This window comes from Ipomoea nil, unplaced genomic scaffold, assembly GCF_001879475.1.
Source record: "Ipomoea nil cultivar Tokyo-kokei standard unplaced genomic scaffold, Asagao_1.1 scaffold1936, whole genome shotgun sequence".
Lineage (NCBI taxonomy): Eukaryota > Viridiplantae > Streptophyta > Magnoliopsida > Solanales > Convolvulaceae > Ipomoea > Ipomoea nil.
Genome location: NW_017618364.1, coordinates 2,421,617 through 2,493,705, shown reverse-complemented (window position 1 = coordinate 2,493,705; position 72,089 = coordinate 2,421,617). Strand labels below are relative to the sequence as shown.

Sequence of the window (72,089 nt, the reverse complement as noted above, 5' to 3'; positions counted from 1 at the left end):
TTGTGTTATCAGGTCGTGAGGGAATTCGGGTCGTTCAGCAGCTACATGTGGAACTACGTGAGCTACAAACCGGTGATAAACAGATTCAGATATCCCAGGAATGTTCCTCTGAGGAGTCCAAAGGCAGAAATCATCAGCAAAGATCTGGTGAAACGTGGGTTCCGGTTCGTGGGTCCGGTCATCGTCTATTCGTTCATGCAAGCTGCAGGAATGACCATAGATCACCTTGTGGATTGCTTTAGATACAAAGAATGTGTTAATCTTGCAGAAAGACCTTGGAGGCATGTCTAAATGTATATATGATCATCATAAGAAGATGTTTTTCTTTCTCAATCTTGTTTATCCCTTTCTCACACCATCATAATGATTTATTAATTTCTACTTTTTTGGTGATTTGGGTGCATGAAAATGGCATGTAATTTGCTGGGGAATTGACAATGGAGGAAAAGGACTTGCACCGAAGTCACATAAACCTTATCCTAGCTTCTTATCAACTAACGTTGGATTGAACGTGCAAATTGTCTTTTTTTTTGTCATCAATGACAAGACTATGTTACCTAGTAAGTTGAGGACTTTACAACTATAATTTATAATCTAGTGAAAAGCTAGTCTAATCTCTTCGGATTCGCAATCTAATAAAATTAGATAAATATTTGTTCTCTACGCTTTATGCAACTAGGTTGCTTCTAATTCATTGCTACGTACTTTCCATTCCACTAAGCAGTTCAACTAGCGAAATTTAAAACCTCATGTTGCTTAGCAGTTCATGCGTTTTGCTAGAAACCAAGACACAACGACTAGTTCCCTCTGTTGAATTGTGAGGACAAAATGACTAATTCTTTCATTGAATTGTGAGCGTCTGGCCTGGCTACTCCATACCCAAAGCCAAGGATCGAACTCTTTAACTTTGGTTAAGAATGGATGAGTTGAGTCTCTTCCACTCAACAACACGCACAGACTACAGAGTATTCATAGATGAGATTTGATATGAGAACCCATCGAGATTTGAAGGGGCAAGGGTAGATAAGATTCCTTGATGGGATGATGATGTTTTTCTCCTGTGGGTGGCGATAAGAAAATTGTTTGGGTGTCGACATCAATGGCGTTCCCATCTCTGTAAACCTTTTTTTTCTTGAAAAAATGATTTTTGAAGAAGCATGACATCTAATGGGCCAGTGCTAGTCAGTCGTCTTGTGTGCGACTCAAGTGTTTACTAATCGCTGTTAATCAAATGAAAACACATATAAATATAGAAGACAATAATGAACGGGAACATATAAAAACGTTGTAGGACACAGAATTAGAGATCAAACCAGTATCTACATAACCTTTTTATCATTTTTTTTGGGAGTCTGCAAATTATTTATCCAACATGTCTCCATAACGAAGTTAATGGAGGAAAGAAAAAAGAGATGAAAATGTCTAACAAAAAAATGCAACCAAGTCTAACTGGCTCGTTTAGCAAGCTACCTCCAGCAGTATTTACAAAACCTACTAAACCACTACATCCTGTCTACAAACTTCATGGGAGAGGGAGATGATCCATTTAAACCAAACTAAGCTAGGAAACCTTCACTTCAGCAAGCCTGCAAATCCTTATTCAGAGACTGACTACTACTCTCGTCCTGATAGTAGGAGATTCAACCTCAAAACTGGCAAGAAGTTCCGAGCCTCTGTCGCTGCCTTTGACCAATGGTCACAGATTTGCGCTTGGCAAAGGCTGGTAACAGCAGTTCTTGAAACTTCTCTAGAAACATTGCCCACTCTTCCTCATTCATATCGGCTAGCTTGACGAAGCTGACACTTGTGGGAAGCTGCTCATTTGCGCTGCGGTGGCCAGAGGATGAACTCTCTTGTTTTGGTCCTGAAAAACTAGGGTACTTCAGGTTCTTCTCACCCAGACTTGTAGTCTTAAGAGACATAGATAGCTTTGAAATGGTTTCTTTGTTAATGGTAGGAAGAAGATCAGGAGAAATCTTCTCCTCTTCCCCACTGCTTTCTTCTTCCTCCTCAATACTTTCCTCAAGTTTCGAGAGTGGTGTGCGGCCATTTGCTCCAAATGGTACATGAAATGGATTTCTGTTCATGCAATCTGAGAAGGGCATTTTTGGATTATAATCATATCCAGTGTCTTCATAATCTATCTCAAATTGAAACTCATCATCATCCACTTCAACACCAGGTGATGGCAGTTCCTTCTCTGCAACCAGCCTTCTAGCCTCAATGCAAACAACTTCAAGTTCACTTGGTTCTTCTTCATCACTACGAAATTCTCGAGTCATCATCTCACCAATCTCAGCAAGGCATAATCCATAAGTAGCAGCTTCCTTGAGGAAAATGGTACAAAGGACCAAGACTCTAAGACAGGCTTCACGAATCATAGGTAGCTCACTTCGCAGCATCTCAGAGTCTCGTATAGGGTCAAGCTTTTCTATATACTCAAGCTCATCATCAGAGAACGGAATAGAAGCTTGTGGCCAATGAATCCACTCAAAATATGGATCCTCCAAGCTTTCTGGTAAGCAGAGACCATGGTCAATAGGAATGAGTTCCACCTGACCAAACCTCCCAACACCATCAAGTTTCCTAACTAAAAGATTTCCTGCATGCCTATCAGTGTTAAAAATCCTAACATCTAATATCCCAATCCGATGCACAGTAGCAACTGGGAAACTTGAGGTTCCATGGTCACTGGCATCAAAATCATGTGGGATGAACTGTTGAAAAGATGCAATCTTGCTAACAAATTGCCTCTTGTTATTAGGCTTGTTCACGTTCACACCATCATTTACATTAAATATCGAATGAGTGATTTTCACCAAAGCAGTGGGTGGCACATTGGCAAAATGATCATAGTCAAGAAGATATGCAGCAACCTCTCTGAAACCTGTTTCACCAACCCTCACTGAACGTTTCAAGCCAGGTTGACCCAGACCTTTGCCCACAAATCCTTTCGGATTGTTTGGTGCAAAGGGTTCTTCATCAGTTGGCTTTACAATGGCAACACTCTCACCCCTATTGTTTCTAAAATAATATGCCCCTCCAAGTCCACCATGGACAGGAAGAGGTTCAACACCTGCCTTCATGGCCTTAACAATTTCCTTGACAAGTTGTTTTGTCTTTGCAAAGCTACTAGACTTCCCCAAAATCTCAATAGGACCACTCCAATCTCTCTGTTGGTTATCCCTCCCAGTGGGGGAAAGACAGGGAGTTGATGAACTTCTATGCATAGTGTTCCGAGTCAGAAGAAGAGGAGAGTCATTCCTAATGGCACTAAGGTCATTCTTCAAAACCATATCTCCAAAAGTCAACGAACTTTCCTCAATTGGGAAATGGAGCGCAAGCTGCAACCTCCTTTTCACAGTATGTGCATTGTCACTGCGATCCAACTCCATCCCCAGAACACAACCAGTCTCAGTTTGCACAAAAACTCGTCTTCTTCCTGTAGCTTTCCCTTCCATCCTCTTGAACTCCCCACCAAGTGGGCTTTTGAAGGGTGCCACAGCCATCTGGGTCTGCACAGGGCTGTCCAGGTTAGGAGACATTATACAACAAGACAGGCAGTTGGATCTCACAATCGGCAACAGAGATGGCGACAGCAGAGAGCCTCCCCCGCACTCTCAATTGGGCGCCGAACTCAGAAGCCGATTGTGAGTGAGCTACAAAATCACTCAATCCAGAAACAATCATCAAAGAGACACACAGATCTGAACCAAAACCAGTGATGCACCGAAACAGTTGATCTCACAGCACAGAAATCAGAACAGAGAAAGTGATAGTATCCCGTTTACTACATTGAAGGAGCCATCTGGCAGTTTATGAGAGCTACAATCTGTAAAGAGCAAAGAAATTGAGTCATATTTCCAAACAGAACTATAATAATCGTATCAGATATAACAGAACAACAGCATCAGAAATCTAATAGAAACTGTTAAAGGTAGACAACAGCTTGTGGATTCTCAGATCGAAACCTGAAGAGCTGACAATCACTAAACAGCAAAAAAAAAAAAAAAAAAAAAAAAAACAGCATAATGCAATCCTCCAAGACTATATTTAATATTCCTTTTCATTTCCTTAACACTACGGAATAATTGAAAGGTATACAAAAATTCCACAACATTAGATAATAAATTATAATTACTGCTCCCTCTATGGCTCCTCTATGGCTCTATCTACAATCAATGCCGACATTACAGAAAGTATTTAAGGAGTATCTACCAAAACTCTTTTTAGATTCCTTTTTTCACTGAAAAAACCAAACGAAAAAGCAATAATCCCAATCAATTATTCAAAGTTTTAGCAAATCAATATCTTCAGAATTCCAGCTCTCAAAGCAGATCAACCGACATTGAATAACTGATCAAAAAATCAACACTAGGCAAAGAGAGAGCAAATTAAAACACGAATAGAAGCGGAAAAACTCACCGGACCGTCAGATCTGAGAGGCGACGGCAAGGCAAAAGACTCCGATGCTTCGCTCCTTCTCCGGCCTCCGATAACTCAGAATCGGAAGGCTCAACGACTAGCACTGGATCAATCAGAGTCAATATCCGTATACAGGTACAGCCGTACAAGCCAACAAAACCCTCGTTCTCCTTCCCTGTGTGCCTTGCGCTGTGGATTTCTCTCTCTCTCTAAAAGCTTTTCCTCCCTGTTTCTCTCTCTATATATGTCTATATATCCGTATAATATGTGTGTATCTATATATTCAAGTCTTGGATGGATTTATATTCTCTTGGTCTACAGCTCTCATTTTCTCTCTAAATATACTGTGGAGGAAACGCCGTGCCTGAACCGTGGTTAGCCAAAATGTTAACCTAACCATGGTTAATTGGAGTTTACAGTGTCTTCCTGGAAATGTCTAGAACACGAGCTCTCAGCCGTTGGATCAGAAATGGGGGACGAGATCTCGGGCGCAGAGGAGTGAGGGTGACGTGGAGATAAGGGACTGGAGCTTGACGCGGCTGGGCCCCAGCTTTTAAAATAAGTGCATCGACAACAAATTATGGCGAGGTATGGAATTCCCAGAAATCGCCTTGCTGAATTTTGTTATACTCCGTACAGATTTCTGAATATATTATTTTTTTTATTGGGATAAGGATATATATAATACAGTAATACTTGATCCTAGCTAGAGTCATATAACAATGTGAAAATATATTATATAATTTGGCAATTACAAGGATAAAATAAAATTATTTATTCAAAATATCTCTATGTAAAAAAATATATAAATGTATCCTATAGGGGAGATAGCTTTTATATATATATATATATATATATATATATATATATATATACATATATATATATATATTAGTTTTTTATGCGCATTGCGCGATTTAAATAATGCCCAATATTTTTTTAAATAAGTATTTTAAAGTATATGATTATATTGAAATTGTTCATGCATAGATAATTGAATGTTGAATTTGCGTATTTAAATTGGTAATTCTAAATTTACAAATACAAGATAATATAGTTAAGATTGATTATAATTGTCAATAAAATAATTGTATGAGTATAGTTGAAACCAAATACGGGACATAAGGGAAAGTAAATAAAAATTAAAGCATAAAATATTAAATATATACTAATATTGTTTGAGGAGATTCCGGCAGTGGGATTTGTGGTTAGAGTTCTATTAAGACTTTAATATTAGAATTAGATTATTGTTGTAGTTATAATTCTATATTAGACTTTAATATTAGAATTAGACTAATGGTGAATTAACGGTACTTAATGGAAAAAGTTAACAGATCGGATAATCATATAATTAAGGATAAATTAGGAAATCTCAAGGAAAAAAAAAATCTGAACAATATGAACTATTCATTTGATTTAATAATTTGACGGTCATTTTTTCTACCCAATGTCTAAATATTTAAAAGTATATCAATACAAGATTATAGATGAGAAGTTCAACATAAGTAATTTAATGTCTAATTTGTTTATTTAAATATGTAATTCCTAGTATATGAATACAATGTAATATATGAGATTCATTATAATTGTTACTATTTTTTTTTAAATAGTAACCAAGTATTTTTGTTGCAAAGCGTTCTAATATATTTAATGAATGCACATATATACAAGATAAATGAATAAATCAACGGTACCAGTCCTTTAGGTGTTTTGTTCAGTGTTCATTTAGTTTAACCATTATTGTTAAATAAATTATTATGGATAAAGAAATTCCTAATGTAAGGAATTTAGATGTAGTAAAAATTTAAAAATGTTAATTATAATGTAACCCAAAGATATTAGACGATTGGAAAATATGATGTAACTCAAAGATCAAAATACTAAAGAAAGTGCTTTGATTATTCAACAGTTTGAAGCAACAATTTGTTCCAAACCACTAAAAATATAAACATTGCAATTTACAATATTTTCACTTAGCGTTTTGAGAATGATTTCCCCAAAACACATCTATATTTTTTAAAAAAATATTATTAAAACTATTATTATTATTATTACTATTATTATTATTAGTATTAGTATTATTATATGTACATCCTTAAGTCATTTTAAATATTAATTTAAACAGCTAATTTTTTTAAATATCATTTTACCAACTGTTGATATAATTCGCTGGTCAAATCCGCTAATGCTAACCGCTAACTGCTAATTGTCAAACAAAGACATTGCGAGCTAGTTTCTCACTTCAATTTGTTGTGTGATTTTAATATTCTCTTTGATAACGAATAATTTTTTTTAATAAAGACATTATAGGAACAATGTAGCGAATATAATCAATTGATGGATTTGAATTTTGAATGTAAAGAATTTTTATATTAGAGAAAAATAAAGACAATATAACTAATGGAATTATTTCTCTTATTTAATTTATTGATAATGAATAATTTTTTTTGAATAAAGGCATTGCAGACACATAATTCTAAATTAAAGAAATGCATATGTATTATTTTTTTGTTGTAGCTACTAAATTATTATTTTTTAATTTAATAAGAGTAAAATAGAATACTAAGTATGTCAACTTTGATTGGGATGGGGTTCGAACTTAAGACCTTTCTTATTGAAATCAATGAGTAAGTTAACGGTGAACTAACAGAAATTAACGGAAAAGATAATATTTAACGGAAAAGTTAACAGATAATCATATTCATTAAGGATAAATTAGGAAATCTCAAGGAAAAATTAAAATCTAATCGATTTGAGTCATTCATTTGATTAAAAAATTCGACCGTCATTTTTTCTACCCATTATAGGTCTAACTCTCTTGGGCTCTTATTAGTATAGTAGATATATATATATATATATATATATATATATATATATATATATATATATATATATATATATATATATATATATATATACTAGTTTTTTACGCGCATTGCGCGATTGGGATAATGCCCAATGTTTTATTTTATTTTTACACGCATGGGTAGATAATTGAATGTTGAATTTGCGTATTTAAATAGGTAATTTTAAGTTTACAAATGCAAAATAATATAGTCAAGATTGATTATAATTGTCAATAAAATAATTGTATATGTATGGTTGAAACCAAATACGGGACATAAGGGAGATCAAATAAAAAATAGGGCATAAAATATTAAATATATACTAATATTGAAGAGCTAACTGCTGATTGCCAAACAAGGACATTGCAAGGTAGTTTCTCACTTTAATTTGTTGTGTGATTTGAATACTTTTTTTGTCAATATATCCCTCAAATAGTTAATATGATTGGCTTAATTATATATATATATATATATATATATTAAAACAATTATTATTATTATTATTATTATTATTATTATTATTATTATTATTATTATTATTATTATTATTATTATTATTAAATATATGTATACCTTAGGTCATTTTACATGTTAATCAAAACAGCTAATTTTTTCAAATATCTTTTTACCAACTATTGATATATATAATTCGCTGGTCAAATTCGCTAACTGCTAATTGTCAAACCAGGACATTGCGAGATAGTTCTCACTTCGATTTGTTGTGTGATTTAAATACTCTCTTTGTCAACAAATCCCTCAAGTAGTTAATATGATTAGCTTTATTAATATACATTTTTTAAATTTTTTCATGGTATTAATAAAATACTTGGTAAATAAATATATAGCATTATTTTGTATTATAACTTTGATATTTAATTAAAAAATAGTGCACAAAAAAGATAATAGACAATTTAGTGAATATAATCAATTGATGAATTTGAATGTAAAGAATTTTTACATTGGAGAAATATAAAGACAATATAACTAATAAAATTATTTCTCTTAATTAATTTATTAATAATGAATAATTTTTTAATAAAGACATTGTAGTGACAATGTAGCAAATGTAGTCAATTGATGGATTTCAATGTAAAGAATTTTTATATTTAAGAAAAATAAAGACAATATAACTAATGAAATTATTTCTCTTATTTACTTTATTGATAATGAATATTTTTTTTTGAATAAAGACATTGTAGACACATAATTCTAAATTACAGAAATGCATATGTATTATTTTGTGTTGTAGCTACTAAATTATTATTTTTAATTTAATAAGAGTAAAATATAATACTAATTATGACAACTTTGATTGAGATGTGGTTCGAACCTATGACCTTTCTTATTGAAATCAATGAGTAACTTAACGCTAAACTAATAGAAATTAACGAAAAACATAATATTTAACAGAAAAGTTAACGGATAATCATATTCATTAAGGATAAATTAGGAAATCTTAAGAAAAAATTAAAATCTGATTAATCTGAGTCATTCATTTGATTACAAATTTTGACCGCCATTTTTTCTACCCATTATAGAACTCTCTTGGGCTCTTATTAGTGTAATAGATAGTATATATATATATATATATATATATATATATATATATATATATATATATATATATATATAAAACATTTTTTAAGTATTTTATATTAAGGATGTGTATGATTTATCAAATTTAAGATTATCTTAGGTGAAAGGGTTATATTATGGGACAAATTATTGTGTGGATCATAACAAAAATTACATTTTTAATATACTAAATATATATTATTTGTGTACTGAATATACATTATACAAAATAATGTACTTTCATTACTCAAATAATGTATTTTTTTTAACATAATATACATTTTTAATATACTAAAAGTATATTATTTTTGTACTGAATGTACATTATTTGATAGTATGGTCCACACAATAATGATTGACATTATGGAACTAATAATGTAAGATTATATAGAGTATTTGATTATTATTATTTTTCTCATAAAAATGTTGAATCTCCAACCCCGGTCTGACATAGTATTTGGGAGGGGCCAAATGTAGGGATATGTCCACATGTCCACTTTAGGCATAAATGCATAATATTGGTCAATTTTTGTTTTTTTTTTTCTTGGGATGAGGGAAACTCACAACCAATCTCACTCATTCTTGAATATACTATTTTTTTTTTTTAATACTATTAGCTCTATTACAATATAGTATTAGGCTCGAGCCCATGACCTTCCATTTAAGAGAGCCGCTTCGTGATACTATACCACCAAGTCATTTGCAGAATATACTACATTTAACTGTTTATGAATAAAAAAAAATGAATTTACCAAATGCATGATATATATATATATATATATATATATATATATATATATATATATATATATATATATATTCAATAATGGTTAAAAGTATTGCATTTTAGTAACTCGCAATTGATAAAATGAATAAGGTTTAAATTGGTCACTGAATGTAACATGAAAATTCAATTAGGCTACTGAACGGAAAAAAAAAATGTTCAATTAGGTCACTGAACACTCCAAATGTATGCAGTTTCACCGAATAGCATGTTACCATCAATTATAGCAGGTTACTTGCTTACGTGACAGATGAGTTGACATTTTTAATAATTTTTAAATAATTTTTAATAAATTTTAATAATAATTTTTTTTTAAAAGCCGGCCACCCTGTCGTTTTTATTTTATTTTTTTTATTTAATTGTTTTAAAATTCATTATTAAAGTTTATTAAAAATTATTTAAATATTATTAAAATGCCAACTCAACTGCCACGTAAGTAGGTAACCTGCTATCCCGTAAAATTGCATACATTTGGAATGTTCAGTGGCTTAATTGCACGTTTTTTTAGTGTTCAGTGGCCTAATTACACTTTTTTTTTCGTTCAGTGACTTAATTGAATTTTCAAGTTACGTCCAATGGCCAATTTAAACATTATTCCTTGATAAAATTACGAAGAAGAACTAATACTAGAGACCCCATTTATCATTATATTGTTCAAGCAATTAACGAAATGATTTGAAGTAGTAGAAAGTACACATTTTGTCATGTCCAACAAGAAGCTAACTTTTGTGTTGACAGATAACATCAAGAATCAATTATCGTCCTTTAAATTTACAAGTACTTAAAAATCTCTGAAATAATTTACAACAAATCTTAACTATTAATTAGGTAAGAGTGATTTGGTCACGATTTGTGTATTTCTTAACTATTTATTCATTTCTTGTTGTATAAAAAAATTAGTTTCAATATCCTAAGAGTACCTCACTAAAGACTAGCTTGTAGTTGCAACTTGTTTAACCTCAAATTTGTAGGTGAATTCGTGAAGCACATTGTAGTTTGTACCAGGGGAGTGGGTACAAGGTTTGACGGCGTGGTTTGCGGGCTGGAGTTTAAGGTAATTATGGCCGGATTTTTTTTGTCTTGTTTTGTACAACTGGGAATGGGGTCCATTTTTCGTTGAGAAAAGCTTTTTTTTTTTTTATCTGGCAAAAAAGCAACGGGATTTCCATTGGTCAATGTACGTCTGGCACTTTGAATCGTTAATCAACGGTCAAAGACAACGTTGCACAAGGAGTTACCGCGTTTACATCGTGTCGTCCGTCGAAATATTATTTAGCGATAATTATGGTATTTATTTATAAATAGAAAATAATAATTCTTCCAAAAGGCTGAACCCCACCCCTAACAGGCCGTTTGGTTGGAGGGGGGAATTATGTGGGAAATGAATTGTAATTTCATAGGAGTTGAATTATTGGGAATAAAGTGAGAATTTAAATTCCAGTGTTTGGTTGACAGTAATAGAATTACTGGGAATTTCAATTCCAATGTTTGGTATACATGGGAATTGAAAAGGAATAAGTAGTATAAAGTCAAAAATGTCCATTATTGTTGTTAGACATTAATTTTAGGTTAAAAAAAGAAGGAGTAATTTTGACTCATCACTATCTTTTTTTTCCAAGAATTAAAATACCAGGGGGGACATGGGATTTTAATTCCATGAAAATTGGGGAATTACAATTCCATGGAATTGCAATTCCCTCCAACCAAACTACAAAATTTAATGGTCTTTGGAATTATGTAGGAATTAAGTGGGAAGGGAATTTAAAATCCCTCCAACCAAACGCCCTGTAAAGGTTCCTCACACCCCGACCCGACAGAGCATTTGAGAGGATATAAATCATTCTTCTAAAGGCTGAATCCCAACCCTAAGAGAGAGAGGATGTAAATCATTGTAACTCACCTAAATATGAACCATAAATAGAAAATAATAATGCGTTTACATATGGTAGTGTCATTTACTTGTAAGTTGTAACCGTTACAAATTAGGCAATATTATCTCAAATTTTATCTAATGCTAGATTCACTGATGTAATATGTTGTGTCTCTAGAGTAAAGTCCTATTTATTTTACGAGAAAGAGTATATTTTGATATAAGAGTTGTTATACTTGGTCTTAAAAATATTGTCTACTTTTTTTTCGAAAAATGCGATCGAGTGGGTAAAATATGATTCTCACACCACAAAATCATTAGTTTGATTTTAATAATAAAAAAAAAATTATTGAGTCTATCACACGGGATCTTCATAATTTAGTTTATCTTTCATGTGTAGTTTATTGACTATTAAACATGAACGGGTTTATCACTTTATCTCATGCACACTTTAGTCACCCATAATAATAATAATAATAATAATAATAATAATAATAATAATAATAATTCCACACCAACTAGACACACAAAATTACATATGTTTTTTTGTTTTTTGTTTTTTTTTTTGGGGTTACTATACAAATCGAGAATGTGACTTAGTGTTTGCTTGACTAAATTTTATAGACAATTATATATTGTTAAGAGTTAATACTATCTGATATCCTCCGAGTATAGTGATTTTGTCATGTTTAGTCTTAAACTTTCAAATTGATCATCTGTAGTCTTTCGACTTTTAAATTTAACCATTCGTGCTCGAAGTTAACCACCCATGTTCTTTCAACTATTAAATTTTAACCAACCATGGTCCTTTCAAGAGGATCATGGCTGGTTAAATTTTGAAAGTTGAAGGACCATGTGTGGTTAACTTGTACCATGAATAACTAAATTTGAAAGTCGAAGGACCATAAATGGTCAATTTAAAAGTTTAGTACTAAACGTGTCAAAACTATTATACTCGGAGGACTTCATGTGAAATTAATTCATATTGTTAAATATTTTAACATTGAAACCTTTAAACAATTTTGTTTTGCATTTGCTTGACTTTTAAATCTTTTATGTTTTTAAATTCTTTATTGATAGCTACATTTTTCAAGTTCAAGCAAGACTACTTGTAATTGAGCTACAAGAGATTCACGTTATCTTATCCACACCACTATTGATTTTTCTTTATGTATATTAATCTGGGAAATTTTTATAATATTTACTAGTAAGAAAGAGGGGATAACAATGTGATAATTTATTCCGATTGCTAGATGGTTTGTAAGTGGTTTGATGGTGTGGCACGAAATCTTTCATATGCAGGTTGTATCCTAGAGGAGTGCCGAACTCTAAAACGACACTTTGAATCAGTGTCTATTCGTTTTATTCCGAGATCAGCGAACAAGTTTGCTCATATTCTTGCTAGAGCTACTCGTTCACAACCTGGTCCTATGTGTTGGCTTTCAGTGATTCCTTCTTGTATTGAACACTTATTTTAATAAATCTGGTTCTTTTCCTTTCAAAAAAAAAAATAATGACTATTATAAATATAAATGGATAATTACATGTTTTAAATAGTGAAAGTAAATTTAAAAAAAAAAAGTTATCATTATCAATTTTTATTTATAATAATCAACATTTTAAATTATTTGTCATTCAACATTATAAATTTTTTCTATAATTATATATTTACTATTTTGGAATTATGCAAATAAGACAAGCATATAAATGGGTAAATCTTAATTACTTTGGACCATCATATATATTTTAATTTTACAGTTTATTATTATAGAGTAATTAATCACCATCATAATATAAATTGTCTGGTCCATTAACATTAACATCATAATAATTATATTTAAAAAAAAAAAAGTACAAAGTCTGCAATCAACACAAGCATGTGAATGGTTAAACCTACATCATTTAGGACCATATATTAATGTTAAATTTCAAAACAATTTATCATTTCAAACAAGGTGCACATGCATCTCAGCTCATAATTGTTATCAATAATAATGTTAAATTTTACTTTACTCTAAATTAAAGTTCCAATACTTATCCCAAATAAGGAAGCATATTAAAAATAAAATAAAATAAACAAACAAAATTCATACAATTCCCATTATAAATTTTTATTTCATTAGAGCAACCCCACTGAGTTAGTCAGCTAGTTGATTTAGTAATCACAAGGTTCTAAGTTCAACTCCATGTGAGATCAGTCTATTGGCCTTCATGCATAGTTTAACCCAATCAATAATGGACAATCTAAATTGATTTATCTCATTATGGTCCTTTGATAGCTAATAATGCCATAAGACGAGCTCCTATAAGTAGTAATGATGAGTTTTCCCGTAAAATAAAGAGTTTTATTTCTTCTTACTCTCATACACGCGCACAAACATATACTAGTACTAGTTAGGATATATGTAAATTTGGGAGTAGGATTTGGAATCAAATATTTAGTACTAACTAGGATGAATTTTAATTTTTAAAAAAGGATAAAGTACGTTATAATATTTTATACAAAACTCAAGAACAGAGTTTAAAAAATGCAATATTCATCCATAATTTATTAGATACTTGTTATTCATGTCCCTAGTTCTTGCCAATTCTCATATTTTGTCATTAAACTTTTATCCAAATTGATTTTTTTCATCCCCAATTCTTGGGTAATTGTTATTTTTGTCTCAAAATATGTTTCAAATAATTAGTGATAAAAAATCAACCTAAATAAAATGGTTAAAGACAAATTACAAATAAGTACAATAACTATGGATGAAATTAACAATTATTCAATAACAAAGGGATAAAAATTACAATTCACCCTAAAAATAGTATTAAAAATATTATTATAACAAATGTATAATTTTTAATACAAAAATAAAAACTTGCATTATTGGCTTCAACAAACAAGAATGTACAATGTATGGAGTGTTGTTTTGGAGAAAAAGATCTGATAATAATGTTTATTAGTGAGCCTAGTCAGCATAAGGGGACACATTAGATGATACCATGTTGGGTGGTCTTACAAAAGTCATTTGACTGTAATTGAGTAATCATGATTAGTGAACAGCTTAAACTAAAAAAGATATAATAAAACAATCCGAGTAGGTATACTATACCTTTAGTCACGTTATTTAGACTGCCCCACGTCACATGATTGGATTACTTTTTTTTTTTTTTTTTTTTAATGTATTCAGAATTTCTACCGTCGGTCGGACACAATAACTAATTTTCTAGCTGAGTTCATATTATAAACAATTTTTTTGTGAGACAGCTGGTCTGAAAATTTAAAATTGCTCTATACCCTTAACATTTGATTAATGATGAATGAGTGTCTCCCAATCAACCACATCCTGAATTATGATTGCATTAATATATCCTCCCAAATGCTCTATCGGGCCGGGGTGTGGGGGACCCTTAGGGTTGGGTCAGCCTTTTAGAATAATGATTGCATTAATATATGCTGTAAAATGTGACTATTGGAAAACTCAAAATTTTCTACCACTAGAAATAGTCAAAATTTGAATAATATTACAAAAAAATTTTAATTGTTTGCTGACCTGTTATATTTTGATTAGACTACAAAAAGAGATGAATCATAAATTTTATTCTTTCTATTTCTCCACCTAATAAAATTTAAATATGTGACAGGAGTTAGTTATATTTCGTGGAAGTATACCATTCATTTGCTATCAAAATTTTAGAACATTTTTGTCAAAATTGATCATAAACATTTTCACAAACATAGTTAAATCGATCACTTTGAAAATTTGTAGGATTTTATTATTTCTTATGTTAAGATTGGTCAATAACATTCACAATTCATAGAGAAATCATTTGCTTGCGTAAACATTTTTATACAAAAGAAACTCGAGAGACTGTGAGGTTTCTCGCTTTCTCCACTTGTATAAATATTTATGACATTTTATTTTTCTAAATTAAGTTAAAAGGATTTTAAAAATTTATTTTTGTTCTCTATATTTGAGAAAGGAAATATAAAAATAATAGACCATCCAAACGTCACATGAATGAATTAGAACAAAATAGTTTGTTACCACTAGGTACCAAATTCAACTCATTGTAAAAGTTATTTATTGACATTATCGAGTTGAGTTAGTTGGTTATAGACAACTTAGGCTAATGTATTTTTTCCTGACCATTTAGAGAATCTCCAATAGGGAAATTTTAGATAGTTTTTAATTTGCAGCTTTTACATCCATGTGGAAGAGAAAGAAGTTTGCAAGAAAATTTTGAGTTTTTCCTATAAGACTTGATTTTTTGTGAGAACCATCAAGACTTTCTCATTAATCGCACGCGTTACGGGTAACCGCGCGTCCAGCAGACTCGTGTATTGCATGCGCCTGCTGTGCGCATTAGATCTGTTATTTTTTTTTTTTCTCCTTTCCTTTCTCTCTTCCATGTTCTTTCTCCTAATTACCTGTACAAAAATCAATTAAAATCTCTATCGAGGATGCTCTTACGAAAGTAAAGGAGTGACAAAGTGAAGTTAAGTTTGGTCATGGTTTGGTTGCAAATCCTTGACTTTATTCAAGCACCGATATCAATCATATCACATTTTCTCATTACTCATTACTCCCTTCTTGAAACCGATGGTGTACATATCCACATGCTCTGTAGGATTCACCTTCCTCTTCACTCTTTTCCTAAGACGTGAATATAACAGCAGGTTAATGATTACTAGGTTTTGCCGGAATGAAGATGTAACAGAAAACGTCACTTTTGTTCACGGAACACAAATACACTACTACTGCGTATGATCGAGGCTTTGACGATCGATCACGGACCGGTTAAACTGTCTTGTCGTTTACTTATCTTCTTCCCGAGATAATAAACATTTGCAGAGTGTACGAGAGTCGAGAATAACCTTTTAAGGTGATACGGCGTAGTTGTTAGCAAACAAATGGAGAGCAGAGCAGAGCAGGGCAGAACGGTCAGGTTGGCAGGCCGGCCGGCCGGCAGGGCAATTGGAATACGCCTCATCAGCTTACTCCTCAAAATTCCAAATTTAACCCCGCCATATTCCAACTGTATTTATTAATTAGAAAAATTTATTGTTATAAGAGCAACTTCTGTGCGATTTTTAAGAGGTTTTTGTAAGTGTGATTATGAAAAAGAATATGAGAGGGGAGAGAGAAAAAAAAAAGAAGCAAAAACTGATTTCAAAAAATATATATAAAAATGGTCTGCTGGGTGCACTCGTGACAGCCACACAAGGCTGTCACGTTTGGTTCTTTTTTTTCAGCTGAGTTCCACCATGCTGCCAATAACCCGGTCTTTGCAGAGGCAACTCAATTTTCTCTTTCTTTTTTATCTCTCATCCATGATAGCATTAGATTTCTTAAAAGTTGTGCATTCTCCTCTGATGTGCATGCTCTAAGTCTACTTGGTAATTAAGATATCGATGTAATTATAAAGTTGGATGATCAACTCTTATACGCAGGTGAGTCAGGTTAAAATTGACTCTTCAGATGTAATTCGAAATGAAATTGAATATCTCACAACAATAAAAATATCAAATGGCGTATGAAAAAAAAAAATATTTTGAAACTAACTTATTTTATGGGTTAAGTTTAATAGATTAGAAGTCTTACTTAAGATTTTATTATAGTAATAGGATGAGGTTTGATTCTTGTCATAAATATTGGAGGTGTACAGTTTGATGTTGCGTTTTGAAGTTAGATTGACTTGATTTATCTTTTCATGTCCTAGTATAGTATGACGAACTTGGGAAATCAGTTATTAAAAAAATATGAAATGTGTTTTAAGAGCCTAATTAAAAAATACAACTCATTAACCTAATGTTAGTGAGTAAACGGTTATATATAAAATTCTGGCTCTCACCAAAAAGAAGAAAAAAAAAAAAATCTGCCATAAATAAAACTCTGCCAAATGCGATTTCTAAATTTTTTAATTATTTAAAAAACAATACATGGGGACAAATACATACAGTCAACTACCCAAAGCAACTCTGACTGCACGTGATGGCGACTACTGGGGCACTCTCGGTATTATCCTGCCACGTTTGCAGCGGGACCCATATCCGTTCACTTTTTCTTTTTATTTCGCCGCCGAGACTTTTCTAATGATAAATAAATAAAAGAGTTAATTATTAAAATGGTTCCTTAATTATAGCGAAATTATCAATTTGGTCTTTGATTATTTTTTTTAATCAATTAAGTCCTTTAACTTTAAAAATTTTAACCAATTTGGTCATCCGTTTGTTTGATCGTTAGTCAACCGTTAATTTAGGACCAAATTGGTAATTTTACTATAGTCAAGGGACCATTTTGGTAATTAACTTTAGGGGTGCGCAATTCGATTTAGTTTTCTCGAACTAAACCGTACCAAATCGAATCGAACTAGTTTGGTTCGGTAATATACCGAACAACCGAACAGTATTGGATTCTTGTATACCGAACGTTCGATAAAAAATCGATCCGAACCGATCTGAATTGTTCGGTAAAAAATTGAACTGAACCGAATACCGTTTGATTTTTTTTTAAAATATAATAATAATAATAATAATAATAATAATAATAATAATAAATAAATAAATAAATAAATAAATAAATAAATAAAAAGTAAATCCAAGTTCCTTGCTGCTTGCTCTGCTGTTCAAAGTTCAAACGGTATTCGGTTCGGTTTGATTTTTACCAAACAATTCAGTTCGGTTTGAATTTTTACCGAACCGTTCGGTATAAAAGAATCTATTACCGTTCGGTTGTTCGCTATATTACTGAATCTAACTAGTTCGGTACGGTTCGGTTCGATAAAACTGAACCGAATTGTCCAACCTTAAAGTTAATTACCAAAATGGTCCCTTGACTATAGCGAATTACTAATTTGGTCTCAAGTTAACGGTTGACTAATGGTCAAACAAACAAATGACCAAATTGGTTAAAATTTTTAAAGTTGAGGAACTTAATTGGTCAAAAAAATAATCAAGGACCGAATTGGTAATTTCGCTATAGTCAAAGATCATTTCGGTAATTAACTCTAAATAAAATGATACTCGATATTCGGTAATCCTTAAAAACAATTTTTTATATTAAATAGAATCTCGTATTTTTAAAACAAATGATACTGGTTCAACTATGATGGAAATTTGATATTGATACTGTTATTTGAGGGCACTTTGGGTACTTAAATCAGATTTGAAAAATAAATAAATATATAACATGTATATGTGTTTTGTGTTATGATTTTGTATTTTATGCCATCTAACTTAGCTACTATGTAATGATAAAAATTATTTTAAAATAAGCTTTGTATAAAATTATTTTTGACTATGTTTTGTATAAAATTATTTTAAAATATTTTTTTTATGAAATATGTAATATTTGTAATTAAAATATTTTAATTTTATGGGTCAATATAATGGTATTAGACGTTCATGTCTACTCTAAGAAATTAATTTTTATTTTAAAAAAAAAAATATTGAAGCATTGAGGACTTCAATTGGTCTCAACCTTCACCAAAGAAAGTACACACTTAATATTTTGAAAGAAATTGATTTCTTTGACAGTAACAAGTCTCGAACATATAACAGGCATAGTAAAATTTTTAACTTGGACTTTATCAATATTCGAAATGATACTCTTTATACAGCAATTTATCATGCAAGAACTTTGATCATTCACTAAAAGATCGTTAAGTCACCATGATTTATCCTTCAACTATTTTATTAGAGAAAAATATACAATGGACTATTGAGACAATAAATTTCACCTTATAAAAACTTCAATCATCGCAAATTAGTTAGTTAGCCAACGATATTTGAAAAAAGTTTTTTGTTTCTCACACGACATTAACATCTAATGGTTAATAACATTTCTTGCAGTTTAAGGAAACATTCCAAAATGTGCACCATTAATATGTGCAAGAATGGTCAATCTATGGAACATCCTGCTATATACGTCAATGCCCTATAAGGAATATTCAAGAAGATGATATTGTTAAAACCATACGAAAATCTATAACTTTTACTTAGCAACATGACATTTCAGAACATGTAATGTGAATTGAACCAAATGTCAAAAAATAAATTGTTAAAATTTATGTTTTTAGTATCTATCAACATTTATTTCTTGGGGAGAAACTTTCTCAAAGAAGGTGTCCGGTGGAGAGTGGGCACAGGTTCATCTATTAATTTTTGGCACGATTGTTGGGTTGGGAAAAACCTTTGGCTACTTTAATTCCTCACCCAATCCCCCCGGACACCGAGAATCTGCGTGTAAAAGATATTATAAACACAGATAAATCTTGGAACACAACGGCTCTTGAAACTCTTTTGCCATAAGACATCATCAATCGTGTTAGGGCCATCCCGATCCCGATTGCTAATGATCAAGATGATAGACTATACTGGTCTCACTCAGACACGACCGTGGCCACGGTAAGTTCATCTTTCTCTTTTATTGCAGGTTAGGACGAGACTTCCCTCAAGTGGATCTGGCACTTAAATTGCAAGGAAAGACTGAAATTCTTTATCTGGAAAATAGTCAAGAACGGCCTCCTGGTGAACGCTGAACGCAGACGGCGTGGTTTGACGGATGAAGATGTGTGCCAGAGATGTGGTTTAGGTGAAGAATCGCTTGATCACATCTTTAGACAATGTAACTTCACCAAAGATTGCTGGAACCTGACAACTCCCCCATCAAGCTTCGCCACGAGCAATCATCTCCCAATATCGTGTTGGATGGAGTTGGCGTGTACGGGAAAAATGAGAGGGGCTGCTGAAGAACGATGGAATCTGCTTTTCCTGTATATCCTATGGAATATTTGGAAAGCTAGAAACGTCGTGGTGTTCAACAACAGATGGAGCTCAGCATCAGAGGTTTTGAAGCAAATGAAGATTTCATGGCTCGAAAAAAGAAGAATGAAATTGTGGAGGCTAGACAGATTTGGGTTAACTGGACTCCACCTCCGCCCGGCACTGTAAGAATTAATTCCAATGGAGCGAGGAAAGCCTCCTCCGGTCTAGCTAGCGCGGGAGGCCTCCTGCGAGACCATACGGGCAACTGGTTGATGAGGACAAAAATTGGTTTTACTACCAGTTTCACTGCTGAATTATGGGGACTCCGCGAAGGCATCCGTTTAGCAAAACATCACGATTTCGACAAAGTAGAGGTAGAAACCGACTCGTTGGTAGTAGTTCAAACCTTTAGCAAAAGTATAGAGTCACTCGTGGAGGCAGATGCGCTCATTATGGATTGTAAGACACTTCTGCATGGGTTTCACGCCTTTGAGCTCAAACACATCCTTAGATAAGGGAATCCGTGTGTTGACTATCTGGCAAATATGGGCCAAGACTCGCCTTGGGGCCCAAAAATCCTCCGGCGCCCTCCTGAAGAAATCATTCACTTGTTGGATCGTGACGCAAACGACGTAGCTGTGAGAAGATTCTACTAAATCCCGGGGCCTTTGGCCCTTCCCACTACAAAAAAAAAAAAAAAAAAAAAAAAAACATTTATGTTTGAAAAATCAGCATAGATTAACATATTTATGGTTATTTTGAGACATTATTTAAAAGGAAATTCACTACTAGCTTGATATTGGAACATGTGGTCTAATGGTACCCGGGTTGAACTTTTATTTGGAAGATTGTGAGTTCGAGCCTCAGTGGAGGCGTTATTGGCTCTTTGTGATACTACAATGTAATAGAGCTAGTAGCATTCAAAAAAAACTTGTTATTGGATCATTGTAGATTTCATTTTTTTGGGGGGGGGGTTCGGACGAATTTTAAAACAACAAAGTGACCAGCGAATAGTCACAAATCACGAAGAAGAAAATCAAGGTCGCTTTCTCACCAGAGAAGGCAACCACAATAGTCGCCTTCTTGTTGGAGAAGACAACCACAGTGGTCGTCTTCTCGATGGAGAAGGCAACTACAGTGGTTGCCCCCTTCTCGCTGGTTATAAAGTTAGATTTTGAAAATAGTAGTTGCCTATTCTTATTCATTAGTTATTATGTCTATCCTCACGCGGCGTTAAAAATAAATATGTTTCTTAATCAAATATGAATTATATATTGTAAAGGATTATGTTAAAATTTATTTCCAGAACTCCAGAAGCTTATTCCAAATAAAAGAAAATAAAAAAGAAATTAAAGAAAAGACAAATTTCATTCTTCAAACCAATATATATTGGTGAATGAATAGATGTCAGGGTCTGAGGAGATTGGGAGGGACTGCAGATTATTCCAGAGGGCGGTGGGCGCACGTTGGTTTGTTAAACTTGGGACTGCGGTTTTGTTCATTGGGCCATTCCGATTCCTTGTACGTATTTATTAATGTGAAAAATCCGCCGATGAAAGAATAATTATGTCATACGTTAAAACTATGTGCGGTTTCGACTTCCCCATGTGTGATATCCTTTACGTGCTGCACTACTGAGTCTCGATCTCATGACATCTCATATAAAAAAATCACTATATGTTATCTGAGCATAAGATGTTTAACTATTTAAGTCTATTTAATCATTATTCTTTTGGTCAAATTTATTTTGTACGACTTTTTAATATGATTTCTTTTTCCTATATAATTTATGAACTATTACACAAAAATAATATTTATATTTAATATACGAGTAAAAACTAAGAATCGTGAATATCTCTTGTCACAAAAAAAAAAAAAAGCATTGTATCTAGACACATTTTTTCCTCGATTATTAATGCTTACTTTATCATCTTTCTTCTCCAGCCTGCTATCTAGATATACTTTTTTAAGTTTGAACAATGTATCATATGATATGATTGAATAAGGAAAATTTTAGGAACTTGATTCAAGCAGGGATTTTAAAATGGAATTATAAGAATAAGTTCCCATGATGTCAAAATATTTTGATTTTATTTTTGTGCCTTTTCTTGTACATATATACATTATTGTGAGTGGTGTATAGGATATGTATCATATTACAAGTAAGTTAGCGTAGCGCTTTTTTTATTGGCTTACATGCTTGTTAAATTAGACACGTGCTAGCGACAAACGACTATGACGACTTATGATTTTATATATATATATATATATATATATATATATATATATATATATATATATATATATATATATATATATATATATATATATATATATATATATTACAAATATATAGGTATGTGCATTGTCTAGCTATAAGTTTAAGCAAGTTGCTTGACCGGCTTCTCAATTTGGTTAACTTTAAGTCGGGCCATTAAAAAGGCAAATTAAGCATGAAGTGCTAGGCATATTGTCTTGATTATTATTTGGTTTGTTCGGCTACTTATTAGCTCCATAGACTCCCTTTTAAATATTATTTCTATCTTCAATTTTTCATTTAGATTCTCTAAAAATATGAATCCCACTTGAATTTAAAAAATAAATAAATAAAATTCACACGAGTATAATTTATTCACATTTTTCACTTGTCCTCAAAAAACTTTGGTTCTCAATCTAGTAGTATGATCTAGAAGGTGTAAATTATTCGGTGGACCCGTGTCTAAATGTTTACAAGTTACATGCTAAATGTTCACAATTTGTATATTACAAACACACAATGGTAACATGTATGTAATTGATTACATTGTTTTGTATTTAGAAGTTCATTTCAAATATTGCATTCACACAATATTAACAAAATATGATTTGATGACCATGTATTGTATTCACAAATTTCCTTCTACAGCAGTTATGTGTTTTGACTTATGAAGTACAATTTATATTCTAGAAGTCCGCATGTAATTCCAATACTCAAAATATACAATTTATACGTCGTTTAAAACTAAGTCCACCTTGCAAGGTGGACATGGTCCATGATATAACTGTCCTCTGGAAGGTGACCCGCCTCGGTGTATTTTACAATAAACATACTAGATGTACCAATCATTATTGGGTGGACCATGGTCCACACAAGTTGTGTGGACCATATTTTGTCTACTATAAAATAATGTACATTCAGTACAAAAATAATGTATATTGTATACAGGGAATATACATTATTTTTATTCTGAGTGTACATTATATTGTATAATGTACATTCAGTACAAAAATAATGTACATTTAGTATATTAAAAATGTATTTTTTGTTATGGTCCACATAACATTGTCTGGACCATGGTCCATACAATAATCCCACAACCATACTCCAAATATTTTTATTTTACTAGTTTTTCTTCTTAATTTTTATTTTTTCAAATGTCCATTATTGAATAGGCCCATAGGTTTTCATGAAACAATGTTGGACTGTTGTAGAGATGCTTCTCGAAGTAATAATTAATTACCCATTATAAACCAATCATTATTGTGTGGATCATATTTTATTTATTGAAAAATAATGTACATTCAATACAAAATAATGTATATTGTATTCAGGAGATGTACATTATTTTTGTTCTAAGTGTACATTATATTGTATAATGTACATTCAGTACAAAAATAATATACATTTAGTATATTAAAAATATATTTTTTATTATAGTGCACATAACATTGTGTGGATCATGCCATTATAAACTTTGATCACGGAAGTGACGGAACTAACAAGATAATTAGTGAACTATAATTATGTATGTTTTCAATAATGTATTCATATATATATTTTTGTGTGTGTTTAGGGTGGACATGTAATCTTGTTGTAGGTCAAGGGACGGCATAAGGGATAGGCACGTGGTGTGCGATCTATGGACAGCACGTGCCTAAACTTCAATGCTGCTTATGCAATAAGAATATATTAATTGTGGGATTAATCATTCATTTATTAATTTAATGAAAAATAATGATAAATTTGGATTTGTTGGGTTTACGTATGTTGTGGGGTTGTGGGTGATGTGATGTCACGTGCGATCTGAGAATGTTTATTTGATTGACACGTAGTCGTGTGATCAAAGGCTGCAAATTCTCGAGGTTTCAATGGTGTACATCTCACATCCTGCAACTTGGATAGCAGGACCATTGTTATGCATGGTTTAGGCCCAACTTTAAGTTGAGAGAGACCCATGGGATTGTGGTTAGAGTGGAGCTAGGCTCCACTAGTAGTAACAACAATACAACAATGTTGGTGAGTGATATATGGGAGTATATATATGACAATGTTTGACCATATTTAAGCGCTTCTTGATATGTGAGATCAGAAGGTGGATCTTATATGAACGAAAAAATTACACGTAAAACGTCATTTAAATCACTAGTCTCCTCAGCACAAACACGTGGCATAACTGTCTTCGTTGATTTGCAGGTGAATGTCATGTACCCCTCGTTAATGATAATTTTGGCATGTGTTCCCTAAGCCAGCTCCACAGGAGGGGAGACTTTAGTTATAGAATACTTTTAATACTTATGGACCTGTTGATAATTTTTCGACCCTTCAACTCTAATGAAACTTTGTGTTTTAAGAATTAGAAATATTACATTTTTACTTACAAAAATATATTTGGACTTAACACACCAACCTAGGATAATAACATTATCATTCTATTTATAACAATCAACTCGAATTTTACACTGATGCAATAAATAACTCAAATTATAATTCGCATAAACAATTCTCATCATATCGTTTTTTTTTTTTATTGCACTGCAATAGTATTTACACCTTACGAGGTGACACTAATCCACATGAGTCTTAGAGGCCCCATTCAAAGACTGTTCTCTCTTAAGAATGTTGTTGCAGACACATGAATGACATTAGTTAACCTGGAGGGTGTAGTTGAGTGGAAGTATCTCATCCATCCTTAACTAAAAGTCAAGGGTTTGATCCTTGGCTTTGGGAATGGAGTAGCCTTAAATTTTCGCGAGTGGATTAATCACCTGTCCCCTATTTAAGTGATTGCACTGAAACGCCTTATTCGAACTAACACATTTCTTGATTAATCACTGTGTCTCGAACTAACACATTCTAATAACGATCATCTTCACCTCAACTATTCTTCTTGATGCATCTTTGAGTCAAGTTTGGAGAGTTATTTTTCTATTTATCAAAATTATATAGTAGTGTTTGGCTTGAAAAATAGGTCTATTTTGTTACGGAGTATTTGTTTATTTTAGGAATAAGGGTCAAATAGGCCACTGAACTGCACACGAGAATGCAATTAGGTCACCGAACCTAAAAAACCTACAATTGGATCCCTAAACTAATCAATTTCATTCAATTTGTCAAATTTTTAGGTTTCTCAAGTTGCTAACAAGTTACCCCTCCACCTAGGATGCATATGTGGTATTTTTTAAAAAATAATTTATTTTTAAATTAGTTTTTCTAATGTTTAATAAATAAAAATTAAAATAATTATTTAATTTACTAATTTGTTTCCTATTAAAAATTTAGTTTTTTTTTTAATGTTTAATAAATAAAAATTAAAATAATTTAATTTGCTAATTTGTTTCCTATTAAACAATCGAATTACTTGTTTAGATCAAAGAGATTAATCGCAGGAAGACTTCTTGCAGACTTCATCACAGTCAACTTCAAATTAGATATGCGTAATATATTTCACTTTTTCAATTACTGTATCGTGGATTCGTGGCCAGGAACAAATATTAAAACAATTAACAACTTATTTAATTGAAACTATCGTGATTTGGTAATTTTTGAATTTTAAAATAATTAGTTTGTATTGGTGATTTGTGAATTTTAAACAAATACAAATTATTTTATTTATTAAAAAAAAACAAATTATTTTAGTTTTTATTTATTAAGCATTAAAAGACTAATTTAAAAATAAATTATTTTAATTTTTATTTATTAAACATTAAAAAAACTAATTTAAAAATAAATTATTTTAAAAAAATGCCACATAAGCATCTTAGGTGGAAGGGTAACTTGTTAGCAACTTGAGAAACCTGAAAAATAGACAAATTGAATGAGATTGGTTAGTTTAGGGGCTCAATTGTAGGTTTTTTTTAGGTTCAGTGGCCTAATTGCATTTTTGTGTGCAGTTCAGTGGCTTATTTGACCCTTATTCCTTTATTTTATAGCTATTTTTTAAAATGTTACAGCTGGAATAATAATTTAAGTTTTTTGAAAGCAAATGATTAAATTTGAACTTGTTGTGAGTTGTACAAGTATTTGGGGTCTATTGACTAATTGAAGTATATATCACGATTTACCTATTGCACCCGTTTGTAGGTAAGGAACACTAAGGAGACATTAAATTTGAGTCCAAACTTACCTATTAATATAAAGTTTATTATGAAACCATTTTTTTTTTTTTTTTCAAATTATAGAGCTTTCTTTGTTCCTTTAATTTGTTAAAAGTCGTTAAAGTGTTGCCATGAAAAAACCAAGAAACAATTTACAGATAAATATGGCCTTTGAGCATACCTAATGGCCAATTTTAATCTTGATGAGCTTCTGCCCATGCTCCAAATTATGAGATAGCTACAAGGATTATCTGACATTCTTTACTCATTCCACAACCAAATCCTATTTAGCTTTTGATTAGGACTTGCCCATAATCGCTCTGCCAAATGTTGCACCAACTTCAAAATTTTAATTATTTAAGAAAATCGAGAAAATTCAAACTAAAATACAAATCAGCTTAGAATTTAATCGAGATTGATCGTTAAAAGGTATAAACTCGAGATCAACATTTCTTAAGAAGATTTAGCTCGAGTCAGAAAATGACCATCGTTAGAGATGGTAATTGTGGAATACTCGTGAGTATCAACCTAATGAAGCATACAGAGTTAAGAACGCCTCCACTCAAGTTCAATCTCATTACTTCTTACACGGGAGAGGTCAATACATGCCATCTGAGCATAAGGTGCTTGGCGTAGGGTTTGTGAACCTATTTAATATATTTGATAAAAAATTACATAATTTGGTATAATATATACCTATACAACATGTGAAACTTTGTAAAAATTTAATTATAGGTTTTCATTGCTACTCTAATTCGTGATGGGTATGTATTGATATATTGCAAGCAATCCAAAATCCATCATCCATCATCCATCATCCATCATATACCTAAAATTGCCTAATTTGTTGCCGTGCCTACCCACCGTAGCCACTTTATAGATGTGAATCATGGTCTACACACGTTGTATGGATCATATTTTGTATACTTTAAAATAATGTATATTTAGTATAAAAATAATGTACATTTAATACAAAAATAATGTACATTACATTCAGGGGATGTACATTATTTTGTACTGAGTGTACATTATATTGTATAATGTACATACAATAATAAAATAGTGTACATTTAGTATATTAAAAATATATTTTTTGTTATGGTCCACATAACATATGGTCCACACAATAATTTGGCTAGAGTAGCTCTCGCAAATTATAACGTGGACCATGGTTCACATTGTAATGTAGACTACAAAATACATATTAATATATTGCAAGCAATCCAAAATCCATCGCATGCACATATTTTATATTTACTTTAGTTCAAGCACAAAATTACATAACATAAGATTAAAAACGCATAACACAAGATACAAAAACGTATGTTATATTTACTTCAATACAATTATGTGTATTTGTTTATACAATTATGTGTATTTTAGTATAAAATTATGTACATTTTTGAACATGATTTTTTTTTATAGAAAAATAACCGCCAACACAAGGTAGCGATTTTTTTTTTTTTTTTTTAAAAAGAATCTGAAACGATGTCGTTTTGCATCAGGACGCACAATGGAATGCGCGTCCTGGTGCACGATATAAATCATTCATTATTGTGTGGACCATGGTCCACACAAGTTGTATGGACCATATTTTGTCTACTGTAAAATAATGTACATTCAGTACAAAAATAATGTACATTGTATTCAGGGGATATACATTATTTTTGTTCTGTGTACATTATATTGTATAATGTACATTCAGTATATTAAAAATGTACTTTTTGTTATGGTCCACATAACATGGCAAATTATGCTGTGCATCCGTATGCACCATGCATGGTGCATACGGATGCAAAAACGACGTCGTTTTAATAAAACGCGCGTCTCCCCTTTAAAAAACAAATTAGGTTCGATTCCCAGCAACAACATATGAACTAAAATTCCATAATCGATGAACTATAATTCCATAATCTAATCTATGAACTAAAAATTCCAGAATGAATGAACTAAAATTCCGTAATCTATAAACTAAAATTTCAGAATCGATGAACTACAATTCCATAATCGATGAACTATAATTCCATAATCAATGAACTACAATTCCATAATCTATGAACTAAAATTCCAGAATGAATGAACAATATAATGTTGTTGCTGGGAATCGAACCTGAATTTTTTTAAAAGGGGAGACGCGTGTTTTTTAATAAAACGACGTCGTTTTAACATCCGTATACACCATGCATCCGTATGCACCATACATAGTGCATACGGATGCACAGCATAACGATTGACATAACATTATGTGGACCATGATCCACACAATAATTTGCCGATATAAATTGCCATACCTATATGTGCATGGGTTTTGACAATTATAAACTGTCTCAAAGAACATTGCATTTGAGCCCAAATCGCTACAAAAAATGAGCCCAGCCCAACTACTCCAGTCCAAATCTAACCTAGAGATATAAACCTCAGTTTCTACTTTCTAGTATCTGTCTCTAGGGTTTTGTTGAGAGCTTTCAACTCTGCGCCACATTCGCCGGAAACTTGCTTCTTGCCCGAGCTATTCCGCCGATCCAGCCATGGTAAACGCACACGCACTCTCTCTCTCCACCTCTATTATCGTTTTCATTATCTATACATTTGTTTGCATATCACTTTTGCTCACTTTCCGTCTGTTTCAGATCATTTCCGAGAAGAACCGCAGAGAGATCTCAAAATACCTCTTCCAAGGTCAGTATTAGTTTTTCACCTTTTCTGCGCATATTAAGTACATGTATTTGTGGTCGTAAAGAGGGAATTGAGTGTGTTGATGTGTTTATGTGTATTGTGTACAATAATGAATGCAATGTGTTTGTGAATTGTGATGTAGAGGGTGTGTTGTATGCTAAGAAAGACTACAACTTGGCGAAACATCCGTTGATTGATGTGCCGAATCTCCAAGTGATTAAGCTGATGCAGAGCTTCAAGTCGAAGGAGTACGTTAGGGAGACCTTCGCTTGGATGCACTACTACTGGTACCTTACTAATGACGGCATTGAGTTCCTCAGGACTTACCTCAACCTTCCATCTGAGATCGTCCCCGCAACTCTCAAGAAGTCCGCCAAGCCTCTTGGCAGGCCCATGGGTGGCCCTCCTGGAGCACGGTAGTTAATTGTGCATTAGTTTATTGATGTGAATTAGTAGGTTTTTTATGCATATCTTCAGAAATTAACTGTATATTGGTGATTTGTGAAATGTGAATGCACTTGCAGTGGACCACCAAGATTTGGTGATGGCGAGAGGAGGTTTGGTGACAGGGATGGATATCGCAGTGGCCCAAGAGGAGGTCCACCTGGTGAGTTTGGAGGCGAGAAGGGTGGAGCTCCAGCTGATTTCCAGCCATCGTTCAGGGTATGCTTATCCCTGTTAACTTTTGTGAATTGTGATCAGAATCTTTAGTGTGTAATTTTTTTTCCAATGCATGGTTCTTATTATAATTAGTTTAGTTATTGCTTTACTGCCTGCTGATTGATGGTGTGTAGTATTTGTTTGAAGGATGAACATTTAAATTAGGTAATTGAAGTTAAATTTTCCAAGTAATTGATGGAAATTATTTTAAATTTGGTTGATTGTAGATTGCTTACTGTTACTGATTAGAGATTAACCCTATTTAGAGGACTTAGGTGGCATATAATAACTGATATAAATGTGCACAGACCAAGTTAATTGCTCAAAAAGTTAACGTTCTTGATTCATGGAGGTCTATCCAACTTCCTTACACTGTTAAATATGTGTAGATATTTGCTTCACTGCCGTTTCTTGATTTGATCAGTAACTATGTGGGCAATGCGTGTTTCCCTTGTTAAGTGTGTAATTATCCCTCTTAGAAATGTGAGGTTACAAGACACAATCTGATGGGAATTGCCCTATGTGAATCATTTCATCTCCTGTTTAATGATATCCACGAATACATGTCACTTTCACACTGATTGTGCTTAGCTTATGATTTGGATGTTTATGTATCAACACCGTGTTTTATGTTTCAAATATTATGTTTTTTTAATTGTCCACATATCTATGATGTGATTTCTGTAGCCAGAGGTTGACATGGGGAAATGGGAAGAACTTGCAGTGTTTCCTTTTGTGTTTCATGACTTGTCCATTTTTAATGTAATTTAACTAAAAAGTTTTTACATTAAGATCTGGAATGCATGTTTCCCTTGCTTGGAATTTATTTCTTCTATAGTTCCTAATATTATTTGCCAACTAATATTATGTTTTCTTGATTCACCTGTTTGATGGGATTGGTTTTTGGTTATGCTCCATGGTTGATTTTTTGAAACTTAACATACCTTTGATTTGCAGGGTTCTGGTGGAAGGCCTGGGTTCGGTCGCGGAGCAGGAGGCTTTGGTGGTGGTGCTCCCCCAAGTTCTAGCTTCTCTTAAATGAATGCCTCATTTTGTAGGGTTTTAAACTTTTTATTAGTTATCCCAAGTTAGAGAATCAGATATTTGGAAAGTTGAAATTACTTGGTTATATATTCAATAGTTGTTCTACAACTTATGGTTTGTTCTGTTTGCTACAATATATAACATTGAACTGTGCAATTTACAGCGTTTTTTGTGTGTTTTTAAAACATTAACTTTGGGCACTATATATGATTTTGATGATCATAACTCAATATGGAATGAACACTTATTTAAGTGACATTCAATTCTATATAATGTTATCAAGATATGAGTTGTATTAGTATAAATATAATTCAACTCTTTTAGAAGTTCGAATTGTATAGCATAGAGATTCTTAAGTTAATCCTTTTTGTTTGAATGTTTGATGTTTGATTGTTTTCGGTTCCTTGTTTGTGTCAGTTTTTCCCTTATTAATGATTACCTTTTACTTTTATTTTATAATATAAAATAAGAATAAGGGTCTAAACTACAATTAGGCCATCAAACTCAAAAATAATGCAATTGGGTTCCTAAACAACACAAAATCATATAATTAATTAAAAAAAAAAAAAACTAATCTACTGATTCGTCTCCATGGCCGGAGAACACCAACCATGGAGTTTCGTCTCCGTGGCCGATGGTCTCCGTCGTGGAGACGAAATTCCATGGCCGGTGGTCTCCGGCCATTGAAACAAAACTTCATGGCCGGTGGTCTCCGGCCATGGAGACGAAACTCCATAGCCGGTGGTCTCCGGCCATAGAGACGAAACTCCATGGCTGGTGTTCTTCGGCCATGGAGTTTCTCCCTTCGTCTCCATGGCTGGAGACGTAGGTTCCAGCCATGGAGACGAATCAGTAGATTAGTTTTTTTTTTTTTTTTTTTTTTTTTTTTTAAATTTAATTTAAATTTTAATTAATTATTTTAAAAATCCGTAACCTGCTCTTCCAGGTAAACAGGTTATTTTGGACCTAATTGCATTATTTTGTGTTGTTCAGAAGCTCAATTATATTATTTTTGAGTTCGATGGTTTAATTGTAGTTTGATGTACAATTGAGTGACCTATTTGACCCTTATTCCTATAAAATATAAAGAAAATTAACCATTTGAAAAAAATTAGTAATAGTTAAGTTTTGTTGTCACCCATAGTATATAGGATTTAATTATGAGATCTTTGAGTTTATAGTGCAATCCTTTTGTTTGTTTGTTTTTTTTTTTTTGGTTTTTTTTTTTTTTTTTTAAAGATACAAGTTAATGCTTCCACCTTGATTTTTATGTACTCCTTCCATCTTATTTTGTGTCTAGTTGGATTAATGACTATTATATTATAAATGGCCCAGAAATTGCACAATAAATATAATCTGTTAATATTGTGTACATCTAAATTATATTATATTATATATATACTGGTTTCAAACAAAATAAAGAAAATAAAGATGTACAGAAAGCGTGTTTGCATTTGGAAATGGAGCCACCTGGAGCTGATGAAAAGATTGCTTTATATCACTTCTATACATACATTTACTACCAACCCATATATTTCCCTCTGGAATCCAACTCCCTCCATGTGACTTCCAAATACTCATATTTTATTGAGCTGTTATACCGTGGATCACGGTCCACCTTGCAAAGTGGATCTTGGTCTTAAACAGCGTATAAATTGTATATTTTTAGTATTGAAATTGTGCACTTCTAAAATATAAATTGTGTTTTTAAGTCAAAACACATAATATATGTATATTTTTAGTATTGAAATTGTGCACTTCTAAAATATAAATTGTGTTTTTAAGTCAAAACACATAACATATGTAGATAAGAATTTGTGAATACAATATACGGTCATCAAATTCTAATATGTAAATATTGTGTGATTGCAGTATTTGAAATGAACTTGTGAATACAAAATAAGGTAATCAATTACATATATGTTAATTTTGGGAAGGATTTTAGATTTGTACTGAGTATTGTGTGAATAACTTACTATTACATTAATGAGAATGTGACTGAGAAAGTATACTCATGGGATATGTGCATGCATACATATATTCATGTGCCAATGAAGAATTAAATTATTTATTAAGGAGTGGGTTTTCACTTTGTAGTGTGTGAATTGCACATCTCAAAAACTTGGAGTTGGAAATCAATATTTGACTGATTATTGTTCAAACTAATACGTCAAACACACATATACAAACAATCAAACATTTATAAAATATGATCCGAATTAAAATGAATGGTCAAGTGGATGGAACATGATTATATTCTCGTAAAATCATGATTCTTGTCAACACTTACTTGGTCACACCCGTTAAATGCACAGAGTCAATTTCGTGCTCTTGTATGATTTATTGGTTATTTATAATACAGGAATTGAACTAACGGAGTTTAATGTATATCTTTAAATAGTGATTGCGAATTTTGTCGTGGTTTAAGAAATCAAAATTCAAAAGAATAGTAGGGTATTAGAGTTGGTAGCAAAATTAGGGTTTTGTGTTACAACAATGTCGGCCACAACAAAGCTACAACACGACACCTTCCTCATATCCCTAAATACAATATTATAGGCTACCAACATGTAGTTTAGTCTTGTCAACATTGTTGTTTTCTATATCTATAATATGAAATTAAATACCAAATCTTTCCGGGAAATGGGAAGAAGCAAATTCAAGAAATCAGTGCAGTGGTTTACTAATCAAATAAAAATATAAATTTATTTATTTGTATATTTCTTCCATTGGTCTTGCGTAAAGTTATTATTTTTAGTGAAATGTAATAATTTTTTTAAAAAGCTCCTATTGTATTTCACTCTTATTTAAGACAATTCTACACAAGTTTTTGTGTATTTTTTTCAATTAGAGAACGAATTTTTTTCAATTGGAGAACGAAGAATGGAAAATTGGTTGACAGGTGGTCGACTGGTCGTGGGTGAAATATGATTCTCATATTAAAAGGTTGCATACAGTTTTTAGTGTGATTTACGTACTTTTCTTGTGCGATTTGCGGGTTATTACATATAAGCAATTCGAAGATATTCAATAAAAGTTTTAAAATGCAATATCCTGCATCACGAGGACTATGAAAGTGTTTGGTAAATAGTTGTTAGCTGATTATGTTAATAAGTTTGATTAGTTGATAGCTAAGCAGATTATAAAAATGGTAAATTAATTGTTAGCTGAATAGCTGATTACATGCAAAATGATTTTCAAAAAGTTTATCGAAAAAGCTATTTGAACAGCTTTTTAACAATAAATTGTTACAAAAAACTAATTATTCAAACACTTATATTGAATGTTTAATCAAGTCAAACAACTAATAGTGGTCAAATAAACCAAAATTGATTGATAAGCTAACTATGTTACCAAACATGACCTATATTTAATTTACAAACGTGAACAAATAAACACCAAAATAACTAGTCGTGTACAAAATACAAATATCCGAAAAAGATAAACAATGGATCCATAATGTTTCATGGTCTTCATGGATGACGAAATGGGAAGGATTTGTTGTGAATGGGACGACGTCGTCTGACCCAATGATAATCCATGGTGTAGAACTCAGAAGTGTCTGTGTCCCTGTCACTCCCCTCCATCCACTCTTGCCTTGTCCCTTTTCTTGCATGTCTTCCCACCTTTCCTTCTCTCCCATGCCTCTTCTCTACACAAGTTCAAATAAATTAATCATACAATATAATGGTCTTTTGTCATGCCCAACTTGATTTTCTTTGATTTACGAGAAATTAAGTCTGCAGCCACTACCCGAAGGTGTGTGCACGGGTGAAGGTCGGCTTGTGACCTTAATTAGCCAGCAAAAAACCACACCAGTCTAAGTTGCCTGTAGCTGGCTCAAACCAATAGACAGGTTTGTAGAGAGTCGAACTTACAACCTTGTAGTTACTAAGTTAATTGTTTGATCAATTTGATCTTCTTCTTGCATTATATTATTGCAGTGTTTCTTTTCCCATTTTAATGGAGTGCTGATGAAGCTCCTCCATGGCTCCACGCATGTGGAAGAAGGTGAGCCCAAACACACCCTCCATGCATACAGGATATATATATATATATATTGCATCATTCTCGGGTAAATCTATGTTGTTGTAGGGATTAAGTTTTACCTGATAATGCAACTTCTTGCTTATTGACAGTAGTAGTGGGATGATAATGGGAGTCATCTCCATAGCTTTTCACCTGTTTCATACCAAAGATATATTAATACTTCATAATGTCATGTGGACTTCATATATATATATATATATATAGTAATGATCAAAAGAGACAACCTCTTCCGTGAATCCATGAGACCATTCATAAATGCACACAATTTACTACACGAATGCACACAAACCAGATTGTGTGCAATTTGTCCAGCATGAATGCACAAACTACACAAATTCATGCTGGGCAAATTGCACACAATCTACTTTATGTGCATTCGTGTAGTAGATTTTGTGCATTCATGAAGGGTCTCGAGAACTCACAGGAACATTAGCCTATATATACATGTGTGTGTGTGTGAGTGAGAGAGAGAGAGATAGCAGGGAAGAAAGCTTGCATACAGTTGCAGCATCATTGGTTAGCTTGAGCTTTCTTGGATTCACAGCAGGGAACTGAATCTGTTGTTTGTTATCTGTTCCTGAAACCATCAATGCAGATGATAAGTAAACCATTTGAAAAACCAAAAGCACAGGCAACCCCAGTCAAATTAGTCAGGTCGTTAACTTGGTAACCATAAAATTGCAAGTTTGAATCCCAGTAGGAGCGGCCTATTAGCCTTCTTAGTTTGAGCCAGCCAACTATGGACAAACTTTCTTCGGCTCCTTGTGGTCCTTTGCCAGCTAAGGTCACAAGGCAGGGTGTTTACCCCATACACCCCCGTCTAGTGACTGCGAGGTTCCCTCATCACCCAAAAACGAAAAACGAAAAAACGATATTAAGAAGAAGCAGGTTAAAGATTCAACTGACCTTGATCATAATGGGACACTGTCTTTCCAAGAGCTTCTTGAGCTGTGAGAATGAGACACAGAGCTGTAATCACTCTGATCATTATTTCCATATCTGCAGGCAGTGTGACAGTATTTCTCTCTGTGTGTGTGACACTTGAGAAGATGCTCAAATGGCTGTTAACAAACTGGGCATTTATAGCAGTCAAAAGAAAAGCCTGTACACAACTGCAGAGAGAAAAGAGAAAGACAAAAGAAGAGTACACAGAGCACAAGAGACTCTAAGACTGTGCCAAAAACAGCAATGCATATGCAAAAAAATCAACATTTTTTTTCCCCGCTTTGCCTTTTAAGGAACCTTCACGCTGTTTCAGTTGACCTGTCCTTTCATCGTGGGGACCATCAATGAATATTCTCAGTTAAATATACTAACCACACAGTATTATCAACCCAAAGTAACCAAAATGTCACACTACTATTTCTTGAAACGGGTTTCTCAAATCTCAACAGCTCTCAGATACAGTTTGGGCCGAGGATGCAAGCGTATGGACAGTTATTATAGATACAGAGGCTATATCCACAGATCGAGAAAGAAAACCGAGCATAACAAGATCATAAGGAATAACAAAATTCAGTAACATGACTCAAAAGATGGCTTGCATGGGCAATATGTAAGATTTGAAAATGATTTTTGATTGAATACAATAGTGTATAGTTTTTACATCTGTTGCCTGCATATGCTTCAGTGCACCCGAAACTTGAGATATATATATATGTATCAACATGTATCAAATAGCATTCGGTTTAAAAAAACTTCTGGTCTTCATGATGTGTGTGTATATGCGTTTTACCTAAGAGCCTAAATGAAATAGTAAAGAATTTAGAATCTACAGCAAAGAAGGCCCTGCATCCAACCCCGGTTCTTTCGGTATCTCCCATCTCCTTTTGCCATTCTTACCGGACTGCTATTCCACTCGGATTGTAGTCTGGAACCAGAAACATTATTAAAATTGTCAAGAATGCGGGTTAGTCATTAAACTGAGAAAGGGCATAAGAAAACGGGAAAACATACATTGGGAAAGCAAAGGATCTTGCGCTGGTGGTGCTGCTATCCGATCGAAGAGAAATGTTCCCGGAATGTGGGATTAGTCCGGAATAAGAAATTAAACCCGACATAGGACCAACCGAAGAGAAACTAGCCTCCCCGTGATCGTGGCTACCAATTGAAAAATTAGCGGAGGCTTTGTCCTCACTATTACCCACGTCTTGCAACTCGGGTCCTAAAGGGTTTCCACGAGAATTTTCAGCGGTCTTCTCAGTGTTTCTGCATTGAACTTCGCTAGCAGGTGCAGCTGACGTTTTATCCGAAATCCCTTCCTCGTTATTTGGCATGGCATCCGAATCAAGGGCTTTTTTGGAAATCTTTTCAGCACTCTCGTCGAAAGTACTATGGTCATTCTTGTTTGGTTCGACATTTGTTGGCACAGTAGCATGACTTTCCAAGATTGCCTCTTCGGGAGACTGCAAAGGGAACAGAAATAAGAACATCATATTTCAAGATGAAAACGTCAATTGTTTGACATAGTATTTTTCTGTAGTGAATTTATTCTTTTATTTCATTATTGAATTAGGAAAACAAAGATGCAAACCTGACAATCCTGCTGTGCACACGATGATTCGAGAAGCGGCTTATTACTAAACGATTGTGTTTCGGACGCATCATTGTCTACTTTTCCAGTTTTGGCAAGTTTTGATCCAAAAAGCTTCATCAAATCCTCTAGGTAAGTATCCGTGACAGATTCTTTATTGACATTATTCTCCACCGATGATATTAGACAATCGGGAGCAATAGACTCAATATCATCTTTAACTGTGGATGTATTAGCAGCACCGATCTTGGGATTCTTGGAATCCTGTATTTTTGACGGGTCGCCAGAAAGCATTTCCTTTTGAACGTCTTCTCCCAAGCTGTCATTTTTATCACCAAAACTACTATCGTTCGGGTTCTCGATCAAGTTTTTGTCTACTATGGGCACCCCCTCGTCGATACAAATATCTTTGACATCGTTAGAATTGCTCTCTTTGTAGCTATCTATTGACTCGGGAAATTCAGGCTCCATTATGTGTTTATCAGCACCCAAGTGCGAAAACTCTGAACCCGATTCTGCACCAGATATGCCACATCGAACTTCATAAACACCAGAGTTTTCGATCATGAAGCTTTCATATTCTGGACTTTTCAATAGCCCATCTCGATCCTGTTTATCAGATTCGAACAGAACTTCTTCACTGGTCTTGTGAGCATTAAAGTTAAAGATCACACCTTTAGCATCCTTTAACGGTGAACATTCATCTTCATTCTCGATATGTTTGAGAGAGTTGTCCATAAACGCAGGGAAGTCAAGTTCATCGCTATCTTTAGCACCATTAGTTATATAATCGTTCTCTGCTACAAGGCCTGTTGAGTCAAGAACGACTTTTTCCTCAGAGACAAATAGATCAGCCTCCCTCTTACCGTCATTTAAATGACAAAACATTCCATGATTCTCCTTTATGCTCGTTTTTTCTTCTGCTGTGTGAAGGGCACAATCGTCACATTCAACCGGTTTGTCAGCACGCCCAGTTGACTTCTCAATGCATGTCTACCAAATTTCGAAAACAAAATATATCACCGATATAAGCATGATATATACGTTAATAGTGCAAAGATTATCACCGATATAAGCATGATATATACGTTAATAGTGCAAAGATACTAGCAAATAATGCTAGCTTAACAAGATTTTACGGGGCAGATTCTACAGGAGCTGCAAATCTGCAATGCAACGAAAATATACGAGTTTGCATAATTACCATGTTTCTCAGTTGACATCAAACAATAACGATATCGGGTACCTGGTCCATCATGAAACCAGTGTTAAACAACGATTAATCAATGCTTGCCAGCATAATCTTTAAAATATTTTGAACTAAATCCAGTCTTTCAAAACAAAAGAAGGCAGAAAGCAGTATGCAAAACTGAAAGCAAACAAAGACTAACCGATCCACGGTATTATATCACGGGCATTAAATTCATATATAATCAAAACATCGAAACATTCACCTTCTTTGGCACAATTGAAAACGAAAGAAGATACTCGTGAGCAGTTAAGATGAACAGTATTTTTGGGGTTCTTTCGGAGCTAAGTTATATAGGCAAAAACATGATTAATAGAAGTGAAACAGATATGAATCTCCCTCACCGAATGCTCATTAAACAGACGAAATTCCTGCAATTGATTCAACCGTCCATATAAAAGCTAAGGCGAAAGAAGTAAAAGACAAGCCTCTGTTGCATCCGAGCACAAGAAGAATGCCACTAAGTTCCAAATTTATGCCACGCTTTTTACCATCGAATCGTTAGTTATTCCTTCCCTCACATCCTGCCCCGGCATACCCACCCTCCAATCATCGTGGGCACTTTACTACTTTAGACCGTAAGACTAAAGCAAAGATCTTTTCTTCCTTTTTCCCCTCCTAAAGTTCTTGTAAGGCATAAATAAATAAATAATTGTCTTAAGCTTTTGGAACCACCATGTGCAATCTTGAAACTTTGTCCTAAGATAACAAGAAAGACAAGAAAAGGTGCCCACTTTTCTCAATCACAGTTCCACAAACCCTTCACTCCTAAGTCAATCCCACCCCCCCAATACCATTTCTTTTGTCCTTTTGGTCTCTCAGATCTAAGTTCTAATCAATTCAGCAATTCAACCACAATAATACCAAATTAATAATTTTTTTAAAGAACTGAACAAAAACAAAGAAAACACCCAATCCCACATGATACATTCTGACAGATTCTTGATGGATCCGACAAAATCCCCAATCCTATGAGCCATGATAAAAAGGATTAATAATAAATCGAAACAAATTCTTAAACATGATGGTTAAGGAACCCAAAAGGAGCTTCCTTGTTCATATGCAAGAACACACAAAAAAAACAGACAGAGATTAAAATACAAAAACAAAAAAAAGGGGAAAATTAAGGGCAATCACAAAAACAGATCCATCCACCCCAAGATCCAAAACCCACCCTTTAAACACAAAATCACACAAACCCATACACTCAAACATGTATTAGGAGGAAAAAAGATGATACCTTTGGGGTGCTAGGGGGAGAAACAGAGATGACAACTGCAGAAAATGTGAAGTAACATTGCTTGTATAAGGATGTTTTCTTCAATTCTCGCGTCTATACATACCTAAATTTCTGCTAGGACTATAAATGTGTGTATTTATGTATGTGGGTTTAGATGGAAAGGAAATAATAATGGCAATGGATGTTGTTCCATTCCACCCATAAATAGTCAACTCTCTCTCTCCCTCTTTCTCTCTCACCATACATAATCACCAAATAATATGCACTTACTGTATAATAATTACATAATACATATCTATATATGGATGGAGACATGGAGTGATCAAGTACAGTTCACAACTGAAGACTGGATCATTAATACTGACTAACATTGCATGTACACACTAAATACTTATTTAATCCAATTAGTATTAGAATATATATATATATATAGTTGTATTCACATGCAAACACCCTTAAAATACAAATATGTAGACATATATCGTGCACACACCTAAATGCGAGTATGCACACATCCGTGAACAACAGTGCACACATCTAATGTAGTATGCATGTGTGAGTCCACAGTATTTGGGCCGGCATACACACATCCCCGAACGGCAGTACAGACAGGCGGGCAGCACACAAAATCATAAAAACTAATCACAACATTAAATACCCAAAATCCAACAATCTAAAAATGTCCGCACGTTTGTATTTTAAGCCTTGTTTTTACATAAATGTAATTATATATATATATATATATATATATATATATATATATATATATATATATATATATATATATATATATTTAAATGAGATCTCTTTTTTTTTTTTTTTTCAAATTTTACATTAAAAATATATATAGTTTTCTTCTTTTAAAATTAAGCATGAAATCCATAGTTTGAAGGGCCTTATGCATCAACATTCAAAGTTTCTCATAGTGAAACCCAATCAGACCTGACTAAATTAGTTTAATCATACAAAGTGTAAATCTGATTACATTATTATGAAAACATTATCTATTACTCTGTAATATTTAATCACTTTATTGTGATAATATATATATTATTATATTACTCCATAGTTACAAGATTAAAGAAAAAATGAATCAATCAACCAACTTAGTAGTGATTAAAATTTAATGTGATTATCGAATATCATAGTGGCCGGAAAACTACACTCTACGGCGGCCGTGTAACGAGCAGTAAGCATGAAGAAAAGTTAAAAACGTATCTCAGTTGGTGGAATAAGTAATGATCAGATCATTCATTATTTTATGCAGAAATGGATTTATAGGCTGACAAATGGAATATATAGGGGAAATAGCCAGCTGGGGAAGGGGACAAAATGAAATAGTCAACGGTGGATCTATCGGAGTTTACTTTTTCAGCCGGAAAAATGGGCAGTTTAGCAGTCCCTGATGGAGATTGGAGGATAAAGAAAATAATAGATAGAATCTCATTTTATACTTTTAATTTTTATTTTTTTAATAAATTTTTGATGTATACATTTTTCTTAGAATTCACATGATTCAAATATTCAATCTTTATTTTCATCATTTGGGATGATGAAAATTATGGTAACTCAATTAAATACAGAGATTAGACCTTTGCGAATCCTTTGCGAATTCTCTCTCATTTTGAGAGATTGCTCCCACACTGTCGCGAATAAGACTCGATCCCTGATCATTCTTTTCAAATTTTACCGTTGTGACCAACTGAGCTACTCATGTTGACAGAATTTGAGAATACATGTAGTAGAACTCGGAGGATAAGGGTGTTTAGTAAATAGCGGTTTGGTTGTGTTAGTAGGTTTGATTAGTTGATAGCATTAGTTGATTGTAAAAAAGTATTTGGTAATTTAGATGTTAGGATAACTGATTATATGCAAAATGACTATCTCAAAAGTTGATTGAAAAAATTACTTTGAACAATTTTTTTTTTTTTTTTTAAATCTTAGCATTTGTAGTGTAAATCATCTAAGAGTGAGACATGTACTATTTTTAATTAAAATATAATGTTTTTATGAAGAAATTGAAAAGTATTATAGAGTACATTTTAACTAATAAAAAGTATTACAACTGTGTGAGACTGCCCGACATAGGAATACTTATGAACTCACTCTAGTATTTTTTTTTGACAATCAAATCAACAAACTTTTAATTAACCCACATCGGGGAAAAGATGAGACATAAACATAGGTGGAACCCAAGAACAACAATCTGCCTAGTCAACCCCACAAACAATTACAGCTAGTTTTGTTCATGGAATGAATTTTGAGGTAATAGGAATGCTATTCAATAAGGAATGGAATAGGCAAGGAATAAAATAGGAATTGTATTCTATTGTTTGGTTCGCGGAAGGAATAGACTTTAGGAATTATATTACAGTATTTGGTTGATTTAAGGAATAGAAATGAAATATGTTTTAAAAGACATAAATACCCTTATAAAAATATGTGATGGTGGCTGTGGTGGGGGTGGTGGTGGTGATAGTGGTGGTGGCGGTGGTGGTGATAGTGGTGGTGGCGGTGGCAGTGGTGGGGGGCGACGGTGGTGGTGGTGACGGTGACGGTTGTGGTAGTGGTGGTGGGGGCGGTGACGGTTGTGGCGGTGGTGGTGGCGGTGGTGCTGCTGGGTGGTGGTTTTGGTGGCGGTGGCGGCGATGGTGGTGGCGGTGGTGGTGATGGTGGTGGTGGCGGTGGTGGTGATGGTGGTGGTGGCGGTGGTGGTGGTGGTGGCGGTGATGGTGCTGGGGTGGTGGTGGTGGCAGTGGTAGTGGTGGTGGTGGCGGCGACGGCGATGGTGGTGGTGGTGGCGGCGGCGACGGCGATGGTGGTGGTGGTGGCGGCGGCGGCGGTGATGGTGGTGGTGGTGACGACGGTGGTGAAATAGGATAAATTTATATATATGATAAAAAAATTAAGTTAAAGAAATTGGTAAAAAAGGAAATAGATTCTAAAATCTATTCCTGAGCGTTCAGTAATAGGCTAATACCAGGGGGGGCCCTAATAATAGCTATTACCTTATTTGAGGTAATAGGCTATTACCAGGAATATTATTCCTGATAATAGAAATGGTTACCAAACAAATGAATATGCCTATTACTGGGAATGCTATGCCATTCTCGGCCTATTTCGTGAACCAAACGGGCCATTAGAGTATGAGCTGCTAGATTCAAAGAATGATTTACATGAAAGACAATTGTGAATGTTTGGTAAATGGTTGTTAGCTGATTGTGTTAGTGATTTAACTATTTGATAGCATTAGCTGATTGTGGAAAAGTGTTTAATAAATTACATTATTTACATACAAAATGATTTTCTCAAAAAGCTAATTGAAAAACTACTTTGAGTAACTTTTTGAATTTTAGCATTTTGGAGCAATAATTTGTTACAAAAAAAGTAATTAATCTAACACTCATATTGATGGGTTAACCAAGTCAAATAATTAATAGTTGTCAAATAAGCAAAAATTAACTGATAGGCTAACTATTTTACCAAACAGGTCAATGTGTTATAGGAGTGATTTTAAGAAAACATTAAATTTTGTTTAGGCATCTATGTAGGTAAATTGTATTATAGACTAATGTTCTACTCCATTACAAAAATCACTAAATAATATTTTACTAATATGTGTTATTATTTCATTAATTTTTTATATAAATTTTGGATGACGAGGGAACCTGCAACAACTCCTCAAGAGTGTACACATGGTAAATTTTGTTCGTTCATAAATACAAATGTTAGGGTGTGTTTGAATACAAGTTGTAAATATTTTTGTGTGAAAGATGAGAGATTGTGTGTATATTTTTTTATATTGAAATCTCTAATTATACATGTATAGGATATAATATATTTGTTGTGTAGCTCGAGATAATGGGAAGAAACTACCTAAGTACACAATGTATAATCAAATTTGATGTCTCATCTACTTTCTCGTACTAATATTGCAATCTACAATGTGTTGGGTAACTTTCAACACGATACATATCCCACTTGGCGCTATTTTATTACCCTGTTTGGTAAAATGGCTGTTAGCTGATAGCTGTTTGTTGTTAGTTGATTGTGTTAATTAGATGGTATAAATAGTTGATAACATTAGCTGATTGTAGAAAAGTGTTTGGTAAATTAGCTGCTTGATATAATTTCTTTTCTCAAAAAGCTAATTGAAAAAGTTGCTAGGAGTAGCTTTTTTAATTTTAGCATTTTGGAGTTGCAAAAAGTCAATTAACCAAATATTTATATTGATATTTTAACTAAATCAAACAATTATTAGTGGTCAAATAAACTAAAATTGACCTATAGGCCAATTTTTTACCAAACAGGGCCATATATCTCTCAACAAGCGAGATTAGGAAAATATGTCAATTAGGTTAGCAAGCAACACAGAGAAATACAAATACAATTAGGTTATCAAAGTTAAAAAGGAAAATAATTATAATTGACTAATTAAACAAGCTAAAATTGTGCAATTGTACAAAAATAATTGATTATCCATATTACTTGCCAGTCACTTTACATTATGTAACATTTGTCTACAAATCTTATATATTTTTAGCAAATGTAATGTTCATTTAAGCAATTCTCTTCTTCATTGTGAACAAAATTAGTGTTCTAAAACAATATTTTCAAGTTACCATAGAAATTGGTCAATCTTCTTCATGACCATGGAAATCAAATGAAAAATAATATTTCAATATTTTAAAAAACTATTATCCTTAAATTTAAGATGAACTTCATTGTCTTTGATGTATAACTAGCTAGAGACAAACAATTTCATATCATATGAAGATGAAACATCTTTGTTTCTGTATCTATCTGAAATGAAGCCTTACTTTGATTGGAGTTCTTAATTTTTTAAACATAAAAGCTTTAGAAATAGTCGAAAAAGAGGAAGTAAGTGAGGCTGAGATGGTTAGAGATGTAGAAGATTAGGCTATTCCAATGGTGAGATGGTTAGTGTAAATGTGTTATTGACTTTCGCTATCATAAAATTACGGTAGCTAGTTCGATTAAAATTCAAAATTTGCACTAAAGTTAAAGAAAAAAAATATTAAATGCCAGTCACATGGCAAATCATCTAATTACATCAATTGTTATATCGTAGATTTGAATTTACCATGAGCATTGTGGACCTTAGTCTAAATTATGCATATACAATTAACATATTATACATTCTCAATTACACAAATTCTAATAATCCATTGTTAAGGTACATAATTTGGATCAGGACCAACAATGCGTATAGTCAACCTTGACCCATGATATAATTTGGCATAATTATCAACCTTGACCCATGATATAATTTGGCATAAATTATAGCCTAAGTTGTGAAATTACTCATAAATTGGTGAATTTACACAATTTTATTTTTATTTTAGTATTTGGGAGAAGAAAATAAATATATACTCTGATTGTTATACCATGGACCAGGGTTCATCTTACAAGATGGACCCTGATATTAAATTATGTATTTTTAATATTGAAATTGTGAACATTTAAAATTTAAATTGTGCCTTTAAATTTTAAAAAATTGTGAATACATACATAATCATTACAAATTGTAAATTGTATATTTATAGATTCGGATACACATTGCAAGGTGGATCTCGATTCAGAGAATAATTTGCCTATATACTCATAGCAAATAATTTTCTAATGAAAAAATATCCAAACAGACCTTTGTGGGTCAAAGTGCAGAAGCTGCTACACACCGCTCAGAGCCTCTGACCGTCTCTCCGCTTTGCGGCCAAAGCGACACATGTTGTTGGGCTCTTCTTCCTCGGCCACCTACTTCAATTTCTTCATGGCTTCAAACAAATCCCACCGCGTTCGTTACCGTACGTACTCATACTCTCTCCTGAGACCCAAATCCCTGATTTTTTCTTCGTTTAGTTCTCTCACACATTTCGTCGAACAGCTGCAGAAACCTCCTGGCAAACCGCCCTGAAGAAGGCAAGGACGATGTCCACCTCCGCCGCTGCCGATGATACTCACATGAAAGACGCGTTCTCCAAATACACCGATTACCTCAATGCCCTGGTTAGCCCTTCTCTCCCTGGCTTCGTATTAGCATTGTTTCCGAACGAACCCTTTTGAAGAAAATATATAAATTTGAGTTTAGATTGGGTGTTGGTTCTGTATGTGCTTCTGAAAGAAGCGAATGGCAATGATCTTTTGATTTATGAAAATGGAATACATTGAAACAGTTTCATGTGAACATAATGCTATGCCAGAAATGGGTATAATTGTTCATTCTGTATCAAGTTCTATATGTGTAATGTCCATCCTATTAAAGTGTAGATTTTCTGAGCTCAGAAAAGATGATTTGTCTATAATTCAATCTTGCTACAATAGCAGAACTTCCTAGTCATTGTGGGATGATAATGCATCAACTATAAAAGGGACTCTATAGTGGGTTGCATATGTGACCTCTGCTTTCCTGTACATGCCTGAATTTGTTTTAGTTTATTGGTTAACATTAAGAGTCTGTTACACTCTAGCTGTATAGTTCATTTCATATCATTAATGTGTGAGGGTATGTTGTTGGGTATCTATTTGGCTCTGAGTATCTGTAAGCAGTGCTAGCTGCATTATTGTTACTTGTGCTCATTTAGAACTTTCTAGTCAATGTGGGATGATAGTGCATCAACTACTAAAAGGGACTCTAGTGGGTTGCATATGTGACCTATGCTTTCGTGTACCTGCCTGAATTTATTTCAGTTTATTGGTTAGCATTAATAGTCTGTTACACTCTAGCTGTATAGTTCATTTCATATCATTAATGGGTGAGGGTACGCTGTTGGGTATCTATTTGGCTCTGAGTATCGATATGCAGTGCTAGCTGCATTCCTATTACTTGTGCTCATGTAGAACTTTCTAGTCATTGTGGGATGATAGTGCATCAACTACTAAAAGGGACTCTCTAGTGGGTTCCATATGTGACCTCTGCTTTCCTGTATTTGCCTGAATTTGTTTCAGTTATTTGGTTAGTCTTAATAGTCTGTCACACTCTAGCTGTATAGTTCATTCATACCACTAGTGTGTGGGGTATTTTTGGGTATCTATTGGCTCTGAAGATCTGCAAGCAGTGCTATCTGCACTGCTGTTACTTGTTGTAGGACTTTCTAGTCATTGTGGGATGATAGTGCATCAACTACTAAAAGGGACTCTAGTGTTTTTCTTTATGTGACCATTGCTTTCGTGTATTTGCCTAATTTGTTTCCATTTATTGGTTAATCTTTATTATCTGTAACACTCTAGCTGTATAGTTCATTTCATAGCAGCCGAGTGTGAGGGTATGCTGTCGGGTATCTATTTGGCTTTGAGTATCTGAAGCTCTGATAGCTGCTGTTTAGTAAAGAGATGTCTTAATTGCGATGCAACAGCAAGATCTTATTTTATTGTGATATGCTCAAACCCTTTGTTGACTCTTATGAGATAAAACTGATTGCCAAGTAGAGGATCATATCTGTTGTGAATGAAATGTTCCTTTTGTGCCAGAGTTCTAGTGAACAGCTGAAGTTTGCAGCTGAAGTTAGTGGAACATATGTAGACATGAATACCGTTTTGGGTGTCAGTTGTGTTATGAACCAGACATGTTGCATAGAAGTTTCTGTTGTTTCATAGTTCTTCCCAATGTATAACCCATTAATTCTTTGCCTCATGTAGAATGAAAAACGGGAAAGGGTGGTAAAAGCAAGTCGTGATATTACCATGAATAGCAAAAAGGTGATATTTCAAGTTCACAGGTAATTGGAAGATTTTATATTGTCAATATTTAGAGCTTGTTTGTAAAAATTCCATTCAGTGTTATCAAGGCGACGCCTAGGCGTCTGGTCGGTCGAGACCGAACGCCTAATGTGCTCACCTCACCTAATTGCAGAATACAACCCAAAACTCCACAAAACATACATGGGCAGAACCTACACACTAAGGTGAGTTCACCTGTGTAATTTTCAGCCGGAGAAGTCGCCGGAATCTGCCTCACGCGCCGGCGCGGTTCGAGCTCCGGCGTCATCCTCCTATTCTGCGCAAAGCCCACTACCTCACTCTGGCATGTTATCAATAAATACTAGACTTCTCACCACTCTAGAAAAAACTATTCATCTTCTCAAGACAACTTGAAGTAAATAGGGTTGCAAAAAGGTTGCCCAAGACAAGATATTTTCAATACAATAAATACTAGACTTCTCACTGTTCTAGGAAAAACCATTCATCTACTAAAGACAACTTGAAGTAAATAGGCCAGCAAAAAGGCTACCCAAGACAAGATGTTTTCAATATATATATACTTTTTAATTTATTTAATACTCATCGCCTAGTCATCGCCTAGGCGCCTAGTCGACTAGTCGACTAGGCAGTCGGTGGCATCTCGCCCGGAAAGTCTGCCTTGATAACTATGTTCCATTGCCCTTTGGCTCCAGGTTGTTTAGAATTAGCCAATTAGGGCATGCTATTTATCTCTAGCAATTTGAAGCTATGAAAGATTTGATATTAACTAAAAATTGTTTCCCAAATTCAAAGTTCCCATTATTCCACTCTTTATTGTAGGATGAGTAAGAACAACAGAGAGGAAGTTTTGGAAAAAGCTGAAAAAGATCTTGATGCTGTGACTGCTCAATATGTGTCCCGCCTTGTAAAGGAGCTACAGGGGACTGATTTCTGGAAACTAAGACGAGCTTATTCTCCTGGGGTTGTGCATTTTTAGTATTCTTATACTTCCATAAGCTAAAATGAAAATTTTGGGTGGGCTTACTCAAAGGTTTGTGTTTCCAACTTGTAGATTCAAGAATATGTTGAAGCTGCCACACTTTGTCATTTCTGCAAGACTGGGACTCTCATCAACCTCGATGAGCTTAATGCTAAATTGACCCCATTAAGTGATCCTTCTATTGAGCCATTGAAGATTAACATACTAGATTATCTATTGGGGGTAATTGCTTTAGAGTTTCATGCCATGCACTCATGTATTCTTGTCTAAGTTCAAAATGAGTTCTCTGAAACTGAAAATTATAAGTTGGTTTATTATTATTTGTTCTTTATTAGCTAGCAGACTTGACTGGAGAGCTCATGAGGATGGCAATTGGACGGATTTCAGATGGTGACGTCGAATTTGCTCATAAGATTTGCGACTTTGTACGTGAAATCCATAGGGAGCTGACTCTTGTTTCCCCATTAATGGAAGCCAGTTCAGACATGAAAACGAAAATGGATACAATGCTCCAAAGTGTTATGAAAATCGAAAATGGTATGCTCTATGTTCTATTACTAATGTATCCGGTTCCTCACTGTTCTGCAACGAATTCCCCGTTTAAACACTTGTATTAAGCAAATGCATAGCAAGTAGGGATTTGTTCTTATCAAGTCTATTTTGTGCAGCCTGTTTTAGCGTCCATGTTAGAGGATCGGAATTCGTTCCCCTTCTTGAATCCGACGACTCCAGTTACCCGCTGCTGGGCATCTCTGACATCGACTCATGAAGCAACCTCTGCATCCTGGGAAAACTCGCCCTTTCCTCATTCCATCTTTCTTCTCTCATCTCATGTTTGATAATGTGCTGTAATCTTCAAGTGATGACATGTGAACTGCAAAGTAGCCCCCATCCTGTTGACCGACAACTCCTGTTAGCAGATTCAAGATCTGAAATTGCAGATATAACTTTTATTATTTTTTTTTGGAAATTGCAGATACAACTTGTTTATGACTTTATGTGCATCAGTCCCAGTAGAAGGTGCCTCAAACTGTAGAGCTGAAGACTTTTCTTGAATGGAAATATGGAATCCCATCTTTTGCCCCCCATTACTATCTACTTTGTTTTTGATGAATCTTGTTGACTCCACCCATATCTACGAACCTTTTAACCTAAAATCTTGTTTTTTTGAAACTTATAATAAGTGTTACGCTTTGATAAATAAGGAAGTTTGTGGCAAGTAGTATTATTGTTATTTTATTTTTTTCAAGTACTATCGACTCTAGGGAAGTAGTATTATTATTATTAAAAATTTAAAATTATGTATGTGTGTTTTTGGATAAGATTACACAATGATACACATATAGTAGTATGAGGAAGTTGAATATATATATATATATATATATATATATATATATATATATATATATATATATATATATATATATGCCCGCATGGGCTTAGTTTAATGGTTCAATAGACAGTATTTGGAAGGACCAAAGTTTGAATCTCAACAGCGTTAATGTGGAGATTATGTCCAAAATAGGCAGTCCCTTGTGTACACTGGTATTTGACCTTGTCTGCTGAGTCATGTGGAGATTATGTCCAAAATGGAAAGATCCAACCCAACAGGGTAGCTTAAGTGGCAAATGAGCTCTCTTTGTGGGGGAGAATTTCGGGATAACTCAGGTTTGATTCCCACAAGTGACGATTTCCTTTGGGCCAACTCCTGTGTCTCCCGGAACAAAAGGGGATTAGTTGGGTGGACCTGGACCGTTAAACGGACAGAGAAAGACCCGGACCACCTCATGGTTTACACCAAAAAAAAAAAAAAAAAAAGGGCAGATCCCTTGTGTACACCGGCATTTGGCCTTGTATGTTGAGTCATTGAGTCACCGTAATTTACATCCTCCTCGAGGAGATTATGTTCAAAGTGGGCAGATTCCTACTGCCGGTCATCGTGATTTACATCCTTTCAAATGTTTTGTCAAACTTGGGTGTGGGGGCATTAGGGATGAGAATTCAACCTTTTTGGAGAATAGGAGGTTGAATATATGTTTGCAAAAAAAAAAAAGGAAGTTGAATATATGTTTCAAAAAAAAAAAGGAAGTTGAATATATTGATTTCAAGAATGTTGTGAGTGAAAGTGACAGTAGATTGCAGTATATCTTCCTACGATTGTGAAAATCGGTGTATATATTTATTGTCCATAACCTTTTTATTACAGTGGTCCATCATTAATATTCCAGTTAAAATCATCCAGTGATGGTCCTCCCTTCCCCCACTTTTCTTCTGCCTTTTCATCCAACTAAATTCCTCAGATTCCACAGGTAAATGGAGGTTGAAATTTGAATGTATTATGTATGTAAAAGATTTTAGGATTTATAGTTTAAAAGGTTTCAGATAAATTTTTGATTTGTTAAAATGTATCTAAAATTTCAAATTTAAATGAGATAGTTCATCAAAAGTTGTGTATAATAATGCATGAAATTTATGCATGTCAACATATTCTTGAAAAATTCACCGTTGTTATGCGAATGTATGCTCTGAGTGAAACTTACTTTATAATTTAGACCACAAAAAATAAATCAGTCTAGATTTTAATATTCGAACTCAATCGGACCTACTTGGATGAGTTACCCATGCCAACATATTCTACTTAGATGCAATGACCATTGATTTCTCAAGAAAATGGTATGTATCTATCCTTAGATTTGTGGAGCCTAGTCAGCCTAGCAACAGCTAGCAAAGTTAATTACATTGTAACCAACACCAAATTATTATAAGAAAGGGAACTTCTATGATATAGTGTTGCGAATTTGATGTCATATATATACATATACACACAACAAAGGAACAGATCATATGAGAATGCATAGTCAAATGACAATGTGAGTACTCTAGAAGTAGTGCACCGTGTAAAATTATAAAGTACATCTTATGATGTATAAAAATGTAATTCAAAAAGTAAATTTTAAACTAGGAAATATAAAAATATAAAACAAAAAACTCTAAATACCGTAATTAGCATTTTTAGAGATATTTAATCTGATGGTCGAAAGGAGCAAATATCAATTTTGGTTTTACGAATATTAGTAAAATGACAGTTTTGGTCCACAACATTTTAATTTCTACTATTTTCATCCACGATTATTGTTTAGTACCAGTTTTCATCCATGACTATTGTTTTAGTGTCAAAATTTATCACGCCGGTCACCGCTCCGTTTAAGTCATGTCGGAATCTAAAAATTTTAAAGGTATTTTCGTCCTTTTCAGTTTAAGGTCCAAATTTGAGCATGAATAAAGAGATTTAATTAAGCTTTAAGATCGATCCCAATTTGCAATTCTACGGCCTCCTCATCCTACCTTAATTTGAGGAGAATAATTGCGAATTAGGATCGATCTTAGGACTTAAATCCCTTTATTTATACTCAAATTTTGATCTTAATTTGAAAAGGATGAAAATACTTTAATAATTTCATATTTCGGCATGTCTTAAACAAATGAGTAACCAATGTGATGAATTTTTACACTAAAACAATAGTCATCGATAAAAATTGGTACTAAAACAATAGTTGTGCATGAAAATTGGTAGAAATTAAACATGTTTGATCAAAACTATCATTTTGTTAATAGTCGTGAGACCAAAATTAGTATTTGCTCTGATCGAAAGTAACACATTATTTTTAATAATGGAGTTAAAATACACACCAAATGTGACATTAAGTCCACGTACATTATGTTATGCTTATGTAGCAAGCAAATTGGGGAAGGAACATTATAATTACACACTTTTTTATCTAGAGAATGAAGTGAAGTGCGTGCATGTGTGTATAATAATTATATTTCAACATAATAAGGTAGGTAATATGTTAGTTAAATTATTTGATATGATGTGGTGCCAATGAAATGGAATAACTTTTAGATTGGATAGGTGTGGTGTGGTGTGGTTGTTGCCAACTTAATTGCGACCACCTTAGCTTTCTAAGGTTGTACCCAAGTTGTCCTCTCCTCTCTTTTCATGCGTTGTACCTTGTATGTCACCCCATCATTAGGGCGACAAGAAAAACCCTCAATCATTATTTGAAGATGTGTAGTAAGTAAATTTTGTTGTGGAGTTAATATAATTTGAAATCATTCGAGTATAGTGGTTTTGTCACGTTTAGTCGTAAACTTTCAAATTGACCACTAGTGGTCATTCGAGTTTCAAATTGTCATCATCTGTGGTCTAAGTTAATCACCCATGGGTTTCAACTATCAAATTTTAACCAATCGTGGTCCTGGTGTTCACCAATTTAAAATTTTAAAATTAAACGTGGCAAAACCACTATACTCGGAGGACCCTATATGACATTAACTCTTGTTTATGTGTAATAATTGACAAATCACACTGAAAAAATCCCGTGTCACACCCGAAAATTATATTCCATCTCCTTAATCACTTCTTTTGGGCATATCTCCTCATCATTAATATAATGTAAGAGCAACCCCAATAGGGGGTTTATTCATGAATTTTGGAACAATAAAGTCTTCCTTGCTCAGCTTTTGACAAATGGGAGTTTGGGATTTTGGAAATTTCTTTTTGCTGCAAGGAACCAAACTTTTGTCAGTTTTTTTTTTTAAAAAAAATAAATAAATAAAGGGTGAGCGTTTCAGAGTGGCCGCCAGTTCTAAAATTAAATTTTAATTGGCCATTGCCATTGGCAACAACCATTTTCCGACCATTGCCATTGGCAACGGCCAATTATTCGGCCGTTGCCATAAACTCTTCTTCCCATAAAATAAAATAAAAAAAAAAGAAAAGAAAAAAAAGAGACGAGATTTACTAATTACCTTTAATGGACCTCTGGCTGTCGTTAAAATTGAAGAACCCTGGCTGTGCTATGCTAGTCGGAGACTCGCAGTGGTCGTTGGAGGGAGTGGAGGATGTGCAGACAGAGAGCGTCGTCGCGTCGAGCACAGAGGTCAGAGAATGGCGAGAAGCTGGAGATAAAGGAATAATTATTTCAAATAAATAAAGAAACAATTAAAATATGGAGATAAAATGGTGGGTCCACAAAAAGTTATGAAAAAAACTTAAAAGTAATAGGAATAAGAGTTTTTGTGATTGAGCGGGATAGTGGATGATGAGGTGGATGTTGGGACCCACAAAAAACTAAGGAAAAACCTTCAACTATTGAGGATGTCCTAAGGGCATCCCCAATAAGGGGATCTTCACTACATTTTAGAATAGTAAAATCCATTGGGGTAGATTTTGACAAATGGGGTGAGGAGATTTTGATGAAATTTTCTTCCTGCAAAACTAAAACTCTTGTCAGTAAAAAAAATAAAAGTGTACCTTTTTCAGAGTGGCCTGGCCACTCTGGCAAAGGGCAATTATCCGGCCCAAATTAATTGCAACGGCACACCTTCTTTCTTTTTTTATTTTTATTTATTTTATTTTTTTAATTTTAAATTATTATTATTATTATTATTATTATTATTATTATTATTATTATTATTATTATTATTTGCTATAAATATCACATCTTTTACAAATTTTAACACATTTCAATCTATTCCTAATTTAAGCAATTATTTGTTTAATTTTCATATTTAGGTAGTTCATTCACTTATGTTTATTATAAAATTATAAATCAAATAAATAAAGAAATAATTAAAATAGAGAGAAAATGATGGGTCCACAAAAAGTTGTAAAAAACTTAAAACTAATGGGGATAAGAGATTTTGTGATTGAGTGAGATAGTGAATGTTGAGACGCACAAAAATTTGGAGTAAAATTCTCAACTATTAAACATGCCCAAATGCAAATTCCTTAACTAGCTAGGAAAAAGATGCATATTAGCCTTCAAAAGTTCACCAGCAATCTCTTTTCACAATATCAAATCACTGCTGTACAAAGTACTAGCTAGGAGCCACACTTAACTGGAAACAACTCAACAAGTACTATATATCTCAACCTCACTCTTTCCAAATAGACATCTCATCCTATATATGCATGTTACCCTTCTTAGGTGATACATGTAACATATAAGAAATTAAATGACATTCAATCATCCCTTAAATTATACTTGTAGTAGATTTAGTTAACTTGCGGATAACATATAATATATAAGAAAATGATACTCAATCATCCCTAAAATAGGAAGAAGAGGTTGAGAGAGAGGCAATTTTTAGACAGCATAAAGACTTGCATCAATCGTTATGCGTTGGACCCGTGTCCAGCATGCATGCTGGACACGGGTAACAGTGCCGTTATCTCCTTCTTTTTTTTTTTTTTTTTTTTTTTTTTTTTTTTTTTTTTTTTAATTTAAGACCGCTTCGTTATAGGAGTATATGTTCATAATTTTATTACTATATGTTAATAACTGTACATTCATAACTCCATAACTGTACGTTCATAACTCTATAACTGTACATTCATAACTCCATAACTGTACATTCATAACTCCACAACTGTACATTCATAACTCCATAATTGTACATTCATAATTTTCGAAGCTCTATGTTCACAATTTTAGAGCTCTATGTTCATAATTTTATCACTATATGTTCATAATTGTAAGTTCATAATGTCAGAGCTCTTTGTTCATAATTCGATCAATAACTGTACATTCATAATCTCATAACTGTAGATTCATAACTCCATAATTGTAGATTCATAACTCTATAACTGTGCATTCATAACTCCATAACTGTACATTCATAATCTTCGAAGCTCTATATTCACAATTTTAAAGCTCTATGGTCATAATTTTATCACTATATGTTCATAATTGTAAGTTCATAATGTTAGAGCTCTGTGTTCATAATTTCATAATTGCATAACTGTACATTCATAACGGCATAACTGTACATTCATAATCCAAAAAAAAAAAAAAATAACGCCGTTAACGGCAAAACACGCGCGATTTTTAAAAAAAAAACTAAATGACGCGTTTTTTTTGAAAAACGACGTCGTTTTGGGCCTGTGTTCATTGTGGACACGGGTCCAGGGCATAATTTGCCAATAGTTATGCTGTGCAACCGAATGTACCATGCGCATGGTGCATACGATGCAAAACGACGTCGTTTTGACTAAAAACGCGCGTCCCACTTTAAAAAAAAAAAAAATCAGGTTCGATTCTCGGCAATAGCATTATTGTGGATATATAGTTATGAATTTCTGGATATATAGTTATAAATTTGTGGATATATAGTTATGAATTTATGGATATTTAGTTCATTCATTGTGGATATTTAGTTCATTCATTGTAGGTATTTACTTCATTCATTCACTGTGGATATATAGTTATGAATTTATGGATATATAGTTATGAATTTCTGGATATATAATTATGAATTTATGGATATTTAGTTCATTCATTGTGGATATTTAGTTCATTCATTGTGGATATTTAGTTCATTCATTGTGGATATTTACTTCATTCATTGTGGATTTTTACTTCATTCATTCATTCATTGTGGATTTTTACTTCATTCATTCACTGTGGATATATAGTTATGAATTTGTGGATATATAGTTATGAATTTATGGATATATAAAAATGCTATTGCCGGGAATCGAACCTGATTTCTTCTTTAAGTGGGACATGTATTTTTTTTTTAACTAAAACGGCGCCATTTTGCAACCGTATGCACCTTGCAAGGTGCATTCGGTTGCACAGCATAATTTGCGATAATTTGCCGACTTGCATGCATTAGGCCAATTTAGGGTAAAAAATGAGAGATTATAGTAATTATGGAGGAATTTTGCCCCTAGAGGGTAGCGAAATGTGTAGCTCGATCCAGAAATCCAACTGTCGAGCTAATTTATTAGTTTTTTTTTAAAGATCAAATAAAATTGTGCAATGATGTTATGCAGTAGAGAAAATTTAGAATCAGGTTGAAAATCTCATCTTTTAAGTAGGTGAAAAAACCTTAACTCCCTTCCATTGAATAATACATACGTCCTTCCTTGTTTCTCAAAGGTTTCCTAGGAGGATACCATAATAAATTTCAATAATGATAAATCAAAGCTACATCTCATGTATGTACCTTGTTAGGTAAGTTTTTATTTATTACATTTGACTTTATTATGAAATCTCATATCTGAACAACACTTTTTAAGGTAAAGTACTGTTTTTTTTTTAATATATATATATATATATATATATATATATATATATATATATATATATATATATATACTTAAATTCAGTGACATTATTCTATAATAAATTGGGAAAAATATTTTTTACACGGTTGATGTATAGATGTTATACATCAGCGTGAAGCCATGAATAATAAGAAAATGTCACTTTATTGTTTTTAAAGGTAAACATTAATGAGTTTTTTTTTTTTTTTTTTCAAAATATGTATTACTTTCTAAATTATTATAGTATATTTTGTATTAGGAAACTCTTTATTTTATTTTTTTTACAAAAATCTATCTAATTTCCTAAACCGGTTTTTTACCTATATAGTAAGGAAAAATATTTGACTACTTTATATCTATTTTATTACAAGTACTTTTTAGTTCTCTTCCTATCTTCCTTACGTTGTTTTATATATCTATTTTCGCAATTAAATATACAACTTTTCAAGTTTCAATATCTATTACTTACATTCAAAAAAAAATATCTATTACTTTGTAAATTATTATATTCAATTTGTAAATTATATGACTTTCTAATTAGTATATTGATAATTTAAAACTCTTTATTTAAAAAAAAAAAAAACTCTTTATTTTTAATTAACAAAATCTATCTAATTTCCAATATCCATCTAAATTCCTAAATCTATTTAAATCCTTAATTTGTTGAACTTTTGTTGCTAATGAGCATGAAGGGATGTCGACGGAGCAGGGGCAGGGCGATGTGGGGGGAGAAGTATACTGTATATGATGTGAGCTTTTTTGTACATGTTTTTTGTGTTAGTTTGAATCTATTTGTGAGCCTAAGTTCATATTATAATTTGATACTTTAATTGCATGTTCCCTTACTTTCTCATTTAGATATGATTTTACACATGTTTTGAATGTTTTATGTGTTTGTTAGTGTTTTGGAACTAACTATTGTAGGTCAATTGTAAAGGCAAGGGGAAGTCATGAGACAAGATTGGAGTTAACTATTCGAACTCGACGCGTCTAATATTTCCACAATGTTGCTGTTCGGGTTCAACAAAACTCGACGCGTCGAGAAGTGCCAGCCGAGAGGTGCCAAAATCCGACGCCAAACTCGACGTGTCGATTCTGATGGGGCGCGAATCTGACCTATTTTGCGCGGAAATTTCCTAATTTGCCTCCGTTTGGTTCCCGCTATAAAAAGCCCATCTTCCTCAACCCTAGAGATTACAATCTTTATACCCTACACCACGACGCACATAGCACTGTGCGCCGCACGCCTCCCAAAACGACGTGGTTTTGGGAGGCGCGGTAGGAAGTTGCTGGGATTATGTGTATTTGTTCACACAGTTATGTGTATTTGTTCATACAGTTATGTGTATTGGTTCATACAGTTATGTACATTTTTTATACAATTATGTACATTCTTTTTATACAATTATGTACATCCGAATCAAAAAATTTGTGTGTATTATGTTAATAGTTGATGTGTATTATGTTAAAAGTTTATGTTTATTATGTATTATGTTAGATTATGTGTATTATCTTTTAAAAAGAGTATGTATATTTTGTTATATAATTATGTACATTCATGTATACAATTATGTGTATTCTAGTATAACATTATGTACATTCTTGAACAGCAGGTTTTTTTTTTTTAAGAAAAAACTACTGCCATTCACTGGGGCAGGAAATTTAAAAAAAAAAAAAAATTAAAACGACGTCGTTTTGCATCTGGGCGCATAGTGCAACGCGCGCCGTGGTGTAGGATATAAATTGGATTCTCAGATTCTTTAATATATTGATATTTGGGTTTTATACTTTGTTGCAATTGTGATTTCATATTGTTGATACTAGTAGTTAGTGGTCATGATTACTTGTTTCACAGTTATTTTTATGTCTTAACGGGAGTTAGGTATAATTGAGAACACCCACAATTGCACTTAATTATTGCACCTTGGGAGATGACATATAAGTTAGGGAGTTCATTCTTAGCTATTGCACATCGGGAGATGATATTAGTTAAGAGTTTATATTGAATGATTGATCTTTCATTGTTGGGTGTTTATGTCACGGGAGTGAATATTCACTTAGGTTCGAGATTACAGGAGTAACTCTTTCCTTTGTTTGCATTCTCACACTTGTTTAAACCCAGATTTAATATTGTTCTTAAGATTAACACTAGGTGATTAAATACTTGAATCTCAGGAATCTCACACTCTCTCTATTGTTTTTACAAACCTGCTACTTTGCTTTTTAAATTAGTTTTATAATTAACTGTACCATCCATGATTTTCGTTAGGATTATCTTCACAAGAATATATTAGTAACTGGTGCTTGATACTCCCACTTCCCTGTGGATCGATAACCCGAGACTAGAGCAGTCAAAACGGGCTTAGCCCGCCGGGCCGGCCTGCCCCGCCCCTACCTAGGTAGGGGGCGGGTTTTGAAAATAGAGGACCGTTTAGGAGCGGGCATTTTTTGCCCGCCCCGCTTAGGCCCGCGGGCTGCCCGCCATTATTTATTTTATTTTATATAAAATATTTTTATATAAAATATGCACTTTAAAATTATTGTTATGTGTAATATTTTTGGACTTTGTAGTTATGACTAGTTTGATGTTTGATAAACTATGAACTTTGAACTTTATGTAATATTTAGTGTTTGATTATTATGTTTTATGTGAGTTACGACTTATGTATCAATTTATTTTAATTAGTTTGATGTTTGATGAACAATTTTTTTTAAAAAAAAGGGGTTTGGGCGGGGGCACGCCTAGCCCGCGGGCCACTGGCGGGGCGGTCCGGGCCTGTCAACCCCAGGACCGTTTAGGAGCGGGCTTTTTTAGCCCGTCGGGCTTTGGCCCGCCCCGCCCCACCAGCCCGTATTGACAGCACTACTCGAGACTCTGGGTAATTATTTGTTTGAGAAATATACTGCAATCAATATACCCCCGTACAATGGTACAATACAAAACCAATAACCAACCATCCTTAGAGCATGCACATAAGTGCATTTTTCATGATTTTTGAGAGTGATAGGGCCAACATGGAGGAGAGATAGAGTTGAAGGACCTCCTACAAGAGAGGGCTTTTGGAAGTGAGACCCACTGCAGAAAGCCTCTAGCTGCGCATGCCTAGCGTGGACGTCACACCTGTGCTTAGCGGGCGCGTTTTGGTTGCTGAAATTGCTTTATATATATATATATATATATATATATATATATATATATATATATATTCTCTTCTCTCCCATATTCTTTTTCCTAATCACACTTAAAAAAACTTTAAAAAAAAAAAAAAAAAACATAACTAGTTATGGATGCTGTTATAAATTTTGTTTTCCTCGTCAGACAACAGATCTCTTTGGTCTTTTTATTTTATTTTATTAGTTAAATTTATATTTCTCCAATTTTTACCAGCATTAATGTCATAAACCCACTTGCACTAGACATCGCTATATGTCACACTACTTGTGGTCCATTCCACCTAGATTTGGGCACGCAGTATGGACCATAGCATCCATTTTTCATTGTAATATTCCACAATTTCTTGCACTCCCATAATATTCTACAGTTGGGATGAGTTAATAGCCATCCCAATTGAGTAATTGACCCAATAATCATAAGGTTTCAAGTTTAATTTTTTATATAAATTATCTATTAACTTTCTTAGTTTAAGCTGGCTGGTAAACTATAAGTTCAAGACATATTTTATCTAAAGTATAATTTCAAGTAACAGTACGGTTAAGATTTCTTGGCAAATTAAAGTTAAGATGTTGTCAGACATATTTAAATGTAGTTGGGATTATGACTTTAATAATCTTCCAATTCAATGTCAATTCCTTTTCATGATGAACCAAAGATTTTAGATCTGAGATCTAGGTGATGCAACTCCACCATTTGTCCTTCCCTTCATTTAATGATCGAGATGTCATCATCGTTAACTACTTGCAAATTTGTCATTCATGGCAGTTGTCACATTGTTTTTTTTTTTTTTTTTTTAATTTTTTTTAATTTTTGGATTACGAGGAAAATCATAACCACTATATGAGAGTGTGTATTGAATAAACTCAAATCTTGTGTAATAGTTTGCAAACTTCACAGGATAGGTAAATTGCATTAGGAAGATAGACACGTTGACGAATTCGATCGAGAGAGTGTCAACAAGAATCTAACTCATGAGTTTTAAATATGAGAATCATAGTCTACGCACTCGACCACTTCTTTCGGGACAGTTTCGCATTGTTTTAGACCAAGGAATTGAAATGCATATATACTTGTCGATTCCTTTTAATTTCATGGTATTTCAAGGACGTGTAGTCCATGCTTTAATGTTCCTCGGTGGTGCTACCTCTACCGTACCATTTGTTGTTTCATGTTGGGCAATTTGATAATTGATTCCAATTCTAAGGTTTTCATTCTTTTTAACGAGTTCTTGACAATCTGTTGCCAATATATTTTGTGTAAAGTAAATCTGCTCCATCTTTTGATTCAAATGATTTGAGAAGTTAAATATTTATTGATCAAAACAAAGAGAATTACCTATCTATGCACTCCATTGTTTTGGTCATGCACAACCCTATTGGGCGATGAACTAAAGGCCTAAGTGCGAAGGGTCAAGTAGTCTAGCATCTAACATGCATCCAAATGAAGAAAATTGGACCTTAACTATTAACTGATAAATACAAAGGACACAAGGTCAAGCGTGAATCAAAACTAGACTCTACAACTACAATGCCTCCACATAACTGAGGAGGTGAAAGAGGTCACTACATTACCATTTGAGCACAAGGTGCTTGACAGACCCCCTCCCTATATATATATATATGTGTGCGCGCGCACGCGCGTGCGTGCGTGTGTAGAGAGAGAGGGAGGGGGTATGAAAAAGAAGGATTTGGCATAGGAATGTGGATTCGTGAATGCATGTAATGAAATTATATGTATGTGTGGGGGACTAAAACAGGAAACAAAGGCTAGGGAAGGTGGGGTATTAAAGCAAAAGCTTGGAGTGGGGGAGAAGGGTGTGTAGTGCAGTGTTCTCTTGCGGCAACGCCAGGCTGTCGAACCACCACCTTCCGCCGCCCCCACCACCGTCCAACTCCTCACCTGTCAGTCATTTTCTTTTTTACTTTTGGGATTTACGGAAAGTATATATATATATATATATATATATATATATATATATATGTACTACGATGTACGCCCATCCGTATATGTACGTATAGGAGGAAGAGATCGAGCCCGCATGAACAGCTGAGCAGCTCAGTTGGTCAGGGGAAATTTGAAAAGAATAATTAGGGACGGGTCTTACCAACATTAGTGTGGGGAACAATCTCTCAAAGTGGGGGACTCCTTGTGCATAATAAGCAAAGGTCTAGCCTCCATTGTTCAACTGAGTTATCATGATTTACATCCTCCCAATACTCTGTCAGGCCAGGGTGTTAAGGCCCTTGGGGTTGGACGGTTGAGATTCAACCTTTTGAGATAAACGTATAGGAGAAAGAAAAGAGTAATACTACATATACTCCCATTTTTTACTCCATTTTGTACTCCCTATTGAAGTACATGTCATTATTTGATTGATTTAAATAATAAAGTGGACTATTGTTTTTCTTCATTTACTTAAATTTAATGATACATGTGGCGAGAGTTTATACTCCATGAGAGTACATATATCATTTTCCCAGGTAGGATACTATACAGTAGGGAGTGGGGACCACATGATTCAGGCTTTGCCTGTTTTTAATTAGAGTTGTCGCTCACGAGGTTTTGATCTGACTTTCTGCATTGTCCCCCTCAGATTTGGCTGCTAATCTATATTCTTATCAACTTCCACAAAAACTTTGTACTATATTATATATATTTCTGCGTGTAATATGAATTTTTCTACATTCTTGTAAACTTTCACAAAAACTTCGTATATTTCATAACGTTATATAATGCATTTTAGATGCCACCAAAATCTAGCAGTCCCTACTTGATAATATATACGGGATAAATTATGTTTTAGTGTAAATATTTGTAAATGGAAAGGTAAATCTAGTATAAAGACTCGCTGCACAGGTTTGAGAGTGTGTAAAAATACGTAAATAATGGAGAGATAAAACTAGTATAAATGCACTTTAATTTCATACATGTACTAGTAGTATGGAGTCTTTTCTAATAAGGAAGTGGTTCATATATATATTATCACGGCACGACTTTTATTATTGTTGATTAGAATATTTAAAGGTCTTTTAGATGCAGATGAAAGTTACCAAAAATACAATACTCCCTTGCATGATGGAGAAGAAAGAAAGCTAGGTGAAAAGTTAGGGGGAAGGAATGTGACAATTTATGTGCCTATCACATATTTGTATTCTTAAAAGTTGTCCTCGCTACTGTCACATTAGAGCATCTACATCAGAAGATAATTTCAAGTTTATACATGATTTTTAAGAAAGTGATTGTCAACATGGAGGAGAGAAGTGTAAGAGAGAGAATGTTATAGTTCATCTGCAAGGTATGGAGTTATTTCATATATGTGGGACCAACAACAAAATTATTTCAATTGTGACAACCACGCGAGCGGGCGCGTGCAAGACATGTCAGGCGCGCCGACGTATTATTATATATATATATATATATATATATATATATATATATATATATTTAAATCAATTTCACTTTATTTTTTTTCTCTCCTCTCATATTCTCTTTTCTAATCACACTTACAAAAACTATTTAAAAATCACAAAATATCTTCACTATTATGGATGCTAGTAGTATGGCATTCAAGAAATGTTCCCATAGCTAGCTACTTCTGGACTTCACATTGTAACTAAATAGCTAGCTAAACTACATAATAGAATACCAATTTTGGAATCAAATCTTGACTTTAAGTCATAGTAATGAGGGAATGATTGACAATTTATAGCCTATTAGTCAATTTATAAATTATTGTATTGCACGAAATTCTATATGTGATGCACCATATATGATGCACCAAAAATGTTCCGAATGTTTAAAAACGTTGGGTGCATCACATAATATAATAAACCTCACTCATTTGTAATAACTCACAAACTACACGAGAGATAAATCACACTAAAAAGATCATGTGCAACGTAACTCATGTGTAATAGCCTGTAAATAACATAACAGATTGAGATAAACTGCACCAAGAAGTGACGAGCTCGACTGAGAGGGTGTTGACAAGAATCAAATTTATAATTTTTTAATATGAGAATCATACTCCATCTATACTACTCAGTCATTCCTTTTGGAGTTATTTCTTTACATTATGCATGACGCATTTTCTTGTGTCGCGTTTCTCGTATCTATTCTACAAAGAATAATATTTGTTGTGCGCAAAGTACATGTAGGGGTGAAAATTGAGGACTCACTGGACAACTCGCAATTTACTTCTTCCAACGCTCTTGGGCAGAGATTCGTGAGACTTAAGATTAGTCTAGCGCAAGTTAGAAAATTTAATGTGTGTGTGTGTGTGTGTATATATATATATATATATATATATATATATATATATATATATATATATATATATATATATATATATATATATATATATATATATATATATATATATATATATATATATATATATATATATATATAAAATATTTGTTCAGCTGGTGAATGATGATTGATTGGAAGAGAAGAGTATAGTTTGCGATAATCTTGGTCACGTTTCTTCACACTATCAAAGCACTTTTCATGCCATGCCCCATAAATGGCTAGAGACGTGCATGCAAGTGCGGCTAAGTAAATGCCAGAAAATTTTACACCACTTTCCCCAAATTTTGATTTTTCATAGGTGCAGCATGTGCATTACAAAATTTTCATAGGTGCATGTGCATTACTTTTAATTTGACTACATTTGGTTTCATAACGACTTTGTTGGCATGACACATTTGGTCCTCTAATACAATAATTTGTATCCTCTTTCCCAAAAAAAAAAAAATTGAATCCCCAACCCTAAGGGTCCCCCACACCCGGTCCGACAGAGCATCTGGCTGGAAGGATGTAAATAATGGTAACTCACCTGAACATACAGGTGTGCTTACTGCGCACAAGGAGCCCCCTCACGGCCGCTGGTGAGACTCAATCATTGGTCATTCTTTTCAAATTTCATCCATGTGACTAACTGAGCTGCCCACGCGCACAATAATTTGTATCCTATTGGCTTTAATTTATAAAATAATTTGATAATTTGACAATTCTAATCTTCTATTCATACCTCAAAAATGCTCATAAATGATATAAATCCCACCCATAAAATCATCTCTCACCTTCAAACTATTATATCATTAAATTTGCAATTAATCACTATTTACTTTCCATCCATGCAATTTCCTTTATGCTTTAAAAATAGTCTCACTTTTTACATCACATTACAAAAATTATTTTCTTTTATTATCAATAAAAATTTATTTTCTACAATTGATCTTTTTATCAATATATAAATTAATTTAGGATATTAAAATTTTTGAATTTCATCAAATTAGTTTAAAAATTTGAAAATAAATAATTCGTATCAATCAAATATTCAAAAAATTTGTAATACGTAAAAATTTATGATAGTCAAATGGTAGATAAAATATTATTTTAATTACATAATAAATTATTTTTACTTTCTATTATTAACAAAGAAGTAATAACAACAACACCAACAACAACAACAACAACAACAACAATAATAATAATAATAATAATAATAATAATAATAATAATAATAATAATAATAATAATAATAATAATAATAATTATTATTATTATTATTATTATTATTATTATTATTATAATTATTATAATTATAATAAAAGGATAATTGCAATATTGGGATAAAAAAGAAAAATAGAAAAAGAAAACAAGAACACATAGGATTTTAATTACAAAAATTACAAGGCTGCAAATAGCCTAAGTCGTAAAACAAGTTATTTATTTTTCCCATGTTTCCATCTATACCTGTCAAATAAGTTATTTGTCAATATCAATAATTTATATTACGGAGTATATTTTATTTTTTTGAGAAAACTGTTTCTTTTTCTATCTATAAGCCACAAAACTATTAGGCCATTAAATAATCGTTATACCATGCACCGCGGCGCGCACAACACTGTGCGTCCCGCGCTTCCCAAAACGACGTCGTTTTGGTAAGTTATGTAGGGAGTTGACGTCATTATGTATATATTTGTTTATACAATTATGTGTATTTGTTTATACAATTATGTGTATTTGTTTATACAATTATGTACATTTTTTATACAATCATGTACATCTTTTTTTTTTTATACAATTATGTACATCAAAAACAGGAAGGGTGTGTTTGGTTGGTGGGTTTTGCCCATAGGAATGGGTATGAAAGTGATTGTTACGTTGTTGTTTGGTTGATAGATTTTTAGAACACTACTATGGGTTTCGAATACCCCGTCAATTGAAAAACCCATACCCAAATACAATAAGGGTTTCATTCCCTTATTCATTCTCAATCACTACTATTAGTAACCATTCCCATTCCACCCTACTACCAAACATGTTAAATACTTTCACCAAAACCCATTACCATTACCAAGTATTTGATACCCATTCCGATTCCGATTCCTATGTGCGAACCAAACACACCCGAAATTTATGTGTATTATGTTAAGAGTTGATGTTTATTATGTTAAAAGTTTATGTATATTATGTATTATGTTAGATTATATGTATTATCTTTTAAAGAAAGTATGTGTATTTTGTTATACTATTATGTACATTCATGTATACAATTATGTGTATTCTAGTATAAAATTATGTACATTTTTTAACATGAGATTTTTTTAAAAAGAAAATTAACCGCCAACACAGAGTAGCGAAATTTCAAAAAAAAAAAATAAAAAAAAATAATGCAATGTGCGCCCTGTTGCTTAAACTATATATAAAAAAATCAATTAAACACATCTACTATCTATCGGTTAACATGTAAAAATATATTTTTTAATTAAAAAAATTAAAATTAATATAAAACACACACAAAAACTATCTTTAAATTCAAATTAATTAATTAATTTTAAAAATGTTTTTTTACAAAGAATCCACCATGGCTTCTTCAATTCTTCGTCTCAGTCATCTAGCGTTGGCTTCTCTATCTAGTTGGAAGTAGAAAATGGTGAGTTTCTCTATTTACTGAGAAGCCTCTGAGTTAACAATTTGTGTTTTTAAAATTTTTTGAAAAAATTTTTATAAATCAACACATTTTGCCGGTTATTGTCTAGAATTTACTGACTAATTGGCCTAATTGCATCACTTTAACAAGTTATTAATTAAATTGAATCAAATTCAAGAGTGGTCTATAATCAACTCATTTTACATGTTGTCACATTGAGTTTACTGACCAATTGGTCTAATTGCATCCATTTAACAAATTATTAATTAAATTAAATCAAATTAAAGAGTTGAGTGTCTAATTAATTTTTTTATAGTTTAGGAACCTAATTATTTTTTATGTATAATTTAATGTGATTATTTGATAACTTTCTCTTTTTTTTTCTTAAAAAAAAAAAAAAAAAAAAAAAACTCCTTGAAAGGAAAGAATACAGATTGTAATAATGGCCGTAAAAATACGAATAATGATGTCAGAAAGATCGTTGTCTGAGATCGTCTTTGTGGCTTTTCTGACGTGGACGATGAGCTGGCGTTGTACGACAGTATGGCTCTTGAAATCTCCGAACAGGCGTTGAAAATTAAAAAGTTTAAAAAAAAAAAAGAAGAAGAGGAAAGGTGATGATGGTTACACGTGTTTAGCCCCATGCTTGGTCCATAACTAACGTGAGAAATACAAAACCAAGTCACAAGCCGACTGCCTCATGTCACGTGTGTCGGTGGCATTATATTTTCCCCCAAATCAACTTTTTTTTTTTAATTATTATTTTGCTTTATAATAATTTGTATTAAAAATAACTTTATTGTATCAGCAACAACTGATAACAATAATAATAACAATCATATTATCATGTCTTATGTGAGTTATGTCGGTTGTAATCTCTACCTTGACAGTTATTCATTTTTCACCCAAAAGTTGAATTCCAAATCCTAAGGGTCCCCACACTCTAACCCGACAGAACATGTGGGAGGATGTAAATCACGATGATTCAATGGTTCACTAAACAGGACCAAATGTCGATGCGCACAAGGAATCTGCCTACTTTGGACATAATTCCCACACTACCGTCGCCAAGGTTCAAACCTTGGTCTCTTCTCCTAAATATTGACAGTTATTCATTGTACGTACATCGTGTACGCAATTTTTATTAGAATTAATAATAATAATAATAATAATAATAATAATAAATATTATTATTATTATTATTATTATTATTAATTCTAAACGACCAAATTCAAATTTTACTTTTGATATTTTATGTAACACGATGTAAATAAATCTTAGAATTGCATAACAAAAGCAATAAAATAGATAAGAGAGTTTTGAGAAAATATATTTGATTGATATATATGGAGTACTAATTGACATTATATTCTGTGTTGAAATTAGAAAAAGAAGATACGCTATAATCCAAATAGATATGTCAAACATCAATTTTAGGTTAAAAAAGAGAGGGGCCGGGTAATCTTGTCTCAATGTTCTTTTTTTTCTTCCTAAAATTCATAGAATTGAAATACCAAGGGGTCATGAGATTCTAATTCCATGAAAATGAAGGAATTTTAATTCCGCGGAATTACAACCCCTCTAACTAAACAAATGAATTTGCTTGTCTTTAAAATTATGAGAAATTAGGTGGAATAGAATTGTAATTGTCTCGAATCAAACACTCTGTAAGTGTTCGAATTTTATTGGAAGGAACAGATAAAAATTATTACTTCCTATTATATTAAGCAATTAAAAAATGTTATGTCATATGAAGTAGAAAATGAGATTACATATACAAATACTCTTAACAAATATGTTTTATGTTCATCAGATCTGTACTTCGTATTTTCATTAATACAAAATTACGGTTCTTTTTAGTTACAATAATCAATCAATTACAGATTTTTCTCGTAAATTAAAAATAATAATATTTTTATTGATATAAAGAATAATTATAATAATTTATAATGGCGGCTGGTTAAAATATACCTAATTTATTCAGTTATGTAAAATATCAATATATTATCACGAGTTTTTAAAATCTTAATTAGCTTGCACTTATTATTGACGATATTCATTGAGTAAACGATGAGCTCGACCTAGAAGGTGTAGGTAAAAATAAAACTTGCAATATTCATGAAAAAGTCAATATTAATCTCTTTTTTTTTTTTTTAATTCGTATGGACAACTCAATGGTCACAGAGATAAAATTTAAGAACAATGATTATATCAGTTTTCACATGATATCAAATCACTGTAGAATTTGACACGATAAAATTTATTATTATTTTTATAAATTGTATTAATCACTCATCAAATTAGATGGCAAGACAATTCGCATCTCTAATGGCACATTTGGTTCGCGGAATAGGCCTGAAATATAATAGCATTTCCAGTAATAAACTTATTCATTTGTTTGGTAAAAACATCTATTCTCAGGAACAATGTTCCTTAGAATAACATATTCCCCTTGTAAGGGTAATAGAGATTCCTGGGTCCCCCTGGTATTAGGCTATTAGTGAGTACTCAGGAATAGCTTAAAGTTGCTAGTTCCTATTTTACCCCCAATTAAATTTATTTCTTATTTCATCACCGTCGTCGTCGTCGCCACCACCACCACTAGGGCCACTATCGCCACCACCACATATTTTTATAAGGGTATTTATTTATGTTTTTTAAAACATATTTCATTTCATTTTTATTCCTTAAACCAACCAAACACTATAATATAATTCATAAAGTCTATTCCTCCAGCGAACCAAACAATAGAATACAATTCATATTCTATTCCTTGCTTATTCCATTCCTTATGCAATAACATTCCTATTACCTTAAAATTCATTCCGTGAACCAAACGTGCTGTAAATAGAATAGGGATTGGCATTTTGGTGCGATGTGCCATGCCATATTTCTTAAAAAAATAATTAGATTGTAAAGAATAAGTGTTTAAAAAATACTTCATATAAAAGTTAATTGTTATTCTTCTTGTTAGTTGTTATTATTATTATTATTATTGTTATTATTATTATTAATTGTTATTCTTCTTGTTATTTATTTATTTATTTATTTATTTATTTATTATTATTATTATTATCATTATTATTATAATATTTTGAAAATGAGCTGGAATTATTTGGATGTAAAGAAAAATAAAGTTGAATTACAAATAAACTGGTATAAAGAGTATGCTTTTATAAATTAAAAATATTTCTGGAATGCATGCAGACAGACCAAGTCACCAAGACAAAGTAGGACACTATAAAGTTTAAATAATAAATTAAAAAATTAGACCAATGTTACAAGTACTTCATGCTACTATAATTTTTACTCCATTGCTAAGATATTATGCTATGATTAATCCAAATAAAATAAAGTGAATCATTTACATTTCTTAACCTAAAAAATCTATACACCTAACAAAATATTATACTTTGCTAGATAGAGTACATGTATCATCATTTTCTAAAAAATTATTCCATGGAAGTTGCAAAAGCTAGCCTTAACGTACGAAAGATCACATCTAACCAGTGCAAAAGTACAACTAGCCAGTGATATATGATTGTAGTGTTTGAAAAAAAAAATGGGCGCAATAAAATAATTTTAAAAAAAAAATTATAGGCACTCTAGGGTTTGACCTATACTAGGTACAAGTCTTCATGCTAATCTAGTAATCTCGTTTACAATAACAAAAGTTGCAGAGGTACTTGCAGTTACGCATTGTGTTTGGCGCCCATGGATTGCTTTTATATTGCAACTTGCATTGAGTCATTGAGTGCAAGATATTTTGTTGGTCAAAACATTTTGCCATTACATTTATATATATTACATTAAATTTTGAATGGGATCGTCTCACGTAAAAATATATAATTTTGTAAGATGAATAGATTACTCTTTTTAGGTTTTTGACTATGACCATAAATGAAGTATTTCTTGATATTGTTTTAAAATGGTATTTCATAGACTGGTTCTCGAAACTAGGCCAAAACCGGCATATCCTCATTGATTCTTGTGGCCTATTACATGTGGATTAAATAACCCGGCCATGACCAGATTATAATGCCTTCAAACCATACTAATTAAAGTGATTGAATTTGACTGTGCACGATAATCTACTTAGCCTAGTTCAGATCCATAATCGAATCAACACCTATCATTTTTCACGTAACCAAACACTTCAAGCTAGGAAATATGTGTAGAAACGAAGAGATACCAAAGAGATAAAAAGATACACAAATTTGCCACACAAGAGAAGCTTGTTTCCAACCATAAATTTGCATCCAATGGGTATACATACATAACCCTATATATTCCATACAGAAAACACACACACACACACACTATATATATATATATATATATATATATATATCCTAGCAGCTAGCTTATTGTCATTTGTTAGCAAAGGTATTATGCATGTCGTTCAACCCTAGAAGACAAAAGCTGATTAGGATATCACTGGAATGAGTGATGCCATCTCAGACAAATTCCAGAAATTTAGCATCTGTGTTCCATGACCATTACTACTCTCTCTGCACCCAAGTGACAATCTTCTAGACTTTAAAAAAAGAAAAAGAAAAAAGTTTATGGACATTTCATATCTAGCTGGGATCGGATAGCATAACCATATGTGGAAAACCGGAGTGGAAAATTGATTTTTTAAAAAAAAATTTTTGTTTAATATCATCATGACTTTGTTCAAAAATTGTTCAATTCTACTCAATTTTTAAATCTTTAAATGTTTTTTTTGGTTGGCATATAAGTAGGTGGGCATGAATGATAATGCCTCTCCACCATTTTGTCCATGTCTTATCATGAAACATTCGACAATTGAATCTATTCATCTAGACAAAGTAAAAGTGTATTTTGTGTAAGTTGGGGGTTGGATTGTGCCACTACCATTGGTAATTTGTGTTGAGAATATAAAATATAAAGTACAATTTAATTATCATCTTAAACTTTTAGTTAAGACAGAGCCAATACTTCAATTATTTGACTTTGGATTTGATACTTATTATTATTATTATTATTATTATTATTATTATTATTATTATTATTATTGTCCAATGTCACCAGAATGTATTTGAAAACCCCATTCATATTACATTTTGTCAATA

At 32.9% G+C, this 72,089-nt stretch overlaps 5 protein-coding genes across 6 annotated transcripts in view; 3 read left to right on the top strand and 2 right to left on the bottom strand.

Annotated features, from left to right (window-relative positions):
* LOC109146729 (DNA-3-methyladenine glycosylase-like) overlaps positions 1 to 333 on the top strand; it is a 2,033-nt gene extending 1,700 nt beyond the window's left edge. Inside the window, exon 5 of the mRNA XM_019294378.1 lies at positions 13 to 333. Within this exon, the coding sequence (XP_019149923.1) occupies positions 13 to 291 (279 nt within the window). The 3' untranslated portion in view covers positions 292 to 333. The remainder of the gene's footprint in view (positions 1 to 12) is intronic.
* Positions 334 to 1,300: 967 nt separating this feature from the next.
* Positions 1,301 to 4,732, bottom strand: LOC109146801 (phosphatidylinositol 4-kinase gamma 7-like). The gene is made up of 2 exons (XM_019294447.1): positions 4,426 to 4,732; positions 1,301 to 3,832 (listed from the first exon to the last, which is right to left on the bottom strand). The coding sequence occupies exon 2, from the start codon at positions 3,543 to 3,545 to the stop codon at positions 1,647 to 1,649; it is 1,899 nt and encodes a 632-aa protein (XP_019149992.1). The 5' UTR covers positions 3,546 to 3,832; positions 4,426 to 4,732; the 3' UTR covers positions 1,301 to 1,646.
* Positions 4,733 to 29,035: 24,303 nt separating this feature from the next.
* Positions 29,036 to 31,176, top strand: LOC109146804 (40S ribosomal protein S10-1-like). The gene is made up of 5 exons (XM_019294450.1): positions 29,036 to 29,143; positions 29,243 to 29,291; positions 29,431 to 29,704; positions 29,813 to 29,951; positions 30,906 to 31,176. The coding sequence occupies exons 1-5, from the start codon at positions 29,141 to 29,143 to the stop codon at positions 30,984 to 30,986; spliced, it is 546 nt and encodes a 181-aa protein (XP_019149995.1). The 5' UTR covers positions 29,036 to 29,140; the 3' UTR covers positions 30,987 to 31,176.
* Positions 31,177 to 34,338: 3,162 nt separating this feature from the next.
* Positions 34,339 to 40,157, bottom strand: LOC109146802. Its single transcript, XM_019294448.1, has 7 exons — positions 40,065 to 40,157; positions 37,576 to 38,568; positions 36,999 to 37,447; positions 35,949 to 36,912; positions 35,543 to 35,619; positions 35,102 to 35,174; positions 34,339 to 34,644 (listed from the first exon to the last, which is right to left on the bottom strand). Exons 2-4 carry the CDS (start codon positions 38,461 to 38,463, stop codon positions 36,807 to 36,809), a joined length of 1,443 nt encoding a protein of 480 aa, XP_019149993.1. The 5' UTR covers positions 38,464 to 38,568; positions 40,065 to 40,157; the 3' UTR covers positions 34,339 to 34,644; positions 35,102 to 35,174; positions 35,543 to 35,619; positions 35,949 to 36,806.
* A 5,545-nt stretch (positions 40,158 to 45,702) lies between these two features.
* LOC109146803 (translin-associated protein X) lies at positions 45,703 to 49,876 on the top strand. 2 transcript variants are annotated; one of them, XR_002048513.1, is made up of 8 exons: positions 45,703 to 45,889; positions 45,970 to 46,091; positions 47,721 to 47,800; positions 48,603 to 48,744; positions 48,835 to 48,984; positions 49,098 to 49,299; positions 49,431 to 49,703; positions 49,739 to 49,876. XR_002048513.1 is itself a non-coding variant. In XM_019294449.1 (7 exons), the coding sequence occupies exons 1-7, from the start codon at positions 45,811 to 45,813 to the stop codon at positions 49,529 to 49,531; spliced, it is 876 nt and encodes a 291-aa protein (XP_019149994.1). In that variant the 5' UTR covers positions 45,703 to 45,810; the 3' UTR covers positions 49,532 to 49,876. The 2 variants fall into 2 exon arrangements, 1 of the variants encoding a protein (XP_019149994.1); XM_019294449.1 differs by having other exon boundaries at positions 49,431 to 49,876.
* The last annotated feature ends 22,213 nt before the right edge of the window (positions 49,877 to 72,089 follow it).

Bases quoted from the DNA above. Each gene is read 5' to 3' on its own strand.
- LOC109146801 (XM_019294447.1), bottom strand. From the start codon at position 3,545: ATGTCTCCTAACCTGGACAGCCCTGTGCAGACCCAGATGGCTGTGGCA.
- LOC109146804 (XM_019294450.1), top strand. The intron at 29,292-29,430 runs GTCAGTATTAGT...ATTGTGATGTAG, and splicing joins CTCAAAATACCTCTTCCAAG to AGGGTGTGTTGTATGCTAAG. The intron at 29,705-29,812 runs GTAGTTAATTGT...ATGCACTTGCAG, and splicing joins GGTGGCCCTCCTGGAGCACG to TGGACCACCAAGATTTGGTG.
- LOC109146802 (XM_019294448.1), bottom strand. From the start codon at position 38,463: ATGTTTTGTCATTTAAATGACGGTAAGAGGGAGGCTGATCTATTTGTC. The intron at 37,448-37,575 runs GTTTGCATCTTT...TTCCCTTTGCAG, and splicing joins GTGCACAGCAGGATTGTCAG to TCTCCCGAAGAGGCAATCTT. The intron at 36,913-36,998 runs GTATGTTTTCCC...TTCTGGTTCCAG, and splicing joins AGATCCTTTGCTTTCCCAAT to ACTACAATCCGAGTGGAATA.
- LOC109146803 (XM_019294449.1), top strand. From the start codon at position 45,811: ATGTTGTTGGGCTCTTCTTCCTCGGCCACCTACTTCAATTTCTTCATG. The intron at 46,092-47,720 runs GTTAGCCCTTCT...TGCCTCATGTAG, and splicing joins CCGATTACCTCAATGCCCTG to AATGAAAAACGGGAAAGGGT. The intron at 47,801-48,602 runs GTAATTGGAAGA...TCTTTATTGTAG, and splicing joins GTGATATTTCAAGTTCACAG to GATGAGTAAGAACAACAGAG.